At 41.2% G+C, this 72,089-nt stretch overlaps 1 protein-coding gene across 2 annotated transcripts; it reads right to left on the reverse strand.

Annotated features, from left to right (window-relative positions):
• Nucleotides 1–7,590: 7,590 nt before the first annotated feature.
• KDR (kinase insert domain receptor) lies at nucleotides 7,591–54,248 on the reverse strand. Of its 2 annotated transcripts, XM_068974783.1 has the most exons (30): nucleotides 53,937–54,248; nucleotides 50,179–50,272; nucleotides 47,863–48,059; nucleotides 45,001–45,131; nucleotides 44,558–44,726; nucleotides 43,703–43,842; nucleotides 42,912–43,089; nucleotides 41,399–41,513; nucleotides 41,148–41,311; nucleotides 39,133–39,289; nucleotides 37,910–38,033; nucleotides 37,291–37,399; nucleotides 36,138–36,479; nucleotides 33,957–34,103; nucleotides 32,466–32,597; nucleotides 30,106–30,212; nucleotides 29,541–29,676; nucleotides 28,848–28,952; nucleotides 27,209–27,322; nucleotides 26,541–26,629; nucleotides 25,800–25,953; nucleotides 22,226–22,323; nucleotides 19,652–19,774; nucleotides 19,388–19,499; nucleotides 19,053–19,152; nucleotides 18,538–18,643; nucleotides 17,237–17,388; nucleotides 11,952–12,051; nucleotides 11,366–11,451; nucleotides 7,591–9,363 (listed from the first exon to the last, which is right to left on the reverse strand). In XM_068974783.1, the coding sequence occupies exons 1-30, from the start codon at nucleotides 54,001–54,003 to the stop codon at nucleotides 9,141–9,143; spliced, it is 4,071 nt and encodes a 1,356-aa protein (XP_068830884.1). In that variant the 5' UTR covers nucleotides 54,004–54,248; the 3' UTR covers nucleotides 7,591–9,140. The 2 variants fall into 2 exon arrangements, with proteins under 2 accessions (XP_068830884.1, XP_068830886.1); XM_068974785.1 differs by lacking the exon at nucleotides 11,366–11,451 and having other exon boundaries at nucleotides 9,149–9,363.
• Between the last annotated feature and the right edge of the window lie 17,841 nt (nucleotides 54,249–72,089).

Consider the following 72,089-nt stretch of genomic DNA (forward strand, 5'->3'; position numbering starts at 1 on the left):
TACAACTTAAAATTTCCTCACCTCTTTGGAAACCCCAACATACCCTGAAAATGCAGTCAACAAAAGTCCTTAAGGTGTTTTGCTCTTGCAGATGCCTAGGAAAGCAAGCTAAAATGCCAAAAATCAATTTGCAGAGAGTCAATTGGCTAAAGTTCTATCTACCAAATGATAGATTTTATCATTGCATTCCACAGATACTGAGTACCTACCACTGTCTGGACATTGTTCTAAACACTGGAGATGAAGCAATGAACAAAATAGACAGAAATTCTTGTCCTGATGAAACTAACATTCTTAATATAATGGAATTGCTCCAGCCACCTTTAAGTTCTTCTGATTGCTTTGAATGTCACTTCACAATACCTCAATGGGCATATGAGCATTCATCTAGTATTTCTAGCAGTCAAAAAGAAAAATTCAGCATTTCACATCAGTGTGATTAGTTTGGATCCCTTTAAAGAATTTACATATAAATGGCAAATAAATATTATAATTTTATGCTAAAACTGATGAATTTGAATGAATCATTGAAAATGATTAAATGTATTCATGGGAAATGTAAGCCTATGTCCATCAATTTCTAAAAAATTGAAGTTTCCATAAAATTCTTTTATGAAGATAGAGTGAAAACCAATCCATTACAACTTCACAGAAATTGTCACTGCAAATTGAGGTAAACTTTGTAGATAATTTTTTAAATTTGGGGGCTTATTGATAATTTCTTTTCACTTTTTCAAGATTTTATTTTTTAGAACAGCTTTAGATTTACAGGAACACTGCAGAGAAAGAAAAGAGTTCTTCTATACCCCATCCCCTGGTGCTATTTCTTCCATTATTTTTTAATAATTTTTTAACTTTTTATTTTTTACTGCAGTATAGCTGATTAACAAACAATGTTGTGATAGTTTCAAGTAAAGAGTGAAAGGACTCAGTCATACATATACATAGAACTTGATGAATTAATTATTAGGTAAACCAAGTATCCGACAAACTGATTCTTAACAAATTGATCACTGGTTAGCTGATTTGGGGCAAACTGATATTTGTAAACCAATGTAAAGTTATGCTAAACTGTGGTACCCCGTCCCAAAATATGTGCAGAAAAATCAAATTAATTTATTTGCGTCTCTGACCAGTGAGTTTTTCTGAATCCTGACTCTGTCACACTTCGGTCTTCCCAAGCACTTGTTATCCAGCAATTTGTTCCTCATGCTGAGTCCTTATGCCAGTCTTCAAATCCAGGGGACCAGGGATGGCAGAAAATTCCACTGGACGCTTCCATCCAGTTTGTCAATGGTAAGTTAATTAGCAATCTCTGAATCATTCAACATGCTATAAATTTAACTTCCCTATCCCCAGCATCATCATAGGAAAATAATTACCTTTATTGAACACTTTCCACTTATCAGGCAGTACGGTGGATGTCTTATATACATACATCATTTAATCCTCATCAGGCTGAGGAAAGGGAGACTCAAAGCAGTTAAGTAATCTGCATGAGACCATACAGCTAGTAAGTAACACACTTTCTTCCCTCTGGCAATCCGATGTTTATTGTTACACCAAGCTTTTACATTTAATCAAAATGGTTTTAATTTATAGATAAAGCTGCCTGAAAGATGGGAATCCTGAAGGCAACCATATATTAACTGAGACAGTCTTCTCCTGGTGGCTCAGTGGTAACAAATCCACCTGCCAATACGGCAGACACAGGTTCAATCCCTGGTCTAGGAAGATCCCACATGCTGCGGAGTAACTAAGCCTGTGCGCCACAACCACTGAGCCATGCTCTAGAGCTGGGAAATGCAACTACTGGAGCCCGCATGCCCAAGAGCCTGGCTCTGCAACAGAAGAAGCCACTACAATGAGAAGCTCAAGCACCTCAACTAGAGAAAAGGTCATGCAGCAACAAAGACCCAGCACAGCCAAACATAAGTAAAATTATATTTAAAAAACTAAGACACGTAAAGGTACCAGACTACCTTCACATGTATCTTTTCTTTGGTTTTGATTTATCAGAAGACAAGTCGGTGCACTGCCTTCCATCAGGATTCCATCCTGATTCCCATCCCAAATATGAGCATGTCCTCAAGATATAAGTAGACAAGATCTAATCCTGGCATGACCTTGCCTCCTGGGGCTTCAAATTTTAACTGCCAGTCTTCACTTGTAACCTGGTGATGATCGCACCTAACATAAGGGCCATGACAAGGATTTAATGAGATAGTATATGTGGAGTGAATAGTTCAATGCTTGGCATATTGTAGACAATCAACGATCAAGGTTATTTCTCTGTCTTTCAGGCTACTCGGGTCTGAGTGACTGCAGAGCTAATTGAAATGTTTATCACCATGAAACAGAGAAACAATGAAATTGGAATCCCTAATATATGTTTATCTAAAAACTCTATTAAACTTGCTCTAATATATGTCATCCGAAATTAATACTTATTGGTACTTTCTTTTAAAGTGAACATTGCCAATTCTGTAAGTTCTGACTCAGGAATGGTTCCCGGCATGACATTTTCTTGTCTTGTTCATCAGTCAGAGAAGCAATAAGCTCTCCTGCAGTGCCGAAGACTACAAGAGACTACAAGAGTGAAAGCTGGGCAGAATGCTGAAATTTACTGATAAATGAGGTGATAAGGGAAGAATGAGGATCTTTTTTTCTGTCTTCATGACAGGTCCTCAAGGCAATTTGCCAACCATATTAGACAGCAGAGGTAGGGGCGGGGGAGAAGGTATAGAAATGTATCATGATCTATTCAGAGTGATGAACTAAAAGAAGATTCTATTTCTCTTGACTTCAGGTATATGCTGCTTAAAAGATTCTCAAGTTGGTTTATACAGGAGCACACTTTGATTTGTAAAACAGATATATTTATGAAATGTTGTACCTTACCTGATAGCATGTTGAAATACCCAAGGGGAAGTCATTGTATACAGCAATCCCTACTGAAGAATTCCTAGTAAAACTAATGGCAGTGATGGAATTTACTCTTTCTGTACTTCGAATGTTCACTAACTGGAAAAGTTTAAAATGTGGAAGATTAGTATAAAGGTCAAACAATGTTAGTTATGACAAAACAAAAGATTCCTTCTGTGTTGCCATACAATGCCGGCCAACATGGAATTCTTCCGAATGCATTATTAGAATCTCCTCTTGCTATATAAGTGAAATGCAAATTTTTCAACACGAGGTGAACCAGACCAAGAAAAGCCTCATTCTCCCAACTTGCTGTCAAAGAGCTTCTTACCTGAATTTTGCCATGAGCATTCTGACTCTAAAGTCAGGTTAAGTTCCCCCACGGTAGAGTCTATGTATTATAATACCTAGAAATGTCCTTGAACTCAGATCTTTGTTCAAAAATGACTGAAAGAAGAATGAGCCAATAATGAGAAATATGCTCAATTGGTTAAAGGGATACCCTAAGAATATGTAGAGAATTCTGGGATAAGATTGAAATTCCTCCTTTCCAGGGTTCTGCTAATAACTTTTAACCCAAGCAGCTAAGAAGACAGTTCTGACCACTAACTGTTAAGGTGCCTGGCACATAATAAGTCCCTAACAAACATTTGTAGAAATCATCAATGAGCTCCTTTTAATGTTTCCTACATGGGCTTGCCGCTGGATCTACACTGTGATGCTTATATCTTGCTTTAGAGCCTCTATTAATTAAATGGGTTAATATTAATAAACTCTTCTCAAAAGAGCATCTGGCACAATGTAGCATTTTTAAAGTACAGTTAAATACAAACAAACCAATATTACTTACTTATAATTGAGTATTAAAGGCTGAGTCTTTGGTCCTGATTTCTCTGGAAGGCCTGCTTTCCCACTGGTGGTGGTGATGAAGTCGCTCAGTCATGTCTGACTCTTTGGGACCCCATGGACTGTAACCTACTAGGCTTCTCCGTCCATGGGATTCTCCAGGCAAGAATACTGGAGTGGATTGCCATTTCCCTCTCCAGGGGATCTTCCCGACCCAGGGATCGAACCCGGGTCTCCCACATTGTAGACAGACGCTTTAACCTCTGAGCTACCAGGGAAGCCCTACAGGCTGCCAGTTTTCTCGTTAGCTTAGGCAATGAATGTGGAATGCTGTTGCCCACTATGCATCCAGCCTGAATTGTCAACATTGGGTCTGGGCTTTCATAAGCCCATTTCTGCTCTTTCTGTGGCAATGAACAGAATGTTTTCAATCCCCTTTGTCATGATAAGTCATGTTGGCTTAACGAGATTCCCTATGGAAAGCACCAGGCTCCCATGAAATCTCTCTCCCTAACAGTGGCTCAGAGGGTTCTTGATGAGTCATTTCTTACCCCATAACCTGTGAAAGGCACATGGGATCAGAGTCAGTCAGTGCTACTATCCTTCCCACTGAAGAACTCAACCCCCTTTCCTGGATTTATTCCCCCCAAATATTACTCCTTGAAGAGGGGAGAGGACAAAGAGCAATGAATGGGACAGAACCGGAGCGGAGGTCAGCTTCTCATTCCCTGCCTTTTTCTTTCTGTAGTGCATCTAAGAGTGGAGACCTTCAAACAATCCAAGTATGGGGGTATGCTGTCGCCAGTTACTAGTAAGTATGCTGCCATAGGTTCTAAAGTATTTAGTGTAAACAAAATGTGAGACTAACATAAAAAGAAAAAACCGTAAGTTTTCATTCTTTTATTTTTAAACCAAAAACTATGAAACTACCTAATGTAATGCTGTTCTACAGGCATCAAGAAATTACAGAAAGGTCATATACTGTGCTGTTAAAAAAAAAAAACCTAAGATACAATTTGATGTCTCCTCATTAACATTCACTCGTCACATATCTGTCACAGTTTACTGTAATCCTCGTCTTATCAATAGTCTTCCTTAGAATAAGTCTTCCCTAACTCAGAGCTCTTTCTTATCTCTGAGTCAGACCTCAGCTGAGTCTGTTATGCTCTACCACATTAGCTCCAGAACTTCAGGCTAACTTGACTGTTATATTTCTCTCCAAGTTGCTACTTCAGATTTCTCTTCTTTTCATTCTGATCAAAACCAGAGTAAATGTCTTTAGTTTACCTTTTTAACCTCTATTACGTAGAAGCATTCTATAACTTTCCCCAAAAAACATCAGGCTTAAAATTACTTTCACAAAGACTGCGCAGATTTTTACTTATGTCTAAACCCTTTTGCGGGAGAGACTCATGTAGAAAACACAATTTTATAAAAACAGATTGGAAGTCCCTTTAATCTGTGCTCACTCCTTACCTGAAAGCCTGGGCATGATATGCCTACTGCCCCTATGGGACAAGGGCACACAAATGTGAAAAGTTGTATATTAAGAGCTACTCTCTGATTATATGCCACTTTAAAAAAAAATAGAGAAATTTGTTTTTTAAAAAGAGCTGCTCTCTCAAAGGCATTAGCTTTCTGGGTTTGCTACATTTTACAATCAAGGTGATAAATATCTGAGTGAGACTTCTAAGACATACTAGGGCAGACAGGACAACTGGGCTAACTACAAAGTGATGGGTTTTAGATTTTTACTTTTCTTCTTTCATTGAAACAAAGGAATATGCATTGATAAGAAAAGCTACTTTATGGGTAATGAACTTAACCCTCCCACCACTCTCCTCTCTCCTGCGGTGTGTTTGGGGAGAAAGGCTGCTGGTGGTGGGAGAGGTGGGAAGGTTGAGAGGAGAGGAAGTTTAGCGGAAAGAGAGAAACAGAAGGAGAAAGGACAAGGGGGTTTGAGAGGAGGGAGAAGAACAAAGCAAGTCAATGGAGAAAACGAGAGCGGCCAGGAGCCAAGGGGAGACAGCGTGGCCTCACCTAAAACACACCAAACGTCTCCAGTGAAAATTTTGAAAATAAGGCCATGCAGGAAGCACTTTTAAACGCTACAAGGTTCTTTTCAATACAGGGGCAAATGAGGAGAGAAAACGAGCTAAGAACAAGGGGCATGGGAAACAGAAGAAGGAAGGGGAGGGCTAAACCTCCCCTCCGGATTATTCTGAGTTGCTGAAAGCATTTCTTTATGAAGTGTGAAGTTTCAACTGAATCCAAACCCCTGGCACTGTTTCCAGTGCCAGGGGCCACTTATGAGAAACAAAAATCTCTTTTTCTTAAAATGAAGAAAATTCTGTTTTTCTGTGAGGTCTTCTCCATCTTGAATAGCCTAGACTCTCCTTCCATTCATTTACTGGACAACATTGTAACAATAGGAAAGACAAGACCAGACCTGATCTACAGTATAGCATCTCTAAGAAGACCCTGCCTCACTAACTCCAGCCAATGGCTCAACCTATAAGTGCGGTGCCCAGGAGCCACACAAACCTGGAACTGCCCTCTTTTGCATCATAAAGTTGGACAGAATGTCTGAGTGAAATGATAGGGTATGAAAAATGGTACAATCTGTATTTCCCCAACCACAGGGGAAAAGAGATACATTTAATAAATGACGCTGCTACAGCTGCTTGAAGGAAACAAAGCTAGATCCCTACCTCAGTCCATCGCTGTTGCTGTTCAGTAGCTAAGCCAGGTCCAACTCTGTGACCCCATGGCTGGCAGCACGCCAGGCTCTCCTGTCCTTCGTCTCCTGGAGCTTGCTCAAATTCATGTCCATTGAGTCGATGATGCTACCTAACCATCTCATCCTCACTCTCAAATCCCCAAAGGATTTCAATGTAATAAAAGAAAAAAGACAATTTAGAGTTGTGCATTATTTTAGAATTGGGAAGATCGTCCTCAATATGATTTTTTAAACTTAGAAGACATTTAAAAATATACATAGGCATATTTTTTGACTATATAAACTTTTCAAAATCTTTTATGAAAAAAATCCCACAAAGAATAGGACTACTCTTCAGTGGCAATAATCTTTAGATAACTCTACTCACTGAATTCAAGTGAAAGTAATCACTCAAAATGGCAATGTTGGATCAGAGGTTCTGACACTGTAAGGATGTTGTGTGTTAGTCACACTGTAGTGTCCGACTCTTTGCGACCCCATGGACTGTAGCCCACCAGTCTTCTCTGTCCATGGAGTTTCCAGGGTTGCCATTCCCTTCTCCAGGGGATCTTCCCGACCCAGGGATCAAACCTATGTCTCCTGCACTGCAGGCAGCTTTTTGCTGTCTGAGCCACCAGCGAAGCCCCGTAAGGAGAGAGTAAAGCGTTATTGAAAACTATAAAAACGCTCCAAGCTTCCCTGCACTGCTGGGTCTGGTCACCTTTCTCAGATATCTCGGTCCCTGATTTTCATGGTTGGCTGTTCTGAGAGGCACGGGGGTTACTAGAGAGCCAGAAATACTGTTAGAGTACTTATCACGTATCTCTCAGTCCATGCTTTAAGAATCTCAAAAGTGCTCGGAATTTAACAAGAGTATGTGTGTGTGTGAATCATTTGTGCTATGGAGACAAGGGGGAGAAGCAATTATACCTCAAGCCAGAAATATTCACCCTCAAGACAGCTGTGATACTATTATACCACTGTATTTTTTTAAACTAAGAATACATTTGTTTATAAAGTATATAAGCATTTTATGAAAATATCCTTTATAAGAAGAGTAAAAGAACAAGCGAAAATAAAAAACAGCCACAGGAAACGCTGTCAGACTCTCCCTCCTCCATTTCAGAAGTGAGGGAAATGGTGGGTACAGTGATGCAACCTTGCAAAGGATTCCTTCAGGTTTTTCGCTTTTTTTTTTAATAAAATGGTATCAATTGCTAAAAGCATTATGACCTTTGTTATGCTACATAATACTGATACAAAATGTGAATAGTACAAAGTTCATTATATATAAGGTTTTAATATATTACATTTGTTTCTACATAAACAGACTATAAATATATGTGCCATAGCATGTCTTATAGTCATTGCTCCCAGCCTCTCATACTATGGTACCAAACAGAAAATACATCTTTTTTAAAAAGAAAAGAATAAGGGCAGAACCAGTAGAAAGAGCTTTACATGTTAAAAGTCTAAATAATACAATAGGTATTGTTATAACTTGAGCTACAAGGTAATTTTGAAATCTGGCTAAGACTTACTCAGAGAGTGAACAAACCAAATCATATTTTACTAGGGCATACAGGTCAAATGACTAGAATACTGACTGGCTGGGAGCGGGCAGGTGGGGAAGGGACAGTCAGGAAAATACTGAAGGGAAGGGGAAGACTCGGAGAGGGGAGAAGGCATAAGAGCGTAAAACCCTTCCTGAAGCTTTGACACCACAGCTCCACACCGAATCTGCTGCATTCAGGCTCAGACATATCACATCAAGACAGATAGGTAGGTGTCCATCCAGAAGAAACCAGAAGCTGGTTCACACAGTCAGAAATCCTCAACGTGACACGGAGCCTCCGTCTGAGTGTCCTTTTCTGTGGCATCCTGAGTAAAGGATCAGTCTTGAGACAAGAAGCCAGAGCTGCCTCATTTCCTTCCTGGGCCTTGGCCAGGAGACACGTAAGAGACCGGAAGGATCTCTCATTAGGAGTCGGAAACAGCACAAGGAACTCTCATTTAGCCCAAATGGGAAGAGCACGCAACCTTCTAAAACCAGTCACCTTGTCTGAAGCCTTTACATTTCCTCACAAACCCTATGTCCACCACCTCCACACCAGAGCCAACACAAGGCATGCGCAGGTTCCAGGGCACTCCCAAAGCAAGTCAGCGTCTTCCTTTCCATCAATCCAAACCCCACAGGTAAGACGTGGCTCCAACAAGCAAAGCTTCCTAGATGGATTTAGCTCTAAAGGTCTTTCCCGTCTTCAACACCTAAAGCACTTCCATTGCCTGGTTTGTCTTCTAGTTTTATGAGGTGTCTGCTCCCCAGGCACTGCTACTTCTGAGGGTGAAGTCGTTTCTTGAACTTCTTTTGCTGCAACCCTTGGGGCAACCCAGGGTAGGGTGCATCCACCATGCTTTTTAAATGAATGAAAAAAGAATGAGGTGAACACGGGGAGAAGACACAAACACATTCTTGGGTCACAAGCATCTCAGGAAATGCCTAGGGGACCAGCTCCCTGCAGTCTGAGGTCCTTTTTTTGAAATGAAAATCAAATGTGGCTACTTCCTGGTGGTGGAAAGAACAACACTTGAAAATCGGAGCAGCACCTCTCGTGTGATTTCCAGGACTGGGGGACGCAGGTGCCTCCTTTTAAACTGGAGGAGAGCTCAGTGTGGTCCCAGAGTCAGGCTGGAGAATCGGAGCTGCACTGCCGACCTGCGGTCCAATCTCCATCAGCTTTAAAAGTTCAGCCTCCTCGCTGGAGTACACAGTGGTGTCCGTGTCATCAGAATGGTATCCCGACTGGTAGCCGCTCGTCTGGTTTGAGCCTTCGGATGCCACAGACTCCTTGCTTTTGCTGGGCATCAGTCCACTGAGGAAGAGATGGCAACCAAATAAGTTGGCAGAGAGAAGGCAGTTCTTGTGTATCTTATCCTAACCCCATCCCCTAACCCGTGTGGGCTGTCAGTTTCCTGGAGAAACAGCCCATCCCTCCCACTTGTTAATCAACATAGCAGGTTTACTCAGACAATGTCTATTTTCAGGTACTAGGATGAAATCTGAGTTTCAGATAAGTCCTCTTATTCGGGTCCAAGTCTTTCAAGCCTGAGATGAGATGAAAGGCAGTTCTTTTGGATTATGCAAAGGCTCCAACCAATGGAACCTTTTTATGGCCTTGCAGACTGACAAGTTTGTGTACAAGAATAGGAGCCAAAGGGACTCTTTCATGACGTGGGAGGAAACTGGGATATTCTGAAAGTCCAATGGTACTTGTCACACACTGCCAAGTAGGGGATCACAAGGCCCATGTATGGTGTTAATAAAATTCTTGAGCAACTTTAAACTTTAGCAAGCTGAAGTGTGTGTGTACAATCAAGCTAGACATGTCAAAAAACTGCTTTTTACTCATCAAAACCACATTCTTTGGAAGCATGGAGGACTGGATCACTCAGCAGCAACCAGAAAATGTTTTCAATGGCGTGGAATTGTGACAGACAGTAATCATGTCAAAGCTTAGAAAAAAGCTTAAAAAGGCCTTTTGTAGCTGGGTGTAGGCTGTGTGGAGCTTAAGTCATTCTGAAGTATAGTGATTTTGCCCCTTACTAGGTGTTTTACCAATCTATGCATGTTACAAACCAAAAACAAACAAACAAAAAAGGGTTTTATTAACTCTATGTTCATATATGGTTTAAAAGTTATTTCAAGTAACTAGAAATGTATCTTTTCTTTCAATCCAACCTCAATACAATGGACTTAGTGTCTCAGACAATGGAATGGTACATAGTTACTGCTAAGCAAATAAAATACTTTGAATCAGTAAATAAAACATATAATTGGCTCTCACAATTTCTCATCATGGGCCTAGGGCAAATGACAAAATTGCACAATGGCATATTTTCATTTTTTTTTTCTTAACATGAGCATCACTCAATAATGCAAGGGGGCTCCCATTTTATCCAACAGTTAGATTATAGGTAGATCAAAATTTTCTCAATCATACCTAGAGTGAAACTGCCAGCCAATAAATAACCATTCTACATCCCACTATTGTTACAAATACAGAGTTTCTTATTTATGAAGTTAAAAGCAGGTGGAGGTGGTTTAGTCATTAAGTCATGTCCAGCTCTTGCAACCCCAAAGACTACAGCCTGCCAGGCTCTTCTGTCCATGAGATTTTCTAGGCAAGAATATGGGAGTGGATTGCCATTTCCTTCTCCAGGTTATCTTCCCGACCCAGGAATCGAACCCAGGTCTCCTGCACTGTAAGCAAAATTCTTTACTGATTGAACTACCAGAGAAGCTACAGGAAGCCAGCTATAAAAGCAGGTACATCTATTCAAAACAACTACAAATTCCTATAGAACCATGTGGAAGATATTATACTCAGAACCAAATTCACTGTTTTCCCCACAATTAAATACTCAATAATTCAGCCAAGAGTATTTAAATAACTTAAGCAAGTAGACAATGGTTTACTTAAGGACAGGTGCACCATTTCTGTTCAGGTTTGAAAATTCTTCACTGTAGAGTCCACAAAGATTTTAATTGTCTCAAGAGTTTTGTTAAAGATCAAGCCAATGACCTCTTTGTCACTTAGCCAATATCACACAAACCATTGACCACAGCAAATATGCTCAGAAATTCCTTAGTATACATAAAATCTGGTAAAAAGCAACCAAATCCTCTTATTTCAGATTCTTTTTAGACTTGCCAGATAATGTGTTTGTTTCTGCTCTTTATTAGTTAGGTTGATGCAAATTTGCCTAACCGATAAAGATATAAAAAAAGGAAAACTCTGCATTTATGCTCAATGTCCTAAGTTCCTTCCAAAAATTCCCTTTGAAATTTGTCTTTTCTATTTGGCTGAACCTTACCTAAAAGATGGGGCTAACTTGGTTCTGTCTTCCAGGGTTTTCAGCTCTTCAGATGCAAGAACCATACCACTGTCCGTCTGGCTGTCCTTTTTAAAAGACAATGAGATGGCACAGTTGATTGAGTGTATATACTGACCAATCACTTAATCAAACTGATTTCCTAACCCATCTCTGAGACAGCATTTTCATGTTCTACAGAGAGAGGTAAAGGTATTACAGCCAGAAACTGTACTGGCTATGAGAGGAAGCAACTGCTTCCACAATCAACCCAGGCCTGGAAGAAGAGAGGAATTCAGGAAGAAGCTAAGGAGACCCGTTTCTATCCCTCTTTCCACAATAATATTATCTACACTTCAGTGGAATTGGGCATGAAGCTCAGTTGTCTTGAACCTTAACCAGGGGCTTCACTTATGGAAAAAACAAGGTGGCCCAATAATTTCCATTGCTATTATGACCCCAAGACACATACCTACAAGGGCACCCTCATAACGAGGCTCCAAGACTCTAATGCTTAGGCTAATATTTATCTAGCTAATGTTTCATCTTTGGTATTATTTCTAAGACTATTTTTAAAAGATGTACTTACATCTGGGATGACTTTTACTTCTGGTTCTTCCAACGGGATATCTTCAAATGTTTTTACACTGACGGGCCGGCTCTTTCGCTTACTGTTCTGCAGATACTGACTGCAAAAGAACAAATATTTATATTTTAGTAGTGGTATAGTTGACTGCAGATTCCACAAGTGATACCTAAGTTCATTATCTTTGAACCACAAGTTTAATAGCGACCTTCAAAACATCCTCTGGAAAAAGAAAAACAAAACAAAAATCTCTGCTAGCACACACCGAAGGCTTAATTTCCTGTGAAAGTCCATTTAAAAGTATAATATAACGGAGGGGCCTAGATGAGCCCCTTTCCTTTGAATCTTACTTCTGAGGTCCAGGGCTGGACTGAAGACAATAACAGCAGACTCAGTGGTCCGCCTACTACTTGGTTTCCCGATTGCCTGCGATTCCTCCACTAAGCTCTCAGCATATCACCGAGTGTTTCACATCTTTCTGGCCATCTCCTAGGCAAGTTATCTAGACAACGTCCACAGAGCAACCATTCCATGAAAGATGGGCAGAGGAAACACTCCCAGATTTCACTGGGTTCAGTAAAAGATGGTGAACCCAGCAGACTCTGGAAACCACCTTCTCCTGCTATATGTAATAGAGGCTTAACGGGTAGAGGGGAGCTGAATCTCACGATCTCCTACTTTTGGCCCCCAGAGCTGGGGTGGTAGTTTGAGAATCATGAGATAGTCTGTCTATTTCCAAGTTTACCATGGATTTCACAGACTTGGGAAAGCCACGAATATATTTCTATGTCCCTGTTTCCCCATCTTTAAGATGTACAGGCCAAAGCGTTCCTTCCCTCACTCACAAAGATATCTGGAGGATGAATGAGGTGAAGCGGTAAAGGATATTAGAAAGAGTAATGATCCATCAACCAAAGCTTGTTTTCCTCCTTTGAATTCCAAAGACTACCAGTTTCTTTCAAGAGTCCAGAGGACAGAACATGTCGGACAGCACATCACCTGTTCCTTAGGGGTGCTTTTTCCCCTACCACGTGACTTTGGGTGAGTCGGAGTGATTTTGTGAAAATCAGCCCAAGTGGAGAGAAGCAAAGTCTTTTTCATAGCAAGGGACAGCAAATTCACCCTTCACTTGAATCCCACTGTACTTCCCATCCTAGCAGCCTTCCAGATATATTGCAGATTCCTTGTGTTTTCTGTGACCAAGTGAAGAGAGGACTCATTTGGGCAAAGGAGGATAATGGAAACCAAGTCTTCCTCCCCTGCCCGAGGAGGTTGGTTTTTCCTCTACAAAGAGAGAATGAGGTTCACCAGTGACATCCTCACTCAGGAAACCCCACGGGAAAGAGGACACAATGTATTAAAAATAAGGAGACTGAAAACCCTACTTCTCTTAGATCCAGTCCCCAAAAGTGATAGTTCTACCAAATTACTGGTACCATAGTCAATCATTCATTCATTCACTCATTCAGGAACCCTCTATTGAGACTCCCATGTGCCAGGCATTGTGTCAAATGATCTTCAACCACTGTCTCATGGCATCTACATGGTACTTCTCTAGGTGGGTATCATGAGCCCAACTACAGATGTGGAACTAAGACATAGAAAGGTTAAGGAACTTGTCCAAAATCACATAACTAGACTACCTGGATTATCATCCTGAGGGCAATGAGCAGCCACTGAAGAATTTTAAGCATAAGACTGACAAAGTCAGAAACACCTTTTAGAAAGATGACTCTGGGTTCAGGAAGGTAAGACCAAAAATCATGAGATCAATTAGGGAGCTGTTCCACTTATCTAGGAGAAGGAAGGGCAGCTTGACCAAAAGGTGATGCCCCCAGGTCTGGAGAAGTAGACAGATTCCAGAGGTATTTGGGTTGTAGCATCAAGTAGAGTTGGTGAGCTTGGACAGTAATGCAGCTGCCTTAGAAAGGCTACTTTCCTGATTTCTGAGCCCAATCATTTCAAACATTGTTCAGCCAGTCCCAGTTGACAAGGCATTTTCATATACATTGTTGCATCTGTTCTTAACAAATCTACACAGTAGGTTTTTCTTATTTTTTTATTTGGAAAAGAGGAGGTGATGGCTTAGGGAGGAAATAACTAGAATTGGAGCTCAAACTTAGGTTTCTAGAGCCCATGCAGGGTTGCTTTTGTTTGTTTTTACCTCACTCCACATTGATGCCCTTGGAATAGCACTAGGAAGGAGAAGGGAGAAAAGGGCACTGGATATGACTGTTCAGTTCTTTGTTAAGCACCTGATGTGTGTGCAGCCCTGCTCCCTTCCATGTGTGCACTGAGCGTGCAGTGATACGGAGTGGAGGAGGGGGAATGTGGGCTGTGAGACAGACAAGAGGTGAAGAAAGGACAGGTTCATTTCAAGCAGTCTAATATCAGAGCCAAATTCAGGAACATCTAGCCAGCAGGCTGTCCCTGGCATCAATCTACAAGGAGCATTTAAATCATCACTAGCAATTAACCAAAATAAGAAAGAAAAAAAAAAAAGTATGTGCCAGAACCTTTCTCTGGGAGAGAACTGAAAAGAAGTCTTTGATAAGCTGCTTGGAGTGGGAGGTGAAACTCCCGGGGGAAACAGTGGAACAACCGCAGATGGTCCCCAAACTACCCTGTAAGGAAGATGAGCCCAATTAAGATGTGTTTTCTTGCAGGAAGCATGCAAACTGGGGGCCGGAGCTGATCCACAGGGAAATTAGAGACAAAGCAGAGTCTAGACATTAGTGGTCCTTCCTCGTCACCCTTCCCCTCCATACCTCTCAGCCTCTTCTCTAAATAAATGCTGAACAAATATTTTTTAAAATAGTTAATGGGGCAAAAAATCAGGAGGTTGCCTCCCACAGGGATGCCTCTGTCCTGCTCTATTTATAACACAATGAAATTGAAAATTATAAGCAGGAAGAAAGTGAGAGACACCTCGGCTCTCCTCTTTGACTGGCAACATGAAGATAAGAGAACAAGTCCCCTGAGAGGCACCCCAACCTCTCCTCTTGCTCCTGAGGGAAGCAGAACCAAAAGAGAGCATCGCAATGAAGTGTGCTGTGTGTAGACGCCTGGACTCTGCCTCTCTTTTAACCTAAATGATTAAAATGTGACCGTGGCGTCTTATTTTTAGAAAAGGGAAAAAAGTGGAAGGGATTGAGTGGGGATGCAGACAAGAGATTCCAATTTCCATTTTATTTTTCAAATTATGCCTGGATAAAAGAGAAACTGGACTGCAAAGACCAATTCAAAAAGCACAGACAGCAAATGGCAGCCAGGCCTGCACTGGGAGTGTGGTGTCACATTGGTCCACGCTTCTGGGGATAAACGTTAGCAGCCCTGCTTCAGATCCAGCATCGCATTTGGCACTTCCATCACACATGCATGACTTCATCAACTCTCAGCACCATATGCAAAGCGCCCAAGCGAGCCAAGAGGCTGCCGGCTGGGTCCTCACCCCACCTGGTCACAGAAAACCCAAGAAACACAGCTCATGATCAAATGGCTTTCTGATCAAGCAGAAGGCAACAGTGTTGCAGGAATAATTACCATACCAGAAGGCCAGTTAAACTTGAACTAGGACTTTTTAAATATGAGGGTGGAACTATGGATTTTCAGATTTTCATTTCATTCCCCCTTCTATTTGAGGCCCCCTCCTTGGTATGGGAGAAAACAGCCCTGAGTTAGATTTCAGAGGAATGGGATTCATCCCAGGGATGTGTTTTAAGCAGCTCACATAATAGCTATTATTTATTGGGTATTCTCCAGGTACCAGGCAGTTAGAAACTCATGTCATGTAATTCTCAAAGTCATCATTTTTGTACACCAGTGTCCCAGCCTAGGTCACACTGAAAATTTGCCCTAGATCAGAGCTGCAAAGAGCAGACTTGGGAATCCAAACCAGTTATGAAGTCAAAGTGTTAGTCACTCAGTCATGTCCGACGCTTTGCAACCCCCTGGACTGTAGCCCTCCAGACTTTTCTGTCCATGGGGATTCTCCAGGCAAGAATACTGGAGGGGGTTGCCATGCCCTCCTCCCGGAAATCTTCCCAACCCAGGGATCGGACCCAGGCCTCCTACACTGTAGGCAGAGTCTTTATCATCTGGGCCACTAGGGAAACCCAATTCTCTGACTCTAAAATCTGGATCTTTAACCACAATATCATATTCTTCCAGGTAATTGCTCTGAGTCTCATATTCAACATTTACATCAAAAGATAATAGTATCTACTTTGCCTAACTCTGGCAAAACCTGGTAAGAAAAAGTTCTTTCAAAAATGCCAAAAGTTCTTGACACAGATGGAATGGACAGCTTACTAGCTGGCTTCTACCCACTCTGAGCTTTCCTGTCTCCCATGGCAGCACTCCTGCTACCCTCCCTGTGCAAGTCCACAGGGCACACTGACCAGGGTGCCTCCCCACCTGCCATCTGGCACCCTCGCCACAGGCTAGAGCTCCATTCCCCCTGAGCCCCCCACCCCCACCCCGGACCCTGAGCCTGAAGGCGCCCCCTGCAGCCTGTGCGCACTCAAGGGAGCAGGCTGGGCCTATATTGTCAGGGGTGCAGTTACAAGAGGAAAACATCCAAAGGGGTGGGAACGGGAACAAAGTGAAGTGAAGTAGTCCCAGGCTTATGAAAGGCAATTTTAATATCATATTGTAGAAACCATATCAACTCTTTCCTTATGCGCAGGTGCTGGGAGAGAATAAAAAGAAAGCTGCCTTTAGAACCCTTCTACAAATCAGGAAAATACTGCAGCGCATGTGTTTTAAATAAGCCCAGAAGTCCCATTATGCAAATAAAATGCTGAAAATCAGACTTGGGAGGGGCTTCTGAAGATGTGCTGTCCAGTCTAATTCAGGATGCATCCCCACGGCAACTGTATCCCAGCCAGAGAGGCAAACGTGTGCTTTTATAAACGCATAGAACTCTTCCTTCCTGAATCTTTCCTAAGCTGTTTAATTCACATTAATAAAAGAGTACATGGGGATAATTTAAATACAGATGTCTTTGTAAAATCGGTCTCTTTTTCTGGAGATTAACAAACTATGGCATTCCAGCTATTTGCAGCTGCAGGGCTTAGGATTCTGAAAGGAAGAGCTTCGGCCGCAATGTGGACCACAGATGGGAAGAGATTCACCTACCCAGGCGCCCTTCAAGGAGGACCTCTCAGGGCCAAGGGTGAACGTGCAAGTGAAATGCAGCAACTTCATACGATGTTCTTCCTCCACCCACCTCCCTAGGATGACCTTGAAGCCCCTCCCCCCCAGGGGATGTTGACCTTAGACCATACCTGATTCCTGCTGTGTTGTCATAATGGAATTTGGGGTCACATACTTCCTCTTCCTCCATACAGGAAGCAGGTGAGGTAGGCAGAGAGAGTCCCGAATCCTCTTCCATGCTCAAAGTCTCTGATATGGGAAGAACAATGTAGTCTTTGCCATCCTGAAACAATAAACACAGAGTGCTATTGTTATGGCTTCAGTCCTTCAAGAGCCTTCACATGAAAAACAAAGCCCATGGGGGCTTCTTGTTTATGGGGAATGTGGCTTTCATATCTGAAGGTAAAACTTTAAGACAAATTCTAAAATGGCTTGTCAAAAACACAAGGGCACTTGAAAGGGATGTGTATACGAGAGTATACTTAAAGAACTAACAAAACACGAGACGGGCAAAGCACAGAGAAGTACGCAGGCTGTGGTTACAGCTGGAGCAGCGGAACGGGCAGAGCTGCGCAGGGCTTAGAAATCACTTCTTCACAAAGTCCCATCTACACCAGCCAGGTCCTTTAAAGGGCATGTCATCCAATTTTAGCCTCTACACTTCAAGGCAACGGAAAAACTGATGACAGTCTAAAGAAAAGCAATATATGTGCAGGAAAATGGGTCTTCTGAGAAAAGGTTACACAACTTAACATTATTTCATCAGAGAGAAAGAAATAAAGGGCAATTTGATACTTCTCAGTGTTTGAGAGGTTTATTGCTAATGACAGATTTGACACACTGTCCCCCAGCTGTTCAGAAGAAAAGCAGGAGGAAATTGGCTTCCATTCACTGTGGTAAGAGGTGTTGACTGGAGAGTAAATAACTTTCTAAGGGTAAAGACTACAATAAAATCCTCTGATGGAAGTTATGGGGGCCTGGAATTTCATGGAGGGGGAAAAAACAGAACATTTATTTTGCAGGATTCAGATATGTTTTTGCCTGAAGAATGTATTTAAAATTCCTTGAAATTCTGTCCACTGTTGATATTCACCCACTGTTGATATTCACTTAATCAACGAAGTTTTGTTTTTTTCAATTCTGGGGTTTTGTTTGTTGTCTTTGTTTGCTTTTTTTACTTCATAAGAGCACCCGAAGACACCAAAATATACCTCAGTAAAAATAAAACTGATCAGCTGCCAGGTTATGAATTAGGATCTCATCTGTTTAAAGGGGCAATTAAGGCTTTTAGAAAAGCATTTCTGCTCAGATCTGGAATGTGGCTCCTTATTCAGTGGCTGAGAGGACAGTGTGGTGGCCCTGAGAAGGCAGCAAGAGGGCCCTGGACAGCTAAGTACTCTCTGCAGAAGCTTCTTACATGGAGGTCACAAACCTGTTGAGCATTAGCTTGTAACAGATTTCCCAGATGCTCCACCAGCTCTGAAAATGTGGGTCTCTGATTGGGATCCCCATGCCAGCAGTCAAGCATGGTCTGGTACCTAGGGAAGCAAAACACTGATGTCATCAACTGCCTCCTTCCTCCTGATCTGATGCTGAAAATAAGCACTTGAATGAGTAAACATTTATAAAGAGTCCACCATGAGCCAAGACGCTAAATAGGGATATGAAACTATGTAAGACATAGAGCCCTACGCTTGGAGCATGAAGTGTGCATAGAAAAGGAAACGTCATAAATCAACATCTAGTAAAGACTGACTGGTTCGTACAGATAAACTGCTGTCATTTCAAGAAGGATGACTCTGTGGTTGAGATTATCAAGGAAGACTTCAAGGGGGAAGTAAGACATACACTGGGCCACAAAGGAGGTACACAGAATGGCAAGTCTTCTAGGCAGGGAGGATTTTTGTGAGTAAAGAAGGGGGATAGAGAAATAGTGTGAAATCTTACATTTCTGGTGTGGTGTAATCAGGGGCTCTCATTCTAGTGCCTTCTTTCAGTCGCCTACAAAATTCCTCATCAATCTTGACTCCAGGATACGGAGAAGCACCTGAAAGAAAACAGGAATGGGAAATCCCTGAGTCTAATTCACATATATATGAGCCTGACTCACACCTTCTTCACATGTGTATCTTTTCCCCCCTTTCTTTCTCTCTCTCTTTTTAAGATTTTTATAACCCAAAGCTTCCAAGTAAGTTTCATCCAGTGAAGGTGAGATACAGGAGTAACTGACTTTCATCATTTTCTCTGCAGCACAGATGGAGGAACAAGGAGAAGGGACTTACCTAAGGAAAATATTTCCCAGAGCAGGACACCAAAAGACCACACGTCACTCTGAATTGTGTACACTCGGTCAAAAATCGTTTCTGGGGCCATCCACTTCAAAGGGAGGCGAGCCTGTAGGGGTAGAAGATGAAGAATGAAAACCCAACTTGGCAAAAACCTGAAGAAGAAACTTCCACTATCCCTGCACACAGCTTCTCAGGCTGGCCCAGGAGAGTTTGGACTCTGCAACTTAATAGATCGCAGGGTGCATCTTTGAAACTTACATCTCCTTTTCTGACATAATCTGGGTCTTTATAAATATCCCGGGCCAAGCCAAAGTCACAGATTTTAACCACGTTCTTTTCCGACAAGAGGATGTTTCGCGCTGCCAGGTCCCTGTGGATACACTGCAAAAAGAATTGTGTGCGTTAGAGTTCAGCCTAGCTGATCTCTTCGACATCTGTTGTGACCTCATGCTTTAAAAAAAAAAACAAAAAACCCACATCAGAAAACCAACTGATTAACAAGCACTGGGTTAACATCTTTTATCAACACTTGGGAAAAAAGTCTGTGAGTTTCACTGAGACACACATCTGCTTATTCCATAACAGCCTCAGACTCTGGAACTAAATAATCAAATTATAGCATGCTGATGGAGTCATAAATAGACTTCTTTGGGCACAATTAAGAATGTGTTTCTGGTCACATCCACACATCCCTTTTGCCTGGCACCATATACGGTTAAAATGTGTTATTCTAAGGAGGCCCTAGAATGAATGAATGCACGGAATCAGAAACAAGGGGCTCTCCTTGGTTTGGGGCCCTTTGTTGGTTTCTCCACTTCATATGTAACCGAAGCTGGACCAGCTCTGAGAAACAATTCTGAGTGGGGCTCATCCTGTTTTCAAAGTACTGGCTTATCACAGAAGCCACTGAAGGCACTCTCAGCCTCTCGCCCATCAGGGAGATTCTCTGATGCACACAAAAGGAAAAGCCAATTCTCCTTGGCTTTCTTTCTACTCTTTTCTGTCCCTCAGTTTCTCTCTTCTATGCATCTCCTAACTTCATCTGACTTCCTACACTAAGCAGTTCTATCTCTACTGGACAGATCTGTGATGGAACAAGAGCCTTGGGGAACATTTAGAAATGAATGAAAGGCTCAGATGAGAAACTCTTAGGTCTGTGGAACAGTGATGTGTGAGCCAAGCATGAGGGACCCCACACCTTGCATCTCTATAGCACTTTTCCTCTGAACAAGCAATGCACAGGGATATATTGTATAACACAGGGAATATAGCCAGTATTTTGCAATAACTGTAAATGGAGAAAAAAATTCTATACAAATTTCAAAAAAGTTTTTTACAAAGCACATTTTATAGTATGATTAAGCAAGCCAGGAGACTCCAAAAAACACAGTCCTTCCTACTTCCTCCTCCATGCCCTACCAAAGATCTTCCTTTTTTGAAGCAACCAGGTGTTATTCAAGAATCAGCTGGTAGATGCAGGGAAATGAAAGAATCCTCTCCTCCACCCCCCATTCCCTTCCCTGTGAAAGGAGCCCTGACTAAATGGCAGGCTCTGGCCTTTAAAACACAGTAAAATAAAATCATCAAGAAGGGCAGAAAGCCTTTCTCTTTGGGAAAATCCTCTAAGATTCCACTTCTCTCCCTTCTCCTTGGGAGCGAGAAGACAAGAGTTCCCGGGCAGAAACCTCTGGGATCCTGAGGCTCTGAAAGCTGTGACAAGCTTTAAACTCCAGAAAGAGACATGGCTGAGGGATTTCAGTCTAATTTAGAAACAAACAACAAAATAAAAATGTTAAGTCCTTCTTCTCCAAGTAGGCTGCAGCAAATGCATTCTGTCAAATGATCATTTTTCCTGAAACTTGATTTGAATTTGTCTTGTTTCATGTAAAACCAGCCACTTTACTCTTTTCAGGGTGGTGACTTCAACCTCACTCCCTCCACGATGTTTACAACCTTTGGAATGTTTGTGACTTGTCACGTACCCACCTCAGCCTTTGTTCAGCCTACTTTTCTAATTTTAGCTCTTTCAATTGCTCTCTCTAAAGTCTGTCCTTCCTGGTTTCTAATTATACTACTAACAAATACTTTTTGATGGATGGTGATGAATGTAAAAGAAAGGAAAAATAGGTTCTCTTACGCCAAGATATCTGCAAGGCTCAGCCCCTCACCTCTTCTAGGCCATTGCTCAAATGCCATGTTTCCCTCAAGCCATGTCCACTCAGTTTAAAATCAGTGTTCAGAGAGAGGCAGTTGTACATACAAACATACAGCTCCTACAGACTCTATAACTCTTTCTTGCTTGTTTTTCTACATAGTACCTATTCTCATCTAAACCACTAGGTATTTCACTTGTTTCTATTGTTTGTTTCACCCACTGGAACTTAATCTCCATGCAGGTAGACAGTCTGTTTACTTGCCCACACAGTGTCCTTAGTGCTTAGAACCCAAACTTTCTGACACCAGGGATCACTTTCGGGGAAGACAAATTTTCCATGGACTGGGAGTTGGGGGATGGTTTGGGGATGATTCAAGTGCATTACATTTATTCTGTCTGCACTTTATTTCTATTACATCAGCTCCACCTCAGATCATTAGGCATTAGATCCCAGAGGGTGGGGACCCCTGGCCTAGGAGACTGCTGACACTTGGAAGCTATTTATCACATGAATTAATTTCATGAGCTCCTAATATCTCTTTAATGAGTAGAAATGGAACCTCCCCAATAGACTCTCTTAACAGTCCCGAGAGTGGTGAATGAGTTACAGTTCCAGATAAACACGAATGGCTGGCACTGGACATCTCATTTCTAAATCAGTGACGTATCTGTCTCACCTTCCGTGATGCCAAAAACTCCATGCCCTTAGCCACTTGGAAGCTGTAACAGATGAGATGCTCCAAGGTCAGGAAGTTCTTGTACAGATCTTCAGAAACTGTCAGAAGATACAGGAGTACAGAGATTGGTATTTCAGTCAGAAAGTATTTGTTTCCAAGCTTAATAGAGTAATCTTCATTTTTAAAATTGGGAGTTAAATGTCAGGAATGCTTCTCTTTTCTGAAAATATGCTGAATCATGGTATATTATTAGCCCTCATCAAACCCTTTAGCAAAAATATTGTTTTTTTCCATTTTAGCCAAATTGGGCAAACAAATCCAGGAGGCAAAATGGAGGTAAAACTGGCATAGATAACAGGGAGGTAGAAGAGGGCTTTTACAAATTTGCTGTTTTAAACTTGTTTTTTTCACGTACCCAGAGGGATAAACAATAGCTTCATATCAAGAACTCTAAAAATAAAACAACAATCTCCAGGGTCATTGAATCTATTCTCTCTAAGCTTTGTCCTAGGATAAAGGCCAAAGGTCAAATTATAATCTACAACGGTTAACTAAAAATACCAAAAATATATTTACTTCTCTCACTTTCAAGCTGAGAAAATGCTATAAACACATTAAATCAGGCCTGTGAGGATGCTTTTTTTCCTTCAAGGATATGAACCAGAGATGACAGGAACATCGAAAGAAAGATAAATTTATATAAACTCAGGGTATTTACTTCCGGGCAAGTGGTACAAATAAACACTAAGACATTACTGGGTGTTTCAACATGATCTCTTAACTTTGGTCAGATAAGATAAGGCATGGCTTCTCTCCTGGAGACAAATACCAGAGTAAATGAAAACTCAGATGTAATACTAGCTTTGTAAGTAATAAAAACACTTGAATCTTTTTCTCAGTGACTTTCTATGTTTAGGGCTGGAGGCTTCTCCACGAAAAATTAGTGAAACCTCTTCTTTTTCCAAAAAAATGAAGGCTAAATTCCAGGCCAACACCCCCTCTACTCCAATGGTTCCCTCAAGCTCTTGGGTTTCCCGCTTACTGGCCACCATTTTGTGACAGAGAAGATGGGGCAGAGACTGCTGCACTCAGTGTGTGCTGCGTTATATGAGCTCTAGACAACCCCACCATGCTTTCTAGACCACAGTCTATCTCACACCACCTGCTTGGCTTCTATGGGAAAGAGGTTAGTTTAATGTTCTGTGGCCTCATGTCAAAGGGAAGAGAAGTGGGTTTCTTCCACTGTTTCATAACAGAACTATTCTATGCTCATGCCTCAAGAAGAGCCAGATGTCAAGAAGCCCAATCTCTTCCTCCATGGGGCTGTCTCTGCTCCTTCTGAGGGAAGCAGATATACAGGGTATCGTGAAGCTGGAAGAGGTTCTGGAAGTTAGGCTGGGAGCACAGCTCCACTCATATGGCAAGAATACACAGAACTGTACAAAAAAGATCTTCATGACCCAGATAATCACGATGTTGTGTGATCATTCATCTAGAGCCAGACATCCTGGAATGGGAAGTCAAGTGGGCCTTAGAAAGCATCACTACGAACAAAGCTAGTGGAGGTAATGGAATTCCAGTTGAGCTATTTCGAATCCTGAAAGATGATGCTGTGAAAGTGCTGCACTCAATATGCCAGCAAATTTCGAAAACTCAGCAGTGACCACAGGACTGGAAAAGGTCAGTTTTCATTCCAATCCCAAAGAAAGGCAATGCCAAAGAATGCTCAAACTACTGCACAATTGCACTCATCTCACATGCTAGTAAAGTAATGCTCAAAATTCTCCAAGCCAGGCTTCAGCAATACGTGAACCATGAACTCCCTGATGTTCAAGTTGGTTTTAGAAAAGGCAGATGAACCAGAGATCAAATTGCCAACATCCACTGGATCACGGAAAAAGCAAGAGAGTTCCAGAAAAACATCTATTTCTGCTTTATTGACTATGTCAAAGCCTTTGACTGTGTGGATCACAATAAACTGTGGAAAATTCTGAGAGAGATGGGAATATCAGACCACCTGACCTGCCTCTTGAGAAACCTGTATGCAGGTCAGGAAGCAACAGTTAGAACTGGACATGGAACAACAAACTGGTTCCAAATAGGAAAAGGAGTCCGTCAAGGCTGTATATTATCCCCCTGCTTATTTAACTTATATGCAGAGTACATCATGAGAAATGCTGGACTGGAAGAAACGCAAGCTGGAATCAAGATTGCCGGGAAAATATCAATAACCTCAGATATGCAGATGACGCCACCCTTATGGCAGAAAGTGAAGAGGAACTAAAAAGCCTCTAGATGAAAGTGAAAGAGGAGAGTGACAAAGTTGGTTTAAAGCTCAACATTCAGAAAACGAAGATCATGGCATCCGGTCCCATCACTTCATGGGAAATAGATGGGGAAACAGTGGAAACAATGTCAGATTTTATTTTTTGGGCTCCAAAATCACTACAGATGGTGACTGCAGCCATGAAATTAAAAGACACTTACTCCTTGGAAGAAAAGTTATGACCAACCTAGATAGTATATTCAAAAGCAGAGACATTACTTTGCCGACTAAGGTCCGTCTAGTCAAGGCTATGGTTTTTCCAGTAGTCATGTAAGGATGTGAGAGTTGGATTGTGAAGAAGGCTGAGCGCCAAAGAACTGATGCTTTTGAACGGTGGTGTTGGAGAAGACTGTTGAGAGTTCCTTGGACTGCAAGGAGATCCAACCAGTCCATTCTTAAGGAGATCAGACCTGGGTTTTCTTTGGAAGGAATGATGCTAAAGCTGAAACTGCAGTACTTTGGCCGCCTCATGCAAAGAGTTGACTCATTGGAAAAGACTCTGATGCTGGGAGCGATTGGGGGCAGGAGAAGAAGGGGACGACAGAGGATGAGATGGCTGGATGGCATCACTGACTCGATGGATGTGAGTCTGAGTGAACTCTGGGAGTTGGTGATGGACAGGGAGGCCTGGCGTGCTGCGATTCATGGGGTCTCAAAGAGTCGGACACGACTGAGCGACTGAACTGACTGAAAATATCACTGGAAGCATAAGTGGATAAAGAAACAGGTATTTGCCAAGACTTCTCTGAAGAAGTATGGAAGACTTGATAAGCCACTTGGGATGCGGTAGAAACAATAGATGCCTGCGCTGCCTTGGAAAAGGTTGGGTATGATTAACTGAAGGACTTCTGTTGTACTGCTAAAGCAAACAAGGTGGGGCTGAACCCCTGTGGACAATGGGGAGGCTGATCAGCCACCAGGGAGTCTCCTTTGCACTGAGCTTCTCCTGCTGACACATGTTGAACCAACTCTTGAAGAGCACTGGTTTGACTGCTGCCAATTGCCTAGCTCTCCCAGAAGACCGAGATTTCTCAGGCTAGCCATGCTCCACTCACAACCTAGCCCACTGCTTCTTTAAACCTTCCGCCCTTCACTTTTGGAGAAACTGAATGGAAGCCTTCTAGAAATTTAGGTCTCTTCCAAATACTAGGTAAGACTTTTCCAGGACAAAATTCTTTGCCACATCCCGTCACCTGGTCTGTTCTCACAAGAGCATGTATTCGGCATGGAGGAAGCAATGGCAGGTACCTTCCTCCTCCTCCACGTCACTGAGGGACTTCTCCTCAACAAACCCAGAGCTGGCTGAGCTCTGGCTGCTGGTGATGCTATCTAAGCGGCGTTTAGGATCCACGGTGACCTCCCCAACGTATTCTTTCCCTTGCCGGAACTGTGCCCCTTTGGTCTGTAAAGAAACAGATGAACAAACTCCTTAAATAACCAGAAAATCTCTAAGATATAAACTTATAGAAGCAATTGTAACTATTAGAAGAAGAGGAGGGACATCAATTTCAGGATCACGAAATCTCTGAGCTGAAATTTTGGGCAGGTGTGCTACATAATATATTTTCTTCCATAAAGCCTGGTTCCTTTTTAACTTAAGAGATAAAGGCCTTGCTTGCAGTTTCCCTCAGACACACTTCCAACATGAGGGCACTTTGACAGTGAGATTGATACTCGATAGGGCCAAATATGGCCAAGGAAGAGACAGAATAATCCTGAGCTGTTTTCCCCTTCTCATTCTTTTTCCTTAGTCACCCACCTTCCCCTATTCAGCATCACCTATAATGGGTCAGTAGATTACACTCACAAAAACAAACACGCGATGTATCCTCCAGAAGGTAAAAGAGAAAAATACAACAGCCAAGAAAGTAACACGAAAACATTCCTCACAAGTTCCTCGCAGAATTTTACCAAAACAATTCATCTGTACCATTTTGAGTTTTCCTCTGCTTTTCAGTGTGGCCACAGTTGAGGTTGAAAATGACATACCTTGTAGGGGACAAATTCATTTCTCTTGCTTCTTAAGTAAGTTGACAGGTTTCCAAACTTGCAGAATTCCACAATGACCATGAGTGGCCCTGCAGACAGCACAGCATGCCAAGAAAGAAAAATGTGTTTTCACTCATGTTTCTCACCAAGTGTTTTTAATACATCAATGAGTCAGAAAACATCGTAGACAAGGCTACAACCTTTCCCTGGAAGCAGGATCACAGAAATCAGCTGCTTGCTATTCCCTTACATTGTAATTTTCTTCTTTTTCTAACAGGCAATTCCATAAAAGATTAGTCAAGATTTCAGAAGAAAATCCACCCACTTGCTTTTCCACACAAACACCTGAGCTGATTTCATTTTAGGGGGTACTACTTTTAAAGTCCTTTGCTCTCAAATTTGGGAAGAAGTTTACTTTTCTCCTCTGAACACCTTTTACATAGGAAGCAAACTGTAATATAGTGATACGGCATTTTTTAATTCATAGGAAGTTCTAGAATAATCTATAGTTCCCATTAAAGCTCCATGAAATATATTTATATCTAGGAATCTGCCAAAGTTTCCTAACTTAAGGAAATCAAGACCATGGGAGTTGGGTGGTTCCCTCAAATACCAGCAGAAAAGTATATGCTGAAATCCCACAACCAGAGCCATCCACAGACACTCACCCCCTGGCTTGGTACAGGCACCAAGAAGATTGACCACATTGAGATGGTGGCCAATATGAATAAGGATCTTGAGTTCAGACATGAGGGCTCGGTGTTCACTGTGTGTTGCTCCTTCTACAGACACAGAACAAAGACGGCAATCAAACATGAGGGCATTACCTTAGGAGGATGAATGCCACACTGCATGCATCTATGCAACTCGCCCTCCAGGGATAATATAACTCTGGGCCAATTTACAGACTAGCTACATTAAAAGACAAATATAAGTTATATTTTATAATTCTAGATCAGATTCTTTAAATGCACCCACAATGCTTGATATTTGAAGGAAGCCATTGTGAGGTCTTCTTGCAAAGTGGAGAAATATATCTGCAAATGAAATCATGCCCACATTTTCTTCTTTTACAAAAGTGGATTTTCACATATCAGGTTTACTATGCTTCCTAGGGCCTGATTATTTCAGTGCTTCCTCATAAGGAAGCAACATCATGTATTAAATATCCTCATGTGTTATGGGCTCTGCTGAAGTTCCCATCAATCTGTGCTGAGCAGGAAACTTAACAAGGGCCAGCTGGCAAAGCCAGTTGGCACATGAGGCTGATGAGGCTAAGACTGTGAGTTTGATCCTGTCCAGACGGGTTACACGTCACTGTGATTCACAGACATGGTCCACACCTCAGACCCTGATGAGCCACCTCAAAATTACACACCCCCTCGTCCACAAGGCAGAAAAGGCGAAAGGAGAGAGATGGCTTCAAAATACACAAGATCTATTGGCAAAGAATCAGCAGCACTGCCTCCATCAGCGAAAGCACATCACAGTTCCAGCACAGAGCTTTAGAGGCATGACCTCCCCCAGTTAAAGTGGGAAGACCAGCATACCGTTACTATCAGGCTTAACAATTGTTTGCTGTTATTGTTTAGTTCCTAAGTCATGTCCAACTCTTTTGCAACCCCATGGACTGTAGCCCGCCAGGCTCCTCTGTCCATGGGATTTCCCAGGCAAGAATACTGGAGTGGATTCCCATTTCCTTCTCCAGGAGATCTTCCTGACCCAGGAATCAAACCCGTGTCTCCTGCATTAGCAGATGGATCCTTTACCTCTAAGCTACCAGGCAAGCCCCTAACAACTGTTTATGAAACTTCTAATTCTTAAAATGTCACCCATAATCCTTTTTTCCCCAGCACAATCATTCTTTCGCATATTATCGTTTATATACTCCAGTTCTAGGGAACATGGCTACTATTTTTACTTCTTAGATCACATTTCTCTTTCTGCTTCTTGATTGTCTGGTTATCTTGTTAAGGCACCACAGTACACTAAAACACAATTTTGAAGTAACCAAGCTTTTATTTTCCTATGGCCCAGCAACTAAATATATACAGAGTTGTAAAAGCCGTTTCTTGTACGAGGGCTCTCAGGCAAGGTGGAGCAGTCGTAGGGTAGCTGAAATCTATCCCAACTTTGCCTGCCAGGCCATGGACCCTGGCATGAGAGGAACTTTTCATCCAGTTTGCCCAAAGGCATTATACAGTCTGGCTGCAAGTTTGGCTAGTGGGGCCATCTAGCCTTTCATCATGTTTAAAGGATGGGATGAAACAGACAGAGGGACATATCACCATACAGTTTTGCTTTTACCTTTCAACATTTTGACAGCCACTGTCTTGCAGGTTGCTGTCTTGTCAATTCCAAAGGCATCTGCTTCAATCACTTGTCCAAAGGCACCACGACCAAGAGGCTTACCTAGAGTTAACAACAAAACAGACGTGGACTTTATCACTACTGAAACCATAGGCAGAGATTCTGACTTGATGGGATGACCATACATCCTAGTTTCACGGACAGTCCTGTTGACCCCTTTGTCCTGGCTTAGTAATCTAATACCTCCCTCTTCCCTGGTGGCTCTGACGGTAAAGAATCTGCCTGCAATGCGGGACACCTGGGTTCAATACCTGGGTTGAGAAATTCCCCTGGAGAAGCGAATGGATACCCACTCCAGTATTCTGCCCTGGAGAATTCCATGGACAGAGTTACCTAGCAGGCTACAGTCCACGTGAGGGGCACAGAGTCAGACACAACTGAGAGACTTTCACTTCATTGGGCTTCTCCCAGGTCCTCATTATCTTCACTCTCCAAATGTCCTGCTCTGAGCAATTACACAAAAAGCCTACTTCTCAGTGACTAAATGGATGATTACTCAAATTCAAGAGATGAAATGAATTTTCTAAACCAAAATCTAACACTTGAATAGACTAGATCTGTCATCAGCCTAAATGAGGATGAGATGGCCTAGGAAACCCAATATCAAATCAATATCGATTGAAAACCCACCTAGTTTCAGCCGGTCTCTGGGGAATTCCCATTTGCTGGCATCATAAGGCAGGCGTTCACAGTGCTCATCCAAGGGGAGTTCGTCTGGATCCATGACGATGGATAAGTAGCCCGTCTTCAGTTCCCCTCCATTGGCCTGGAAAGCATTACTCTTTCCAGTCACACACACTCTGTTGTTTGGCTGTTGTTTTGTGTGCTTGTTATTGTTGTTTTATAGAAGCCCCATTCTTGGTGTCTCATTTTCTAAACGGCTCATGGAGTGTGAGGGTTGTCCTAGTATAATTCTGTTCCCAGTGTCCCCTCAACCTGCAAATGAGCTCAGAGTTTAATTCTCAAATCTTAATTACACCAGACAGTCCAAGCCCATTTCTTCTCTAGTTGCTTCTATCAATTAAAGCCCAGTGGTCCAGCCAAAAGCAAGTGGGTAAGAACGTTATTGTATAGAAATAAAATTGTGCCTATTGAGCCAATAACAATGGAAAGAATCAACTCAAAGAACTCCAGTCAGCTTTCATTAATCATGAAAACTAATGTGAATGGGACAGAAGGAAAATTATTCTGTTACCCGCTTAACGGTCCGTAGAACGATGACAAGAAGTAGCCAGAAGAACATGGCAATCACTGCAGTGCCTACTAGAATAATGACTTCCAAGTTTGTCTTTTCCTGGGCACCTGGCAACACACAAATGAATGAACATCAACAACTGGAAACTCATACCTTTTGACATAAAACAACAAAGTTCAATCACTAAAGCAAAATTTCACTCTTATGAACTCAGAAAAATCCTAGGCATTAATAGGCACAATCTCTAACTTGGATGGAGCTTATAATATTCTTAATGGATAATTTAAAAGTTTGCAAAACATTGCTCATGAAAACTTCCAACAATAAAATTCTAAAGTAATTAAGGAGAGAAATATTAATATCTTAAAAGGCAAACAAAGTGTTTGTAAGAAGAGCAGACTTTGATGGAAAGAAAACAGATCATGTTCTGTAGAAAAGAAATGTACCATATGTGGAGAAAATAAATGTCTGATTTTGTGCCCATAGCCTATATTTTGATCTGTATGGAGTTTGAGGAGGACTGTTTAAGAAAACAAGCAGGGAAATAAATGTATTCCTTTGACCAGAGAACCATTGGTGATCACGCACCTACTAGGTGCACATCACTTTAAATATGTCATGCCACTTAAGTCTTCTCAATAACCCTCGGTTTTCAGAGGGAGAAGACGCTCAGAGAGAATTAAGCCATTTCATCAAGGGCACACAACAAGTTGCTGGAATGGTCAAGAGTTAAACAAGGTCTGTTTAACACCAGCTAACATTATATTACCCCATCCTCATGTGGTAGTAGCCTCAGTGAGGAAAGAGAGAGAGCTGAAGTGAGTGCATGATTGCACAATCACTCGTGAAAGGACAGAGAAGAGAAAAAGCTGAAGGTCAGCAAGGAAGCTGCAGATGCTCAGGACTCCAGAGGACAGCTCTGAGTGGGGGGAAAATTAAGCCCAGAGGAGACTTTCAACTAAGAGTGATTAGCAAAGTGGTGATAAGGAAGCAATTATCACTTAGGGTCACCTGCCTGTTGGAGGAGTGCAATGTGAATCAAACTGGGCCACAAGCTGTGAGCGTGGCTCAGGCAGCCTCAAGAAGACAGGAAGACAAGTAATTAATTAGTTAGCAAAATAAGAGTTACAGTTGAGAGACAAGCATCAATCCTGCTTGGAAGCAAGCAGACTTTTGTTTCTCTGGTGGTCTTACTGAAGGATTTCTCCATTTATACATAGAGACTGAAACGTCTGTTTGTTCAGAGTAGGAGGTGCAAAGATACAACTGTCTATATAAGTTGGTGCATTAATACTCCCATATGAACATATGGGAAACTAGCAGGAGCGTTAAATACATACCTCATCCTTTCTTAATATTCTCTCCTGGTGAAAAGTAAACATAATCTCAGTGCCTCCCTGAAACCAGCTGCAGAAAGCTAATAGAGTTGAGGCAGGACACGGGAGAGAACTGGAAATCTCCCTTAGGATTTGCCCTAAAGCATAAAGCAGTTTGAATGTGACCAACCGCCATGCCGCTTGAGATCTTTATTTGCAAGTGCAGGTTATAAAATGGCAATAAGCCTACAGATTCAAAAAGAAGTCAAAGTATTGAAATGTAATACTTGGCAACATAGATTAGACAGATTAAAGGGACTAAAATCTAGACCTTGAGAGACAAATTAGGATGAGTTCATAGAAATCTGTCAATTCCTCCGTCTATCAACACTCCTTTCCTTTCCCCCTGCATACCATTCCTTCACCCACATAATACAGTTTCATTGTCCCGCTCATGGGTTATTTTTTTTTTTTAAAGATAGGGACACACTTTTGAAGATAAAATATTCTGTCACAAATTACCTTTCCCATCTGAGAAAAATGCTAGATTTCACATTATTCCTGCATATTCATTTAGATAAGAACCCCAAATTTTCCATTTCAGAGAAGCAATGGTCCATTGTTCACAATTGAATCTTAATTATCTCCAGTCCAATAAAAACTATGAACCTTTGTGACTATCTAGATAGCACTGATTTTCATGACTAGGCAGTAATTCTACCCAATAAATATAGGGGCTTAATTTTCATAACTAGTTAATTGAGCCAGACATATGAAGAAAGAATCAAGGAAAGAAAGACATTCTACCTGCTGGGCTAAGAATTTTTCTACAATGAGAACTGCGGAGATAGAAATGTGATGCAAGCAGAATTAAAATAACATTAATTATGTTTTCTGGTTAAAATAAATATATATTCATAGTAGAAAACTTACAAAGTACAAAAAATATTACAAACCAGCCATAACCCTCCCACCCAAAGTACTTGAGTACAGATACAAGCTAATTTTTAAAAGCAATCTGATTGTCTATGAATTCCCACTGACCTTCTACTATGAAAAATGCCTCCACTTTTGCACACCCAAGAACACTGCACGCCTGGCAGGTGTACAGGCCTTCATCCTCCTTCCTCACTCTGCGGATAGTTAGGTTTCGGTTCCCATCTTTTAGCACAATGCCTGAGAAAGGGGGAAAATGCAGTTTTTGTTTTATTTTTAAATTTTTATTTGAATATAGTTGCATTATAATGTTGTGTCAGCTTCTACTGTACAGCAAAGTCAATCAGCTATATGCATTCATATATCTGCTCTTTTTCTGGATTTCTTTCACATTTAAGTCACCACCGAGCAATGCGTAGAGTTCCCTGGGCTGTACAGCTGTTGTTGTTTAGATGCTAGAGTGTGCCCGATTCTTTTGCAGCCCCATGGACTGTAGCCAGCCAGACTCCTCTGTCCATGGAGTTTCCCAGGCAAGAATTACTGGAGTGGATTGCCATTTCCTTCTCCAGGGGATCTTTGCAACTCAGGGTTCGAACCCATGTCTCCTAAATTGACAAACGGATTCTTTAACACTGAATCATCTGGGAAGCCGTGCTATACAGTAGGGTTTTTATTTTATGATGTGGTCTGGTGGAGCTTTCCAGGAAAAAAAATTAATATACATATTTCCTTTTATCTTGGGCTAGTGTCTGACTCCAAGGAGTCAGGGTCAGTTGCTATCTCAGCACCCGTGGCTTCCATGAGAATTCAGCAGGCTCTGGATACTTGGGCTCTGAGTCTACAAAATGAGTCGGAGCCTGGACACTAAAACTGCTTTTTGTTCTGCCTAAAACCAATCAATAAACAACATAGATGTTATACTGTATGACCCTTCTATGTAGAATCTAAAAAATAAAACAAGCAAGTGAATATAACAAATAAAAAGCAGACTCACAGATACAGAAAACAAACCAGTGATGACCAGTGGGAAGAGGGGAGCGTGTAGGGTAGGGGATTAAGAGGAACAAACTACTATGTATAAAATAAATAAGCTACGAGGATATATTGCATAGCACAGGGAATATAGCCCATATTATGCAATAATGATAAACCGAGTAATAATCTTGAAAAGTTGAGAATCACTATGTTGTCCACCTGAAACTTAAATAATATTGTACATCAACTATACCTTAATAAAAATAAATGAGTAAGTAAATAATTTTTAAAAAAAGATATATTTCAGAGAATGGCATTGAAACATGTATAATATTATATAAGAAATGAATCTCCAGTCTAGGTTCGATGCAGGATACAGGATGCTTGGGGCTGATGCACTGGGATGACCCAATGGGATGGTATGGGGAGGGAGGTGGGAGGGGGGTTCAGGATTGGGAACACGTGTACACCTGTGGCAGATTCATGTTGATGTATGGCAAAACCAATACAATATTGTGAAGTAAAAAAATAAAAAATAAACAAATAAAAAGATATAATATGGACTTTAGTCAATATCTCTAGGAAAATTATGCAGCCAAAGTGAGATAGACATGCTCTGTTCACCTGAGTCCTCCACAAGCGTTTCATTATCTTTAAACCATGTAATCTGTGGAGAGGGATTCCCAGATGCTGTGCAGGAAACTTCGATGGTTTCACCAATACTTGTCGTCTGATTCTCCAGGTTTCCTGTGATCATGGGTGCCATGCGCTCTATGTACACGCACAACACACACACACACAAAATCACAGGACATTTAGTTATGACTTTTGAAGTGGTTTTCATATTAGTAAACTATTAAACCATTTAGTAAACTATTAATTTACTAAGCTGAAAATACACAGAGGTGGACAACAGGAGTGTTGTTCACTGAGCAAAGTTAAATACAACAAGTCAGTTCAGACAGATTACTGCATCTCTGAACATTCATACTAGTGATTTGACCTGGTAATCAACACAAAATTAAAGCTGTCATTCTTATGGACTTCCCTCCTATCAAACAGATAGATAGATAGATAAATTCTAGCCACTGATACCCAAGAATTCTGCTATGTTTCTCTTGGAAAGTATATAACTTCAGTGCAATTCAACGAAGAACACCTTATATTTGTTTAGTATTTTTTACAAAACTCATTTGTCCTACTTCTGTTGCTCACTGTCAACTCTATGATGGGAGTAATAGTCTTATTTTGAAGACGAAATGGGTTAAACAACTCGTCTAAGTCCCTGGAACTAAGCTGAATTCAGAATCTAGTTAGCCAAAAGGTTAGTTCAATACTATTTCCACTAAAACATAGACAAAACAATAATACTCTAACAAAAGTCAAAGATTTTTTTTTTTTTTAATTAAGCCCATGGGTATTTGTTTAAATGTACAGGACAACTCTAGATTTAACCTTTCCTACAAATCAGCAAAATGCTATGGAAATAATTTGTCCAAACTAACTGAATATCGAAAGGAATTTTGTTGAAAGAATCCACTTCAACATTTGGCAAAACGACAGTACCTCAACAGTGAACTGCACTAGGGCTTAAGCAAATAGACTCGAGTCTATTTCCAAGAATAATTTTTGGAAAGCAATCTGGAAGTCCTTAGGGAAGCAAACCAGCCCACTGTGAGCAAGTGTTTCCTGGGCATGGCAAGCCGGGAGCCTCCTTTACATCTCTTTCTGAAGTTTTTCATTAGCTTGAAATCAGACCAGTCACCAAGATGAACAGAAAAACCATGCTCATATATGGGCTGTGATCTGAAGAGCCTTGGGATGACTACACTCAGAAAATCTCTTCTTTCGACACCAGAGTCTTAACACTAGCAAAATCTATCCTAGTTCCTTCCTGAAAATATGCCAAGGCCTTTGAAATGTTATTCGTCTGAAACTACAGTATAAATTAGCTTATCTGGGCAGTTCTCCTTAAAAAAAACAGAATGTATGCATCCTAGAAACTAAGAAGGGACACTAAGGAGATGAGAAAATGAGGAGAGAGGGCACAAAGAAAAACTCTCTAAATCTGCCTGATTTCCCCAGAGACAGAGGAGACAGAGGCTGCACAGATTTTGTGCAAGGTGAAATGTTAGAGGAGGTGTAGGGAGTGGCTTCATGTGGAACTTACAAAGCCTTTTGCTCATTAGAATGATCAACTCATGACCTTAAGCTGCACCACAGAGGCACACACACTGAGTGCAGCACCCTCCCAGGGGCTCTCACAGGTCTTAAAACAACCCCATCACCATACTCTCCAGGCAGCAAATGTCTTATCAAGCAGTATGTGCCACTCTGTTCTGTTTGGAGCTCAGCAAGGAGTAAAGCAGAAAACAATCCCAGTCTTCATGGACACAGAGCATTCACTGGACTACGACAGGTTGTGTTCTCATCCTACCCACTGAGTCACCACTGTGACCTTCCAGAACCCTCCAAGCTCACAGTAGGCATTCACACATACATGTCTATTTAAATAAATGAATGCCCAAGAATGAGGCAGAAATGTCTCTGGTTTAGGGTAATCCCCTGAAGATAGCAGTGAGTGACCCCACCATCATGGCTGGAAAGAATAGGATTATTTTCTCTTTTTAATACATCACTTCAGCATGATTAGCTTCCTTCTGGTTTGAGGAGTTTTGGTGAGTCAGATATGAGCTCATCTGTCTAATGTATAAGCACAAAGAAGACAATCTTTTCATGGGCCCTGAAAGCATTACATTGAAGGCATCCCAACTGCCTCTGGATGGTCCAGAGTGATTGCCCTACCTAGGACTGTGAGCTGCCTGGCCACACAATGTCTTTTCTTAGTCTTCCTGTCCTGAGCAAAGCAGACATAGTCTCCTTGGTCCTGCAAGGATGCATTCTGCAGCTCCATGATCAAGATGTCATTTGTGCTGTTAGAGATCATGGTGGCATTCATTTTCCAAAGAGCATCCAAGTTCTTGCAGACAGGTGTGGGTAAATCGCCCATGTGGATGGGCAGGGCCTGTGGGCTGAGTTTGTACCACGTGAGGTTCTCAAACATAGTTCTGTCCGCGGAGCACCACAGAGACACACTCTCCTGCTCGGTGGGCTGGGTGCCGGGTTGCAACGTGATTTCAGGACCCCCTGAAATGTAAAACCCATGGTTAGAAGATAGTGATTTACCTTGGGCTTTCTGCTACTGCTTTCGTGTTGCCTTCAGTCTGCAATGAAGCACCAAGGAAAGTGAAGCCCTGGCATTCCCAGACAGCAGAATACAATGAGACCACCAAACTGGACAATGTGGTTTCAAAACATATTGTTTTGCTAAAACACATTATTTGGAAATGTAAATGAATTCCTCAGATATTTATAAAATCTCCACTTGGAGTCTAAGTATGGTTTTAAGATTAAAAAATTCAAATTGAAAGAGGATAATTATACTATGAGATTCGCAAACTTAATTCCTCATTGATATGTTACACTCCCTGACAGGAAAGCTATGTTTATTACCATGAATTGGCCCAGACGGAAATATTTTATCCCAGTCAGCTAAAGCCAAACCATAAATTGAGATGAACAGACAAAATCGGCAGCATTGGGAGGGCACTGCTCCAGTGTCATTACAACTGTCTCCCCAAAACCCAACTTTGTCAAGTGTTCAACAGCAAGCCCGTAAATATTGATTGAATCTCGCTAAGCCAAGCACTGTGCTAAGACTCTGATGACAGAGACAAAAAACATGGCGCAGGACTTGAGGGTCAAAATCAACTGTTCTCTCCTGTGAAATCAAATGCACTGACTCCCCATGAGTTCAGGAGCTACCTGAGGAGTTCTCATCTGTGAACAAAAGCATCGATAATCCACCCACGTTCCCTTCCTAAGCCACTGCCCCTCATGGGAACAGTCAGGATGACAGAGTATTTATCAGCCAGCCCAGCCCCTGGAGAGCACTTACTGGTCACATGGAAGGAGATAACCCTCTCTCCTCTTCCAGCTTTGTTCACTGCTTCACATTTATACAAAGCGGACACATTGGCTGCTTGGATAACAAGAGTACTTACAGTCTGTGAAAAAAATAAATCCCAAGCCATAAACAATGGAGCCTATGTTTATGCACAAGCACTCAGACTAAAACTCAGTGTCCCCCCCACCGCTGCGACCTGCCTACTCCATTCATACTCCAGTACTGCCTGCACTCAAATCCGTGCAATTATAATTATGCTGATACTACTCACACGTCATACAAAATGAGCTTTGGAACCATAAAATTAAAAATGTTTCAATACAACATTACATACCTTTTCTCACTTTCATGTTTATGGAATCAGAATTACCATACAACTGATGCACCGAGTTAATGGCATATGTATTTTATGTTTCTCTGATACAGTAATAGCAAGTCAATAGTGCTTCTGAAAGTCAATGGTGTTTTCAAACTGACTTTATATGCTAGTATTTTATCATTCATCTGACAGTCAATCTCCAACATTCCTCACCTATTATTTTACCCTGCTTTCAGTCCATCCTTCCATAAAAGAGAGACAGATTTTCAAATTCAAAAACTTAAGACTCACTTTGTTTCTTCCTTCAATTAGGGCAATCTGATTTTTGTTGACTTCGATTTTGTTTCCCCCCTGGAAGTCCTCCACGTTTCTCCATTCCTTACAAGTGTATGGGTTTGTCGTTAAGGCAGTGAGGCTGTAAGACAGAGGTAACAGGTGATGTCATGACTTAATTTTCCTTTAATTCAAATCAATATCAAGGAAAGGAGTCAGACTTTGGTTATTACATTCTTAGAAATAACTTCGAATGCACTCCACCAAGTTACAAGACTTGGCGCCAATTAAAAATAGGCCTCAGCAATGGAGGAAAAGGTTCTAGGTAGATTCATTCAGGATACAGGAGGGAAGCAGCTATTCTGGGAACAAACCTCCATTCATAAATCGGATCGACAAGACAATTCAAGTTAATTTAGTTCAAAGGAAGGCGAGGAAACTAAGAAGCCATTGGGCTTCTTAAAGTAATTTCCCTGGGACTGTAGCCTTGTGTAGGAAATGGTCAGCATCTGAGGAAGAAACTAGAGAGGCCATCTCAAAAACAACAACAGGAAGTGCACTGCTTAGGGTGGTGGTGGGCGACTTGTTGTTGCTGTTTTTCCTAAGGATGTCTGGACTTGTGTGTTAGGACCTGATAAGCCAGGCCTGAGACTCTGAGGTCTATCACTCCCTTGCAAACATCAGCACTTCCTCAGAGATGGACCTTCTCACAGATAAGGAGATTGGGGTATTCACTGGCTGACTGGCATAGGAAGAAAAACCAAGGCCTGGCAATTAACAAAGTGGCAAAGAAACTGCATTCAGAGAGGTAGACATAAGGGCTAATTAGACAGAGCTAATCTCACAGCAGGATACCCCAAGGAATGACATCTCCTAAGGACATAGCACAGAGAAAGATGGAAGGAGATGAAAAGTACTGCTTGAGGAATAACCTTAGAGATAGCCTTCTTGGTTTAGAATAGAATTGTACCATAGCATGGCTGTGTCCACCAACAGCAGTGGATAAAGAAGTTGTGGTACATGTTTGCAACGGAGTACTACTCTGTCATATAAAAGAGTGAAAGATGTCATTTGCAGCAACACGGTGGACCCAGAGATTAGCAAGGTAAGTGAGGTAAGCCAGACAAAAACAAATACTGTCTGTTATCACTTATACATGGAATCTAAAGAAAGAACAAATAAACGTATATATATTTTTTTAAGTGCAGAACAGCAGGGGCACAGGGCGTGGTCCTACTCACGTGGGCTGGTAGGCGCACTCTGTCTCCAGCTGCCAGTACCAGCGAATGTGACTTGGGGGAGGAACGGCGTAGACCGTGCACGTCAGTGTCTGGGAAGTGCCGTACTGGTAAGAGTCCACGGGAGACAGCAGAGATTTCTCACCAATCTGAGGTGGGACTGGAGGTGAGAAAGACAACTTTTGAACTGTCAGTCAGCTTGGAGGAGTGGAAAGTTGCAGTTTTCAGCACCCAAAGCCTGTATTTTGCCAAGCATAGGATTTTTGCCCCCATTTGCTTTTCCAAGAACATTTAGGCTTGGAAACAGGGCACCTGACTTCTAGTGATACTCACGATAATAATAATAAACTAGTAAGATGGGTGACTTTGTGCCAGTCTCACTGCCCTATGACTCGCTTTTCTCATCTGCATCAGCGGGAGAGCTCTCCTCGTTCTTCCAATTTCACAAGACTGGGCAAGCCTCCAGAAAGAAAATACTGTAGTTGTGAATAATACAGTAAGCAGATGTATTATGTGCTGAACATTGTTCTAAGTGCTTTACACCAACTTATTCACTTAATCCTCACAGCCACTATTATTGTTCTCCACTTTACACATGAGAAAAATTGAAAAGTGAAATGACTTGACAAGGTCAGCTACACTGCCCCCTTCTCCATCTCTCCCTCCTTCTTCACCTTCCTGCCTTCCTTCCTCTCTCCTATCCTTTCTTATCTTCTTGCCTTCCTCCCTCCATTCCTTCCCTGCCTGGCCTCCTTCTTTCCCTTTTTTCTGTTTTTGGCTCTAAAGTTATTAATGTGAAACTATCTTCTCATCGCTTCCAACTTAAGGCCCAAGATTATACTTTCAAAACTTGACTTCTTTTTAATGCTTGTTTTAGAGAGGAGGATAAATGCTAGGGTGAATCAAATGTGAAATGACTTCCTGGATGAATGAGATGGTTATTCACTGTCCATTCTTACATCTTTCTTTCTTGTTCATTTCCTTCTTCCCACCCTTCCTACCAGCTTCTCAGCTTCTCTCTGCTCCCAAACCCCTATATCCAACTGGCTCCTAAATGACATTTCTGGAACCTGTTTTCTTTAAAATACTCCTTGAAGCTGATGTCCCAGCAAAGAAATGAAGCCAAGCTCAGTAGACATACAGAGCATGGCAGGATGTATAAGGAAGCACTTTAATATCACATGAGAAGGTTCTGAAGTTTTAATCTGCTATGCCAGTAGAAAGCATAAAGAATTACAACAGACAGGTATTTCCCAACCTGTGTCTGGAGCAAGATATTAATGGATGTATGGGGGAGGGGTGTGCTAGTCAAATGTTTGTTAAACCTCAGCTACTTTGTCTTCCTGCCCTCTCCCACTGGAAGATGGCAATATACCATGTCCATCAACTTAGCATCTCTTGCATTTGCTTAACCATGATGACCTTCTTCTCCCATCCAGAAGACTTATTATAAATAAGCATCTTTCAGGTTGGAAAAATAAAGTTTATCCTTAAATCCAAAATTTAATATCTCCCCTTTACAGCCTCAGAGTCAGGTCCCAGACTTCTGTTGAAAAAAAGATTAAAATACTTCCAAGAAATGTCCACCTAGAAAAGCTTTCTGCATTGGAGCTATATGTGCATCACTGATACATCAACCCCAAATCAAACTAGAAATTTCGCACAAAATTCAAGAAGAATCTTAAACATTTGCATGCCAGAAGCACAATTCAAAGGTACTGCAATTGAGCCTGATGACTGTCCCTGCTAACACTTTTATTTCACGGTATTTAGCCATCGGCTATACCATCTACTTTAGTCTCACAGTTGACCAAGGTTCGATTATCTGGCCTCATAAGCAAACGTGTCCAAAGCACACTGCTGCCACCTCGTTTCAAGCCACACTGTTCTGGATCATTTTTATACACAGGAGCCTACTCATGATGCCAGTGAGGCAGAGGTGCCCAGCTGCTCACGAGGACAGCATCAAATTATTTACAATAGAACGGGGGCAGAGAAGGAAAACTGAACAGACTTACCATTCACCACCAGAGATACCATGTGGCTCTGTTTCTCCTTTGAAATGGGATTGGTAAGAATGACAGTGTAATTTCCTGTATCTTTTTCACTCACTTCCATAATAGTCAGCACATGCCCCACTTTAACTGTGTGATTGGACTCAATGGGTCTTCCATTTTTATACCTATGGGGAAAAAATTCCAGGAATTAGTCCAATCTGAGGATTTGCTTTCATGTGGCACAAGGCTCTGCATTTATGTCCAGTTGTTACCATTTTATTTCTGGAGGAGGGTAACCAAGGTACTTGACAGGGACTCTGACACGTTCCCCCACGATGGCTTCCACCAAGGATTCCATGCCACTACCGAAAGCAACAAATGGCTTTTCTGGAAGAAAATAAAGATAATTTTTTCTCATAGATGGCAACTTCTTAGAAGTGGCCATTTCTAAGAAGAGTTTCAAGTGAAGAGTCAAAAACTGCGGGTCTGAGTCGCTGTGGTTCCCACACTCCTACAGGTCCCATTCCAGCTCCTCTCTCACCCCTGGTCTCCGGCTGTTGTCTCGCCCTCAGTCTGCTCTGCAAGCCTACTGAGCATTCCAGTCTCACTCAGTCCAAGCATCTGCTTCTCTGCGAAGCTTTCTCTATGTTCCCCCGGAGCCCCTTGGTGCTCCTTCTCCTCTGGTCCCTTCACACCCTATACAGAAACCCATGTTCTATATCCACCAGGACTCAGTCCTCAGACCTCTTCTCTCTATCGACACCTCCTCTTGTCAATTACGCTCCTAAATTTACATCTCCTGCCCCAACTTCTCTGGGATCTAGGTTAACATATTAAAGTTTCCACTTGGATATTTAATGGGCATCTCCAAATGAAGCCACCAAACCCTGGGTACCCAAATCTTACTCCCCTCCTTATCTTCCTTTTCTCGGTTAAGAAAATTACCCTTCACTCAGTTGCTCACAATAAAAACTCAGAGGTCATCTTCTAATTCTTTTCTCTACATCCCACAGGCAGGGAATCAACAGGCAGATGCTATTGGCTCTATCTTCAAAGTTATATCCAGAATCAGTTCACTTCTCACTACTTCCACTTCCACCAAACTTGTCCAGGCCACCCATCCATCTCTCACCTAGATGACTGCAATTAGCCTTCTAACTAGACTCTCTACTTCTGCCCTTACTTCTCTAAAGTATTTCACATTAGAAAAAAAAAAAAACTTACACAGTGATCCTATAAAAACATAAGCCAGAGTGTGCCTCTCTCTGCTCAAAACCTATCTTGCATTGCCACACTATAAAATCCAAACTCTTACGAAGGCTTTTAAGTTAGATGCCATACAAATTATCATCTAAACTGAGACATTTATGTGAGTGAAAGAGAATAAATGGGAAATTAAGTTATTTTCTCAAAGCCCCACAGAAACTAACTAAACATAGCTTTCACCAATTGCAAGACTTATGCTTGCAATTCAAGGAAGCCTCTCAGCCTTGTAATTGAACAAAACTTGTAAAATGATCTTAGATAAAAACCCTCTGCTTACTATAGTGATAATAAGAATAGCAGCAACAACAAGTAATATTTAGTGAGCACTAACTACATCAGCTCATTTCCCCTCTAAAGCTGGGCTCTGAACCCAAGCTATGTTCTTGACCCTGAGGTCCTAGCAACAGCTCAAAAGCATCTTCTGAATGAACAAAATAGGATTCACTAGCTGACCCAAACGTATTTGAATTATCTCACTTTTCAAGGCAGAGCATAATTCTGAAGGCAATCTTCGCTTACCATGTACCCGGACAAACGTGCTGTTCTTCTTGGTCATCAGCCCACTGGAAGCTGCACAGATATACCACCCCTGGTCACTCCGGGTTACACCATCTATAGTCAAGGTGCTCAAAAACTTCTTCATTTCAGTCTCAGACTGGGTTTTTAGGTCCCGGTTTATAAGTTTTTTATGCTGATGCTGAAAAAGAGGTTACTGAACTTCCAAAGGCCAGTATAACATTCCCCAATAGCTTCTAGATACCAACAAAAGTCTTGGCCCTTGGTGAACACTATTTAATGCTAATAATAGAGACTTCTGAACTTTTAACATTATGCAGATGACAATTACATTTGGTTTCAGGAGAAATAAATAGAATCAACTGAATTAGGAATTTTAAAACCTCACATAACAGGAATGAGAGATATATTAACTGCAGAAACACAAGGAAATATGACCACAGTCTAAGGAGAAGAATGTCTCATGCCACTTCCTGCAAAAAAATTTCCTTAAAGGGAAAATAGATCAAGGACTTTGGAGAACGGAGGAATAATGCAAACTGGAAAGACATAATCATCAAAAGAAAACTAACCTTCACAGCTTGGACAGAGTTCTTGATTTTGCCTCTTTCTTTCTATGGGTGCTGTATGTCCTGCAGTTCTTTTAAAATGTATGTGTATGCATGCGTGTGTTAGTGTGAGCTAAGGCCCTTCAACTTTACCTGGCCAAAGAGGTCCCTGTCTCTCTCAATCAAACTTCAGTGGAGCTCATTATCAAAGTATTTGGAGGTCTGGCTTTGAGTTGTTAGTGTTACCTTCAAAGAAGGGTATTCCCAGTGGAAGTCGATCCCCACATTTAGCTCAGTTCTTGCCGTACAGTTTAAGATGAGCTTCTCTCCAACAGACAGCTCGACTCCATGAGAGGGGCTCAGAACCACATCATAAATCTTGTACCCTGGAGCAAGTAAATTGGAAAAAGAGAAAGTGAGAGGGAAACCAAATCTATAACTTGGCTCACATTTTTTCAGAAATAAACCAACTTCAAAATGTATCACATCATTTTCCCCTGAGGGCCTCCCCAAACCTTGGTAACTCCCAGGAAAAATGGCCTACAGAGATTCACAAAGCAGCTCTAAAGGGATTTCCAAAGTGTTGTAGCCCAGTGGACAGAAAAGCAGTAAAATCTGAGAAGTCAATAGTCACTGGGGCCAGCTTTAGAAAGTTACTGAACTTTCCATAAAATAGGTATACTTAAAAGAATTGATACCAAGCAATGCTCGGAACATTGAATTTTTCATAAAATATGCTCCTATAATAGAACTCTTATTCATCCTTGGTCCTGATAAGAAAGGAGAAAAATCTCAATTGCACATAGGTTTGGAGAAGGAAATGGCAACCCACTCCACTGTTCTTGGCTGGAGAATCCCAGGGACCGGGGAGCCTGGTGGGCTGCCGTCTATGGGGTCGGACAGAGTCGAACACGACTGAAGTGACTTAGCAGCAGCAGCACGTAGGTTTATTGGATAGAGAAAGAGGGGATGTAATGAACTGCTTAACACTAAATCTTGAATTAATATATTTCTCAATATCTTTTGTCTTCCAGGATCTTAATATAAGAAGCTAATTTTTATTATCTAATATTAAAGATTAAAAAGGAATTGTCCTCTTACCTATAACCACAATTATGTACATAATAGACTGGTAACTTTCATCATTGATTTTTGCTTCACAGAAGACCACGCCAGCGTAACTGATCATATAGCTGGGAATACTGAAGCCTTTCTTGCTGTCCCAGGAAATTCTGTTACCATCAGGAACAAATCTTTTTTCTGGATACCTCTGGGAAGGAAAAGAAATATCAAATATTTAATCGTGTTATCCAAAAGTGAAAACCATGAACACTAAAGAATTCATCTTATTTTAAGATTACAAATTGGTTTTATTTATTGTCATATTGACCCTTTCTAAAGTTTCCTTTAAAATTCAGTGTTGATTTTAATGTTATATAATATATACAATATATAATATATATAATTACAACATAAACAGGCTAACCATCTTAATATTAGCTAAAAATTAAAGGTAAGAGATGATGGAAGAAGATGTAACTTACTGCACAAAGTGACACATTGAGGTCTGAAACAGTCCCCAAACATGGAATCACCACAGTTTTGTTTTTGTTCTCAGTGATGTACACAACTTCATGCTGGTCGCTAACAGAAGCAATAAACGGAGACCTGTAATCTAGATGAGAACGTCATTTCATTCGTTAATGGCATTTACTAGAAAAGCTGGTCATCTTTCAGGTTCATAAACCCTAACCAGAGAAATGAATGACTGGGAAAGATATTTCTCACTAGGCAAGGGAATCTGGAAGTAGGTCGTCTGGTAGAAATCTGGCAGATTGATCACTACAGTTTTTTCAAAGTGAAAGAGCGTATGTCTTTATTTTCATAAACATTTTCATATACATTACACATCTCTCATATACATAAATTTTAAAATAAATTTAAAGTTAAATCTGTATAGTTTGCCTATCGAGTTTTATTAATATTTTAAAAAATTCACATTCTTTCTCTTTAAGCAAATAATGTGTCATGAAATCAGATTAATGGCTCCCAAAGGATCTTTAAAATAAAGAAATAACTGACCATTTTTAATTCAATTCAAGAGAAAGCTTTAAAATTGTGAAGAGTAAATATAAGATTCTGTATAAGGTAATGTTTAATAGTTATTGCTTTTAGCTTAAGATTCAGTAGTCATTAATATTTTCAGTGACCAAAACATGAAAAACCATCATGGCAAAGACAGAAAAAAACAAAAGAGATTTTAACGCTGTTCAAACATTGATCGTATGATGTTAATATGCTACTGGGAAACCACTCCTTTTCCCAGAGACAGAGTTGGGGTAAAGGCATGCTTGAAATCTCTGAGAGATAATGGGTCATACCAATACCCCCAACACACCTGACCAAGCATTTTCACAGCTCTTCAAGGTCGCTGGTCCAAGTGAAGAAAGAGTTAATTAAACCAAAGGGGGAAAAGCAGCTAATTCCCTGCAACAGCAGAAGTTTGATTTCCTTCCCAGCTGGAAAACACAGAAAAGCAGCCAATCCAGGCCACCACATGCCACAGCCATTATCTTACTAGGCCAAGACCCACTTCCTGGCTCCATCATTGCTGGAGGGAATGGGGTCAGAAGACTAAGGAAGTAAGGTGGGGACCACAGGGGATATTAAAGGACTATCCATAGGGAATACTTCAATGTTTTCTTTTCCATTGTTAAACTTCATGACCAAAATCTTGGACAACTCACCTCCTAGAACACTAGGCTTAGACAGGAAGTAGAATTTGATGGTATTCTCAAAGACAGGCAGTGTACAAATAAACAGGGCTGGAGATGGCTACATCTTAGTATTACCTATCTTTCAGCTACATGCTATGAAATATTACATAGCTTGCTTATAGAGCAAGTCTTTGGAAGCTAAATTAACCCCTTGACATAAGACTAAAGCTATTCAGTAAATCAATTCTATTTCAGTACCCCCCAAAAAGGAAATAAACAAAAGAAACCCAAACAACCACCCATCCTCTCAAAATAAAATATTTACTGGAACTCATGAAATGAATTTTCGCTTGTCTCCAGGTTTCCTGACTTGGGGAGAAGGAAATAACGAGATATTATGGGAGAGGTTCATCCTAGTAGTATTTCCAGACAGCCTGAAAGCAGGAAATCCTTGCAATCTTCTGAGAAAGCCTGATCTCCCAAGACTGCCAGATCAAAAGGAGCCAGAAATTCTCAAAGATCTGAGCCTTGTCTCTTTCAACTTCTGCAGAAGGGAGGACGACACGAATCTATCCTGGATTGCGCTTACCCTGCACAAAAGTAATTCTCAAATATTGTGCAATCCAGGAGTGACATACATTATTTGATGGTTCTCCACTGCACTGACCATATTGCACTACTGAAATGTAAATGGCAATATGCAAGTGCGCTTCCCAAAGCTGATGAAATCCCCGTTCTGTAAAAGATGCTTCTGGAAAAAAAGTCTAAGCCATCCTTACCTGCTTCAGATTCTCTGGGATGTACAGAGGTATACAAATGAATAAATAAAATTTAGCTCATCTTTACTGAAAAGAAAAATATTTAGTATATCTATGCAAAATACTATACTATACAGTTAACACCACCAAAGTTACATGATTAGCATCTACTACATCAGTTTTCCCAGGAAAATTAAGTTAATATAAGATTTTTGAAACACAAAGCAAAGAATAATTCAGATTATAAATACTAAATACACGTGACATGTATTGTACCCTACGTGGATGGTAAGCTGGCCTCCACAGTGTAAATTCCAAATTGCAAGCTCTAGGATAACAGAACACATCATCCAAGACCTTAGACCACACAAGCAAAGGAAAGAAATCCTGTCTTCAAAAGGCTCTTTGAGTCAGTGTCTTCATTTGCGTGAGTGTATGGAAACTTGTTTTTCATAAAGTGTAACAGGGGGGAAAAAAGCTCTTATGAACAAAAAAGCTCCAGAGCCCTTGGCTGATTCCCTGTGCATTCTTGGGGAAATCTCTGAATCTGCTGTAGATAACCTATCTCTCCACAGAAACTGCTCCATAATTCATCCCTGAATCTTCCTTTTCAAGGATTTCAGGGTTTTTCCCCTCAAACATCAGAAGGCTTCTTATAAATCTCCATTGTCAGTTGCAAACACAGACTTCGCTTAGAAACAAAGATCAGAACCGAACTAATTGGGTAAAAGAGGTGTAACAGGGCCCAAGCTGCAGAACAAATCACTGAATCTTGTCCTCAGAGGAGGCCTTCGGAGAGAGGAATTCTGTGGATTCCTGTTGGCCGACAGCCTTCAGAGCGAGCCTTTGTTGTCCTCAATTCTTCTGTGCACCTATTGTGCTTTGTAACTGGTAAATCAACTTGAGAAGTGAACTGCATTTAACCACTCACCTTGAACATACACATAAACAGTGGAAGCCATGTCAGTGTCCTGGTAGAAGCACTTGTAGGCTCCAGTATCATTTCCAATCACTTCTGAAATTGTGAGCATCTTACAGAAGAAGCCATCACTGCAATCTGTGACCTCCACTCTTTTCTCAGAGCTGCTCTGATTGTTGGGCCAGAGCCAGCGCAAGTCCCTCTGACCCCTGAAAAATTCATTCCAACCAAGTATTTAAGTGAAATGCCTATGAGACTGTTTCTAAGAAAATAGAAGGTTTAGTTCTCCAACTTATACAAACTCCTCATATTATGGACAATATGACAAAAAGGCAGAGTCTTAATTTCAGAAATTAACTCATTCATTCATCCAACAAATATTTATTAAACATGAGCTATGTGCCAAACATTGGTAAAGACTGAGAATACAGCAGTGAACAAACCAAACCTCAATCAATGCCTTCATGGAACCTCAGTCTAACTGGAAGACATAGGCAAAAAAAAAAAAAAGTAAATAAACTTCAATGAAGCCAAAATGTTCAAAAAGTGAATAATATTGTATAAAAGGTAGTGATAAGTACTATGAAGAAAATTTAGAAGATGCAAACAAACAAGTGAAGGGTTAGTTCTGGAGGGAGGTAACTTGGTGAAGTGGGCCGTATGTATATTGAGGGGACAGAGCTTCGGGCAAAGGGAACAGCAATGTCAAGGCCCTGGGGTGGATTCCTATCTATAGTGTTAGGAGAATGGCAGGTAATCCAGAGTAGCTACAGAAGAGTGGGCAGTCAGGAGAGTAAGAGGTGAGGTTAGGGTGGAAGGCAATGCAACTGTCACTGGCACCCCACGCCAGTACTCTTGCCTGGAAAATCCCATGGATGGAGGAGCCTGGTGGGCTGCAGTCCATGGGGTCGCTAAAAGTCGGACACGACTGAGCGACTTCCCTTTGACTTTTCACTTTCATGCATTGGAGAAGGAAATGGCAACCCACTTCAGTGTTCTTGCCTGGAGAATCCCAGGGAAGGGGAGCCTGATGGTCTGCCGTCTATGGGGTCGCACAGAGTCGGACACGACTGAAGCGACTTAGCAGCAGCAGCAAGGGCCTCACAGGACATTGAAAGGATAGCATTAAAACACAGACTACTTTCACTGCAGAATTTCTCTGCAAAGCCCCAAAGAAGACGGTCAACGTGAAGACAAATGTATCATCACTGACCCTTCTTCAGCAAACTTGACATCAAATTGCAGTGACATTAATGAAGTTACTTTTAACATACTCCATCGTTTTTTTCATGACATAAAGGGAGTACAGAATCTCAGGGGGTTTAAATAACCTTTCTTGTCAAGGGTGGTTAAGAGGGAAATCTATGGAGAAATGCATCTTGAAATAGCAAAGCTAGGCCAACAGCTCCTCTTCCTGGTTTTTCCCTAAGGGCTGGTTATTGGTGACCTACCCTTGATAGGGGACTAGAGTATCCTTTACACTCGGCAAGCTAAAATAGATCGGTGTCACCGTGCTGAACACTTTGCATTCATCACGCCGAAACAATGGCAACAAGTGCCCCAAGGTTCTTTGTGGACCCTCAGCACTCTTCTCAGAGGGCAAGGTCGCCTCCACCCATCATTTCTGCCAAAGCCACACTGGTCCCAAGAAGCCTCTGGGTCTGACAAGCATAATCACTACATTAAACCCTAAGTTCTCTTACTTTTCTTCCTGCGGTAGGGGCTGGAAGGCAAAATTTAAAAGCCTCTTTTTCTTGTCAAGAAGACCTATTTCCCCAGTGAGCAAGAATCAAGAGCATGACTTCTTGCTAGCTGGTGAGTGACAGACACGTCAGAACCTCAAGCCAGAGCATGAGATTCACTCAGTAATATTAATGACTGAATATTAAATTGCTACTATAGTCAGAATTTTATCATAAAATAAAGTTCTTGAAAAATGTTAAACAGATGTCCAAGAGCCATGCTGAGAATAACAAATATGTCCCAAAACTTCTTTAACTCTAAGGGTACATCCTTGATTTCATTTATTTATTCAACATTGATAGAGTATATATAACATACCACATGCTAGGTGCTATCAATAATGGTTAGTAGGGTGTGTGTGTGTTGGTAAAGGATTGTAGGGGAAAAAATATCAGTAAAATTGCACAGAATTTCGGGGAGAAGACCTTTCTCATGTTTTCATTATTACCTTAGTTCTTAGAAACCTCACTACTTATAAACAATTACAATGACTCTATTACAATTCTGCTGTATGAAAATTATTGCTTCTTTAATAAACAATGAGATATTTGACACAGGAAATCTGAATCTAAAAGGAATCCTTACCTGCAAGTAATCTGAAGCGTTGTGTTAGCCATAATTGTAACTATGTCTTTTTGGATGCTGAGCCTGGGTGGATCAAGGGAAACACTAGAAAAACCTAGAAACAAATTAAATAAATGAATGTAATTGCCACTGAGTCAGGGCCAATAGGAAACACCTTCCATAAACAATGCACACTCTATACTTTAAAAGGCCTCTTCAGCAGTTCATTGTGTAAAACTTGTGAATTTACTTTTCACCATTCCCAGTAAAAGTTCACAAGCTGTGTCATAACAGGAAGAATGGGCAGATGGTCATAAACCAACACAACAGTTCTGCAATTCATGGAGCGAGGGTGGAGTTCCTGTTTTCCTGCACTGCCAACTTCAAGGTCTTAGAAAAGGATATGGGACATTGAAACCAAATGAACCTTCATCTGATGACCTCACTCCTTTGGGAAAGGACCCACTGACATTTTTTATAAAACATAGGACGCACACATTTGACCAAACTGCTGATTACTGAGTACTACATAGAGCGACTTCTACATAGTTCATTGATGTACTTTGGTGGGAAATGTCCATGACCTTGTCTTATTTTTCTTTATCAATTTTCTAATGCACTTACTCTGGTAACTGAACTGCCAAGGTTGAACGATCGTACATTAAAACTAGGTGAGAGGAATTGAGAAAAGAAACATTTTCCAATGTCATATAATATGCATGTACTTTTCCTCAGAGAACAGGACTTTAAAAAGGATGATGCTAATGAATTGCAAGTGGGGAATCTCAACTTATTGATTAAAGTGTTGAGCTTGTGTTGACACCAAGCTTGGAACACAGGAAAAGTGTCTACCTAAATATACCACACAGTTTCCGTGCCATAGGTCACTCCACAGCAAGAAAACTGAGTCCAATGCCAACTAAATGCAAAGAGCTACCAGGTGTTAAAAAAAGCATCAGAGAAAGAAAAACTATCCACCATGCTAGGGTCTTAATTGATATCCAGATTTTCAAAACACCACCTTAAAAAGTGATTGATGCTAGGTAAGCACCCAAGCTTCATATGACCCTTAACTCACATCCATTAAGAACAAATGACTCTATAGGCCTAAACTGGGATTCACATCGTTGAGCAAATAAAAGAGTATTAGCAAATATGAAAATGTATGAATAAACAAGTACGAGCAAATATTTAGTGTAAATGTGCAGAGCACTGACTCCGTGGACCCCAGCGTGAACAGCTGCAGGCAAAACAAACAACTGATCACAGGTGTTCTTATACACTCATTCAAATGTGCAAAATACATTGTTAGTAGATTTGTAGGTTAATATCAAATTTTATTTTAAAAACTGGAAATTGTTATATCAGTAAACCTCAGAAGCTAACAGGCATTGGACCTGACATGTTTCGGGGGCAGCAGTCTTAAACTTTAGCATGTATCACAATATGACTAGGCCTACAAATCTGCCTTTTAACAAGCATTTCAGGTGAGGTAGGCATACATGGTCGATGGGCTACTCTTGGACAGCTGTGGTCTGGGGGGTCATGTTCAGTAATCAGCAGAGCACTTTTCAACATGAAGGAAATAACCACCCCCAAAGTGGACAAACAGTAAAATGTTTAAAAGCAAAAGAAAAGTCTTCCAATAACCGAGCCCTGCTGCATCTAAGGAGGAAAATGAAAACAATTCATTTGGATAAACACAGATATCAAGTGTGGCTGAGAAACGCTCAGTTGAGGAATGTGTCAAAAACAGTAACTTAATACAATTCACACGATGACCCAAATGAGAAACAATCCATTATTTGTGCATATGCACAAGAGAAAAAAATGGTAGTAAAGACTAAGCTCTAAATAAGCTACGCTCCCACCATCACCAAAATAAAACATTCTTGAAAATCTCTCGTAAATCACCTCCACAGATTATCACACACTCTGGACACACTTTCCTATGTTTAAAAAAAAAAAGTTATCCATTCATAGGGAACCAAAACAACATCATACTATTCTAGAGACATATCTCCAACAAAAAACTATTCTACAAGGCTATCAATAATGATAACTTCAAATTCATACATGTAGACCAACGCTCAATTTCTTTTTGCACCAATAAGCTTCATTCATTTTCATTGGCAAGTCTGAGTTCTGCTTTTCAGAAAGTTCTAAAGAAATAACTCTAAGAAGTACATACACTGCTACTCAATAAAAAGCTCTTCTATGTTCAAATCCCATAACCAAAATTAATTCATTTGTGCACTATTACCCTTCCAGCTCAAAGACAGGAAGGAAAAACAACAGTGCCTCTGTCTCTAAAATTTGATGGCATCAATTATAGCCCAATCCAATTAAGCATGTCACACACTCCAAAAGGGCAACCTCATCATTATATTCAGGGCAACCAGATTACAGTTCCTACAGCTGTGCTATGGAACACCCTGGGCTTAAAAGCAACTCACATCTTTGGGGAATACAGAACAAACCACAAGTTCCAGAACTTCACTCTCTCCCCCTAAAGGGAGACAGAGAGAGGTCTTGTCAGGGACAAATGAGTGTCCCTGGTAGAGCTGGCATGGACGAACCAAGTCATTATTAAGAAAATTCAGTAACTACAGACAGATGATCCTGTTACTGTATATGCATGTGAGTGTCCTAAAAAAAAAAGACAGGTGATTCTTTAATTTATAAGGAATTTTAATTTTATAAGAATTTTCCCCTGAATTGTGCTTTTCTTTCTTTCTTTCTTTTTTTTTTTTTTTTTTTTGCTTTTTCACCCTCTCCCTTCTGGCCCTCGGAAAGGGGAAATCTGGAAACCAGCAAACTGGCTACAGAGAGATGAGAGAGAAAGGCGGGGTAGAAGGAAAGGGGGAGAAGGGAGAGAGAGAAAGGAAATTTACTGCAACAAGGGCATGTGTGTTCCTAATCTTTAAGGAGGGAAATTTTAGACGGCAAGGAGAGTGGCGAGTGGCACCCAATCTAGGTACCAAATCGCTCAGAGGGTTTTCAGAACGTGAACTTCTGACCATGTGCTTACCCGAAAGACCAAAGCGCTATGAAAGACGTAAAACTGTTTTACAATAAGAAGGTGTCTATTACTTGGAGACACTTTCGGAAGCTGTCACAGCCGCGGGTCCAAGGCCCCATTCCCCTTTCTCTCCGCGAAGAGAGTGCTGTCTTGCACCAGGAAGAAGAAAAGGTTTTGCTCTCCCCTGGACCCCACTTCATACAGTGGGTGTGTATAGATGAGCTCATACCAAAAAGGAACATCCGACCATCAGACCGGGGTCCCGCTTCGACTACTACAGAGGCAGAGCTGAGCGCACGGTGCCCTCCGGCCAAGCTGGCTCCCGGCTCCCAGAGGGCTTCCTTCCCCGCGCTCGGGAGAGGATGGTGCGCGCAACCGGACAAGGCTTCACCGCCTGTTCCCGCCTGCGGGGGCACCTCCTGCCTGCCAGCCCGGGGCGCCTTCCCACTCCAGCCTCCCAAGAGCCGGAGGGTGTATCGGCTTCTGCAGGACACTCTCCAGCCCAGGTCCCTGTCAGAAAACAGTCATGGAGATGGAACTAGGCTCAAGAGACTTCCAACTTTCTGGGTAAACTTGGGTCAGTCACTGAGTTTCAGTTTCCTCTTTGGTAAATGAAAGAACACAAAGTGTCAAGTCACTTTCACCCCTCCAGCTCTATCAGTCCCGATTAGGTCCAGCTTCCAGGTCCTCTCCTAATCCCTATCTCTTCGCCCGCACCCGATCTCTCCGTTTTCTCTCTAGGAAGTGGGCTCCTTACCCACAGAGGCAGCCCGGGTCTCCACGCAGAGCCACAGAGCAAGGGCCAGCAGCGCCTTGCTCTCCATCCCGCACCTCGCGCCGGGCGCAATGCCCAGAAATCAGGCGCCCGTTCTCTTTCTGGTCCTACTCCGCGAAAAAGGCGCGGAGGTGGAACCTGCGCAGCCGCGCAGGGCTTCGGGGCGCTCGCTGCAGGAGCGTCTGCGGTGCCAGTCGGAGAGGATGATCCCGGCTGCCGGACAGCTCCTGGCTTTCCGTGGCGCGCAAGTGATGCCTCGCGCGGGCAGAGGAAACGCAACCATACACCTCCGGCTTTCTTGGAGTCCCGGGACTCAGTGCTGGGTTGGGGCCAGAGCCGAAACTCTAGAGCGCGGGGGCGGGGCTATGCAGGGCGGGGCTTCCCTTCGAAACCAGCCCCGCCTCTCAGCCGGGTTCGGTGCGTGGATCCGGTGCTTTCCCACGCCCACTCCATCTCTGCATCTCCCCCACTTGCCCACAACTGCGTCTGGCCAGTATGGCCCAAGGGAGAACGTCCCGGGTGCAACAACTCCATATCTGGCAGAAAGAAAATGTAGCCCGCAATGGGTTCTGAGGCACTCCAAGATTTAGTTGGCCGCTGCCTTCCCCAAACCCCCAAGATATTGGGGAGCTACACCGGGAGAGCGGCGAGGGACACTGCGCCGTCAGGAGGCGCGCCAAAGTTTAGGATAGTTTTGGCTCCGCGAGCGCCCGAAGCGGCTGGGGGACTGGCCGAGGCTCAGCGGCAGGTTGAAGCAACCCGGGAGAATCGGATACTGAGCCGAGGCGAACGCAGGATCGCAACATGGTGGTGACTCCAGCCAGACTCCAGAATGTTTTGCTTGGCCAGCACAGTTGTAGTTTAAAAATCTGAATCTGAATGCCTTTAGTCCGCATATTCACTTGCCCAGTTCTCCTAAGTTCCCACTATTTCCTCTTCCACCTGATGGCTTCGCACGTTCTTAAGTTACCTGTCTCGCCCCCTAAAGCATTTAAATCTGAGACCCTCCCGCTGTATCTACCTTTCACCAAAAACCTATCTCGGGCCTCCCGGGAGCTGGAAGTACCCAGGGCTCTGGCGTACCTTGTTCGTGTGTGAGTGTCTCCTTGAAAAGATTTTGTCCACCGTGTGGCCTGACCAGAAGTCCCTAGCGTGACACTTCCCGGGCCTTCTCAAGAGCACAGCTTCCAGACAGGATCCCCTTAGGCGGAGGGGAAGGAGGCCGGCAGCGGCGGGCTTCACTGGAGGGGCAATGAAGCAAAACTCCCGACCCTGGGCACCCGGAACGGTCTGTGCCAAACCTCTCGACTTTCTCGGCAGGTGTAGACTCCTCGCGGCTCTGTTAGAGGAGAACTCGGATTCCTTTCTACCCACATGTATTCTTTTCTCTCCATTTCTCCCCAAACCTGGGAAGTGACAGCACATGTCCTCTAACTTCATTAAATAGGATCTTCTAGATCCCTCCATCTCTTACTTTAGGAGCTTTTTCTTTTTTCTATTTTTTTCTACTAAAAAAATTTTTTTTACAATATTGTGTTGGTTTCTGCCATACAACAATGCAAATCAGTCGTAATTACACACACATTGCCTCCCTCCCTAGCCTCCCTCCCCTCCCCCATCACATCCCTCCAGGTCATCACAGAGAGCTAAACTAGGCTCCCAGCGCTACAGAGCAACTTCTCACTTCCCTGGGGCTTTTAAATGACAACTTAAAGGACCATCTTTCAGGAAGATGGAGAGGTAGAAATATTTCATTTCTACATCTAATCCAAACTCCTCCTCCTGAAATACAAAATTAATGTAACATCTTCCTTTTCTTCTATTTCTTTTTCTATGCTTACTATATCTGTGCTGTGTTGTGCTTACTTGCTCAGTCATGTCCCACTCTGCGACACCAGGGACTGTAGCCCGCCAGGCTCCTCTGTCCATGGGGATTCTCCAGGCAAGAATACTGGAGTGGGTTGCCATGCCCTCCTCCATGGGATCTTCCCAACCCAGGGATCCAGCTGAGCCACCAGGGAAGCCCTTACTGTATCTACCCTTCTACTTTGCCAGGTTGACATTTGAAATACTTTAACTTTGAAATGTAATGCATGTATATGGTTAAAATTATTTTTCATACGGAAAGTTTTAGAATGAAAAGTCTTTCCTTCAGCAGTGGCAAGCATATTTTTTAAATTTTTATTTATTTTTGGCAGCACTGGATCTTGGCTGCTGAGTGTGGGCTTCCTCTAGTTGCGGTGAGCGGAGGGTAGAGAGACTGCTCTCTAGTTGCAGTGTGCGGGTTTCTCATTGCAGTGGCTTCCCTTGCTGCGGAGCACAGGCTCTAGGGCACAAAGGTTGCAGTAGTTGTGGCATGTGGGCTCAGTAGCTGTGGCTCCCTGGCTCGAGAACACAGCATCAGAAGTTGTGGCACACAGGCTTAGTTGCTCCAGGCATGTGGGATCTTCTTGGCCCAAGACTGAACCCTTGTCTCCTGCATTGGTAGGCAGATTCTTTACCACAGAGCCACCAAGGAAGTCCCAGAGGCAAGCATTTTTACCTTTCCTATTTTTCCAAGCAAATAAAGGTGTATCATGATCCTTCTTCCAAAGGGTAGCCTTGGTATAAATACCATTTGAGCGTTGGCTTTTTTCACTTAAAAAAAAAAAAACTTGGAGATCATTCTACATCAAGCCTTAGGGCTCCGTCTTGTTCTTTTTCATAGTGGCATGGTGTTGCACTATATAAATACACTAATATTTAATCTAGGAGCTATTTGTCAGGGCCAGGGTTATACTTAAAAGAAACTCTTCTCTTCCTGCAAGTAAACTTAGCAAGGAAAACAGGATGCGCTCTGGCAAAGTTGGATAAGGGGGAGGGAGATGGAACCTGGTTTGGAGCAGGCAATTTTTCTCCATCTCCAAACAATTCTTCTCTCTCAACTTTATTTACAATTCGTGACACTTCCTTTTCCACGTCTCACTTAAGAAGATAGTGTCTCTTCTGAATGCAAACCAGAACCTGCAGGCCCATGGTAATAGCCCCCTTAGAAGTCTTAGAGGAAATGATGCGTCTTTGATGGCCACAAGACCAGAATTTGGCAGGATCTCAATGAAATCAGTCTACCACATTCCCTCCCACACAGCACAAAGAAGTGCCTTGTGTTCATGAAAAATGACAAAGTCTGTTTTTTTCTTTTTTAAGTTTGTTCCACGTGCAATACCCTCTGGGGTATTGCACTGCTGCAAAGGAGTAATTTGTGAGTTAATCAGGCAGTACAGGTAAGATCACTACCTTTCAAAGTATGCAAGTGTGTTCAGCTTCCCATAAATGGTATTCAGATATCTTTAGGAACCAAGAGTGGTGCTAAGTACACACGGACTACTAGCTCGGCTTACCTCCCAGGTCTGCCTCTTACTATTCACATGATCTTGACCAACTTACTGGGTGCATATCTAAGAAACTAAAAGATGATAATAGTACCTTTTGCCAAGGGTTTTTGCAGGAATTGAATGAGTTACTGTACATAGAGCATGACTTAACAGCTGCTAAGTCCAAGCACCTAGCACATAATAAGCACCTAATGCCCATTAGAAAGCATTCTGCAAAGATTAATTACACTACAATGCCCAGTCTCTTTCATGTTGCCAAGATCTGAATGGCAAATCAGGCTCATTTCTTCAACAACAATTTCTCATCCCCTACTATGTGCTAGATACTACATGAGGAACTAGGGTACAGAAGGTAAAAATATAGACAACATGAACAGAAATGAGCAGTCCTCACACTAGCTCCACCCAGGGCAAATTTTACTTAATCACACCGTGCTCTGCATCTCCAGCTGTTTCACTGGGCTTCTTGCACAAAGAATATAAATGGTTCTTATCACCAAAGCATAATGCATCAATTACATTCCATGTTGCCAACTTTGGTTCCATCATCACCAGTATTTTGAACTTTATGTCTTAAAAAGTATGAAGGCTAGCAAAAGATTAATAACCATGGAAGCTGGATGATGACTAAAAAAGGGTTCATTTTACTATTCTCTACATTTACACGTTTAATGTTTGGGAACACATGTACACCCATGGTGGATTCATGTCAATGTATGGCAAAACCAATACAGTATTGTAAAGTAAAATAAAGTAAAAATAAAAATTTAAAAAAAAATAAAATAAAAATGTCCACTTACCTTTCCAAAAAAAAAATCTGTTTTAATTAACTATAATCAAAGAGCTGCCTGGTGTTGTATAATACCACAGTCAGTTATCTTGACATTACCTCTGGGAAAAGGTTGGAGCAGAGAAGCAGATGGATGGGAACTTGCACTTTTTAATTTATATATTTCTACAACATTTTGTCAAAATGAGAACGTGTGACTTGTACAAATAAAATATGTAAATCAAGATCAACTCTCTCTTCTAGCAGCTGTTATATTTTTCAGCCATTGCCATTTGTTGATTACATATTTGCATGTCACTTTCCCCTGTTTACTTCACTTAATTTGTTTCCAATATTTGTTTTTGCTCTAACCTACCAGAGCCCTGACTACCTTGCCAGATGTTTGCTGGACTTCACAGCCCATTGTACTCATGACACTCATGCACTGGGGGATCACAAGCACCCTTTATCTCTCCTTATCCATCTTCCTTACACACCCATGTGTATTTTACTCCCTGTGTGACTTATTTTTAACTTACATATTTGTATATTCCAGAAAAAGAAGATTTTCACCACAAAGCCAGGCTTGCCTTGGATGTTTCTATCAGTGTTTCGTTTCCTTCATAAAGTCCTCCATCCTTTTGGGGAGTTTGCGATATATTTATGAAACAGACTTCACTACTTGCCACCTGCATAGGAAAAATCTCAACTACTATAAATATGCACGCCTATGTGCCTTCCCCAAGCTCACCCATATAGTTTCTTGTTATATCACACAAGGATCAATATAACAATTTTTAAAAGTGGAAAGCACGCAGAGAATTAATCAACTGAAAATCCACATGGCACCAGAGAAGGATGTTAGAAAATAATAATAACAGCCAACATTCACTGAGTACACTCTGTCAGCAGGCACTGTTGTGAATGCTTCACTGCATCTCTCACTTCATTGCTGCAACATCCCATGAAGGCAGCAGGCACTGTTAGCAATTCTCAATGAAGAAGAGTGACAAGAAATCACCATCCTTAAATAAATGTTCCTTTGCCTTCCTCAAAGTCTTCCAAAACAGAAGAGAAGTCGTTTCATCTCTCTGCAAACAATCCATGCATAGTTTTCTTACAATTACTTAATGATTGGCTAAAAGCCAAGAGACTCATTGCTTTTTAAAAATAAAAATAATAACAATAATAATAAGTCAATTTTTGGAGCACTTTATATGTGTCAGGTATTTTCCTTGAATTATGTTATTGTAATGTTTACAATAACTCAGAGAAGAAGATACTATAATTATTTTCATATGGAAGTGGGGGTAAGAGATTTGCATGTTTAAGAAATTTTCCAAAGTCCCACAACTATAAGTGGTGGAATTAGGACTTCAAAGCAGAGAGGCAGTAAATACACAAGAAGCACTCTTCCAAATACATACAGTTTCTTGAAGGACTGGTCTCCTTCAGGGGATGAGGCTGAGTCAGTAGGTGTCATTGGCTTCCTCAGCCTCTCCATGATGATGGCTTCCGTTTTGCTGGGTGGATGGAAGGCCAAGGGTGACTAGGAGAATCACTCTGGGTGAGCAATCAAAGCAGAATTAAGGACACATTACTAGATCTCTCCATCTCCCACTCCAGAACCCCATCCCAGTGGGATCTTCACTTTACCCTTCAAAGAAAAGCAGGTATTCCTGTATACATAATTACTTGTGCTTTTGGAGCATTTGTTTTCTACCATGGTTTTGGAGGGGTTCTTTTAGTCTCCAGGACTTCCATTCGTCCTTTAATACCCAGTTCAAATGACCTTCCCAAGTAATGGTTTAGTTTTTTATTCAACTGCCTTCTTCAACTGAGATCTTCCCGAAAGAAATAGGCAGAGGTTAAATCTTACCTGAGCAGGTAGCTGAGTTTAGCAGGATGGTTATTAAGGTATAATAAGAATGATGAAATGCATGATGTTGATGCTTATTTAATAAAACATACCCTGTATATTACATACTTATCATGTTATGTATGATTAAATATAACCATTGTCAAAAATACTGCGGGGTTCAAATTATATGTGCTAGCTATATAAAATGTACCTTACAAATCATTTTTAAATTCACATTTATAAAATAGTCATATAAAAATATAAATATATCCAAAGCTATACTGAATTTATACTTTACCCTAGAACAAGTTAGTTTGGACTATTTTGTTATGCACAGAGCTAAGAAATTATTTTCTTTTTCTTATATACACATAGCACTTACACAATATATGATCATATGACTATGTTCATGTGACTGTTTCTCCCTCAAAAGCAGGAATCAATTCAAATCTATTTTGCGTTTTCAATGCCTAGCACAATCTCTGTGTATCCTTCCTTAATACACTGATGAAGCTCAAACTATTTTTATTATTTTGTTTTCTGCTCTTCTTTGTTTCTTCGCTTTTTTTCCTCAGAATCAAGTGTCTCTTGGGTATCCATCACAATTACCTTTACAGAAGGCAACTTACTAGAATAAATAGAACTAAACAACATCAACAGACACAGAGTGAAAAAGTTCTTAATTTATTAATCAGTGAATATCACAGTTTTGTTTTTTGAGTAACAAAAAAAGCATTATAAGATTTGCATGTGCTATACAAAAAATGTGTGACCCAAATTTCATGTCTGTGTCCTTTGCAGATTGTAACCATTTTCCAGTGAATTAATGCCATTTCCCCTTAAAAGCTTATCGAGCTTTCAAAGAACTAAATAATGCAAAAACAATTGCTTTGTCTCCTAGAGAATAATTATAAGTCACTCATTCCTCACAGGAAGAATATACCCACTTTCAGGTTAGTTGTATTAGTTTTCAGTGCTTTTCACATTTCTACAGAATAAAGACAGCATTTCCCAGTAATGTTGCTTCACCAGCAATGAGAGCTAATCAATGAAAGCAGAAAAGTTTTACGTTCTTTGTATATAAATTTAGTTTCCAGAGTTTCCAAAACACTGGTGAGGAATCCCTTGAGGCACAAATAAAAATTTTCTTTCCGTGTGTTTCTGAACATTCATTTCTCACATGTCACTGTTTGGTGTACGTAATAAAACCAAGTGGAACAACTCAGCAAGGAACACCTCACACAGAGGGAAAGTTTTAAATAAAATAAAAAGTATAACTTCAGATCTAACTGATAATCATCCCCAAATTGGTCAGGCTGATTATAGGCAGATGAAAGGCCATAAGGGAGTCATTTCACGCATCTGACCACATAATATAAATAGAAGTTCCAGATGTGGAGAAAATGAGTCTAGTAACAAAGCAACACATCGAAAATATTAGACAAAATGATCTTTGGATTGTTTACAAAAACACTTACATTTCCTTATCCTAAGGAATAAGGAGAGTGACCTTGAGTCTCCCTAAGGCTACTTGGTTGTTGGTTACTTTTACCTTTCCTCATCTACAAGTTCTGGAAAGAGAAAGGCCAGCCCTCATCATCTCTTCTCAAACACGGTAGCTTCTTCTCAGACTTGACTCTGCCCACTGCCTGGTAGGCTGCTGTCCATGGGGTCGTGAAGAGTCGGACACCACTGAGCAACTTCACTTTCACTTTTCACTATCATGCATTGGAGAAGGAAATGGTGACCCACTCCAGTATTCTTGCCTGGAGAATCCCAGGGACGGCGGAGCCTGATGGGCTGCCATCTCTGGGGTCGTACAGAATCGGACACGACTGAAGTGACTTTGCAGCAGCAGTAGCACCTCGACCACACCTATCCATGGTCAAGCCCATCTTGAAGCTCTGTGTTTGCTTGAGTCTCATTACATTGTACATGCCTACCTCTCCAGCCAATGCCTTTCATCAGCTTAAGCTCCTTTGCTCAACTCTGAAGTGAAGTGTTAGTTGCTCAGTCATGCCGGACTCTTTGCAACCCCATGGACTGCAGCCCAGCTGGCTCCTTTGTCCATGGGATTTTCCAGGCAAGGATGCTGGAGTGGGTTGCCATTTCCTTCTCCAGGGGATCTTCCCAACCCAGGGACTGAACCTGGGTCTCCTGCACTGCTGGCAGATTCTTTACTGACTGAGCTACAAGGGAAGCCCTTGCTCAACTCTAGACATAGGGAATCCCCAAATCATTCTTGACCATCATCCCTTTTCCCCTCCCATGAATTTCTCAGGAATCTCATTTTCCCTTGTGCCGTTAACTCTCTTCTTTATGGGGATAACATGCAAAGTTGTGCTTTTCAGCTCTGACATCTACTCTAGCTCGACTCTAATTCCAATCTGTCCTGGATATATCCATGTGTATGTCCCACCAATCTTTAAAATTCAAAGTGTTCAAAACTGAACACTTGTCTCTGCACTCCTGCACTGCCTTGTGCAGGCTTCTCAAGCGCAGAATCCATCTAAATGTTTGTACTCCATACCTTGCAGCCTTGCTACCTCCCTGCCTTTTTCCTTCCACCCAAACCAATCTTGTCTACTTTCTTATATCTCTCATATCTAACCCCTATTTTGCTTCACAAACTGCCCTGATTCATGACCATTTGCCTTTGTTCTGGAATTTTCCAATCCATCCATCACTCTGCTGCCAAAGTTATCTTCCTAAAACACCAGGTTCATCTGTCCTTTATCTTTGACTGTTGGCACTTGCACACAACATAAAGTCCCAAATACTAAGCCTGGTGCTCAAAGCTTCATTCTTTGCCTGCTTCCTGTTTTTCCAGCTTATCTTCTAGTATACCATAGACATACTCTACATCCAGCCATACAGAGTCCACTGATCACTTACAAAAAAATGCTTTATACTCTCTGGTCTCCAGGCTTTTGCCCAATGTTAGTTCTCTTTGCTTAGAATATACTTTATTTCAAAGTCTGCCTATAGGAGACTGGCCTCCCTTCAAAACCAGGCACCAAGAAGTCTCCTCAACCCCTCCTGCTACACTCCCATCCAACTGAATTATTCATTCCCTACTTGCAATAGTCAGAAGTCCTTGGATTGTATGTACATTGTTGTTGTTTAGTCGTTAAGTTGTGTCCAACTCTTTCCAACCCCATGGATGTAGCCTACCAGGTCCCTCTGTCCATGAGATTTCCCAGGCAAGAATACTAGAGTCAGTTGCCTTTTCCTCCTCCAGAGGATCTTCTTGACCCAGGGATCGAACCCATGTCTCCTCTATTAGCAGGAGGATTCTTTATGGCTGAGCCCTCAGGGAAGCCCCCTTGGATTGTAAGCAATAGAAATAAACCAACTCAATCTGGATTAATGTATTGGATCATGTTGCTACAAGTTATGGGCTGATTTCAGATAATTTTATCTAGAATCTCAGTGTGTCATCCTGCTATTTTTCTGTATAATTTGCTCAATTGTGCCATCAGGCTTTCCTTACTGTTAAAAAAAAAAAAATTGCTGTACATCCCCATACCACAGTATACACAAAAAATTCTTTGCCAGGATCTCTTGAGAAAAAAAAAATGAGAAAGACTCTTTGTCTTCAGCAAAAATCTTCTTGCATCTCATTTGCTCATCCCTAAAGCAGTTACAAGGAGGCAGCATCTTAGTCCATTTGGATTTCTATAACATGACACCAAAGGCTGGGTAGCATTCCAACAACAGAAATTTGTTTCTTACAATTCTGGAGGCTAGAGGTCTGAGATAAGGGTGAGGACCCTTTTCGGGGTTGCAATTTTCTCATTGTATCCTCACAGGGCAGAAAAGCCTGGGGAGTTCTGTGAGGTTTCTTTTAAAAGAACACTAGATCTGCCTGGTGGCTCAGATGGTAAAGTGTCTGCCTACAATGTGGAGACCTGGGTTCAGTCCCTGGGTTGGGAAGATCTCCTGGAGAAGGAAATGGCAACCCACTCCAGTACTCTTGCCTGGAAAATCCCATGGATGGATGAGCCTGGTAGGCTACAGTCTATGGGGTCAAAGAATCGGACACGACTGAGTGACTTCACTTTCACTTTCAATCCCATTCATGAGGGCTCTACTCTCATGACCTAATCACCTATCAAAGGCTCCATCTACTCATACATCATCTTTGGGGGTTATGATTTCAAAATATTAATTTGGGGAGGGGAGACACAAACATTCAGACCAGGAAGGATGCCAATAGGGTGAAGTCAATCAGAGTCTGGTAGTGGTAGTGTGTTAGTCGCTCAGTCATGTCTGATTCTTTGCAACCCCAAGGATTGTAGCCCACCAAGCTCCTCTGTCCATGGAATTTTCCAGACAAGAATACTGGATTGAGTAACCATTCTCTTCTCCAGGGGATCTTCCCAATCCAGGAATCAAACCTGGGTTTCCTGCATTCCAGGCAGATTCTTTACCATCTGAGCCACCAGGGAAACCCATGCAATTAAGATTGGGGTCAATAACATCAAAACCGCAACACTGAAATGTGGTAGGGACTATTTCTCAAAGAGAAATCTAAAGGTTTTTGTAGAAAGTAAGGGGATATGAATGTTAAGGAGACAACCAACTAAGGACTACTATATTCTCCATACTCCAATTATTATTTATAATAATATAAAATTATTATATTTTCCATACTCCATTATTCTATATCTGTTGTAGCACATATGATACTCCGCTTTATATCGTATTTATTGGGTCTGTATTTGTCTTCATTTAATTGTGAAGTTTAATGTAGTTTTCATAGCTATTTTCTCTAACCTTCCAATTAACTGAAGACAAGCTTTTTTAATCCTCCTCTGAAATATTCCACCGTCTTCCAATGTTATCATCAAAATGCATCATAAATATAACTAATTAAAATTTATTAAATCAGGTCTTCTTGCGTACACTTTATATGTGTTAACTCCCTTAATCGCCACTAGTGTCTTACAAAGTAGGTACTATTGTTATCTTCACTTCATAGATGTGGAAACTAAGACTCAGAGAGGTTAAGTAACTTGCCCATTGCCACATAGTTTGCATGTGGTGGAGCCAGGATATGAACCACGGCAGGATGAAGCTGTACTCTAAAGCAGATTCATGGGATGGTCCAGTGGTTAAGAATCTACTTTGCAGTGCAGTGGACTTGAGTTCGATCACTATTTGGAAAACTGAGAACTAAGAACATGGAGAACTAAGCCATGGAGCAACTAAGTTTGAGCAGGCTGCAACTACCACGGCTGCAAGCCACAACTCGAGAGCCCATGCACTGCAATGAAAGACTACACATGACGCAACTCAGACCTGATGCAGCCAAATAAATAAATAAATATTTCTTCAAAAGTTAATACAGCAGATTTGTGCTAGTTCATCTCTCAGTGAAATACACCTCTTGATAAGACAGTCACTAAAAAGCTACTTCTTGTCTTTCAGCCCTCCCATTCCAAGCATCACTCAATATTGCCAATTCTTCTTTCCTAACACATCGGTTCTTTCTAATTTACCCTTATATTGAGCTGACCATCGTCATATCTTGCCTCAACTTTTAGAATAATATATTTGAAAATCAATCTCGTATGTTGACCCCAAACTATCCTCCTAGTCTCTACATTCTTCTTTCTGACTTGATCTCCAATATCAAACAGCTAATGTTTTTCTCATTATCATGTAGCATGCAGTGCCTCATAATCATGTAGGTAGCATGCTCCTCATAATCATGTAGCATGAGGAACTGATGTTGGGTTATATTTGGAGCTGCTTCTGACAATAATTCTTATGAGACTGCCTGTCAACTAACTCCTTGATGCTGTCCCTCCCATGAAATGGAACTCAGAATTATAGGGGCCCTTATTAGATTACTTAACTCAGTCTCCTGTCTTCAGTCCACAGCCATTAGCCACTAAAGACAGGTCTTGATTAGTTCCCTCTTGAAGAAGTATTGAAAAGACTCTCTATAACCACACTCAGCAGCACAGAACCTTTTCTACCGTGTGACAGTGACAGAGGCTTCCCAAGATGTCAACACCATAAGGTCTCCCTTCACACTGTGTACCCAGAAACCCTCTTTAGTACTAGAGGTCTGCTCCTTGAGTACAGATGGCAGACTTCTGGGTAATCCCTATTCATTCAACAAATTATTCATTTCCTTTTTCATAGCAAGGGAATTATGACATATATATGCAAATACTAGGATTTTAGACTTTTAAAAAGTAATTGAACTACATATACAGTTCATGTTTTTTATTGTATAGTTTTATTATATTGCATAGCTTTATTGTATAGTTTTTACTTTACTTTTGTTTTTAAATTAAATTATTTAAATTACAGTTTTATTTATTAGAAAATTTATTTATTAACAACAAAACAGTGGTTCTCAATCCTGACTACACATTAGAATATTCTGGGTCTGGGGAGCTTTGAAAAACTACCAGTACCTAGAATCATCTTACATCAGTTCAGTCAGAATCTCTGGGAATAAAACCTGACCAACCGATATTTTGTTTTAATGGGATTCTAATATGTAACCAGAGTAGAGAAACATGTTAAACTCTTGTTCATGAGGACAGAAAAGATCCCCAAAACTTTGAAATTAACACGTTATAGCTCCAGGACTATTTCATGCACTGGGTACTACAGGCATAGTGAGCTTTCCAAAGAGTACAAAAATTTGTGAGAAATTTTAAAAGTATAACTCACAAGAATGAAATTATTCTTAGCAAACTCAAAATTATTCAGACTTTTAAATATTTTTCAACCAAAAAAATCTAATGTGAGATGGCAGTACCTTTGAATGTATTTGCCGTGATTCCAGGTGCATCTTCCAAAAGTAAGAGCATTTACAACATAAAGAGACCTTAAATCCTCCTTTGAAATAGAGTATTTCAAATTAGAATTCAGTATTTAGAGCTTGAAATGTTGTTATCTACTGCTGAAGAAAATATCAAGGAAGTAAAAGAGTCTGAAGTCAACAGTATGGTAACAACCATTCATTTTGATACAAAGAATTATAGCTTTAAACAGAAGATAAGATTTTTATGTTTATTGAGGCAATTCTTCCATTCTTTCTGAGTTATGTTTTTTTTAAATGGTATTTTGAGAGAAAGAACTGCTTGGGGGAGGTTGTAAAGGGGGAATACACTAAAATGGAGTTTCAAGAAAGATGAATTATCTAAATCACTTTCTCTGATCTAGAAACACTGTTGAACACAATGCAGTTTGTGTTGTCATTTTTCACTCTTCTTTAACTCCTAAAATCAAAAGCTAGATTCCAATGAACTGGAGTAATATGGAACACTAGCTCTGATAACCAGTTACAAGAATTCTTCAGGGTCTAAAATGAGGACCCTGGACTACAAACATCTCTAAAATTCTTCAGGAGCTTTCAGTTCAGTTCACTCACTCAGTTGTGTCTGACTCTTTGTGACCCCATGGACTGTAGCACACCAGGCTTCCCTGTCCATCACCAACTCCCGAGCTTGCTCAAACTCATGTCCATCAAGTCAGTGATGTCATCCTACCATCTCATTCTCTGTCATCCCCTTCTCCTCCCACCTTCAATCTTTCCCAGCATCAGGGTCTTTTCCAATGAGTCAGCTCTTCACATCAGGTGGCCAAAGTATTGGAGTTTCAGCTTCAGCATCAATCCTTCCAATGAATATTCAGGACTGATCTCCTTTAGGATGGACTGGTTCGATCTCCTTGCAGTCCAAGGGATTCTCAAGAGTCTTCTCCAACACCACAGTTCAAAAGCATCAATTCTTCGGCGCTCAGCTTTCTTCACAGTCCAACTCTCACATCCATACATGACTACTGGAAAAACCATAGCTTTGAATAGACGGACCTTTGTCAGCAAAGTAACGACTCTGCTTTTTAATATGCTATCTAGGTTTGTCATAGCTTTTCTTCCAAGGAGCAAGCATCTTTTAATCATGGTTGCAGTCACCATCTGCTGTGATTTTGGAGCCCCAAAAAATAAAATCAGGCACTGTTTCCATTGTTTCCCCACCTATTTGTCATGAAGTGATGGGATCAAATGCCATGATCTTAGGTTTTTGAATGTTGAGTTTTAAGCCAGCTTTTTCACTCACCTCTTTCACTTTCATCAAGAGGCTCTTTAGTTCCTCTTCCCTTTCTGCCATAAGGGTGGTGTTATCTCCATATCTGAGGTTATTGATAATTTTCCCTGCAATCTTGATTCCAGCTTGCACTTTAGGAGAACAAAATTATTCTTAACAAGCTCAAAAACTTGGAAAATGTATGTATGTGTTTGCATACAGAAAACAGACTGAAAACTTGAGTAACTTCTGAGTTTAACAGAGGTTATTCAACAAAAAATATGGAGAACTTAAATGATCTTTAAGAATCACAGAGTACTTTTTACTCATATATGCAGAAAAGAAAACTGATGAAGGACACATATGAAACTTAAAAATAATTACTCCTGAGAACGAGGATGGGAATAGTAGATAGAAGCAGTTACATGTATTACTCTATCCTCTTTTGTAATTTTTAATATTTTCATTGATAATTTAGAATCATAATTGAAATAATAATAAACACAACAAGTGTCGGGTTCTTAGAAAGCTCTTAAAGGCAATCCTTATCCTCTGTAATTTGGAAGTGTCTTTGTTAACATCTCATTTGCCCAGGTGGATAAGGGGATGTGAATAGAAGTGCTTGCACTTCTCTCTCCTGTTTAGAGAGCATGGAGCAATTCTCCTGGAAATACTCCCTGCTTCCTTGTGGGTTTCATGGAGCTGCCAAAGCAGGAGCTTGATCTCAGAGAAGCCCTAACTTATCAATAATAATTCTTAAGAGCTCAAATGTATTAAGTACCTGCTATACAAAATGTTTCTTACACATTATCTCATTTTCTCTTCAAAATAATCCTATGAGACTCAGAAATTTTAGCTATCTTTGACAGCCCACACCATTAATGGAAGAGCCAGGATTTAAATCTCTATCTTTCTGGGCCTTCCTGGTGGCTCAGTGGTAAAGAATCTGCCTGCCAATGCAACAGACATGAGTTTGATCCCTGGTCTGGGAAGATCCCACATGCTGTGAAGCAGCTAAGCCCATGCACCACAACTATTAAACCTGTGCTCTAGAGCCCGAGAACCACAACTACTGAAGCCCACACACCCTAGAGTCCATGCTCCGCAACAAGAGAAGCCACCGCAATGAGAAACCCATGCACTGCAACTAGAGAGTAGCCCTTGCTGTTCACAGCTACCGAAAAGCCTGTGCAGTAAAAAAGACCCAGTGCAGCCAAAAAAACAAAAAGTGAATAAATAAATAACAAGTATAAATCTACATCTTTCTGGCTTCACAAACCAGTGTCCTAAAATGGAAAGAAATTAAAATTGTGAGACAACGAGGAAATTTGAACAGTAAGTGGATATCCACCTAAGTTGGTAACATTTCTGTTACTATAACCCTCCTGAAAACTTTGTAGTTCTGCTACAACTCTTCCTGACTCCAGAGTCAAAGTCCACAATCTTTGAGGCAAGTGTTTCTCTACCGTGGGCTTCTGCTGACATGGCTGGGGGACAACGGCCCCAAGTTTCTTAGAAACGCAACTGTTTGACTGAATAATCCTGAATACCTTCGGTCTTTCTGCTAAACTTGCTGCCTCCAGTGTTCAGTGATATTTTCCTTCTAGCCCTCACCAGCAGGCTTCTCACATGTCATCATGCTTTTGCTAGCAACTTCAATATTATTTTTTATATATATAATTCCTCCCATACATACATATTGTAATAGTTAAAAATTTTTTTTGTAGAGAAGTTTCAAGATACTAGGTTTGGTCCATATTACTTTTTAAAAATTTTACATTGACTGATTGCAAGTTTTGATCCCTGTTCAATTCTTCAGCCTAGGTCCTTTCCTCATAATAAGCTCCTAAATAACGATCCTAATGACTGAAAAGGGGGAAATCCTTCAAAATACATCTCCCATTACTGTGAAGGAGGGAGACTCCTTAAAATACAATAGGTGATTTTTCATGAACATATATATAATATATATAATAATACCTTATGTGTAAAGGCTGCCATTGTTTCTTTTCATCAATTTCCTATGGAGTAACATACTGTATTTAGTTTCAAAGGGCTTGTTCTAAAGATATTTTCCTCTTCCAGTTTCCCATATTTGTTTGAAGGGGAAGTACAAGGATGTAGTGGAGGAGTGGGAGCTTTGGCGCCAGATGAACCAAGATTCTAATCTCAGCTCTGCTACGTGAGCAATTTTAACTGTGCTCAACCCCAATTTTCTTTTTTAAATTTTATTCTACTTTAAAAATGTTATTGTGGTAAGAACACTTAACATGAGCTCTATCCTCTTCATAATAGAATATAGTACTATTATGTACAGGCACAATGTTGTACAGCAGATCTCTAGAATTTATTCATCTTGCATAACTTAAACTTAATTCTGCCAAACACTTACAAAAGCATTAACCCTAAACTTTTCCCCAAAAGATGTAGAGGAGGGAACATTTCCAAACTTATTTTGTAAAGTCAGCCTAACTCTGATACCAAAGGCAGACAAAAAAAGAAAAGAAAACTGAAGGACTGTATCCCTGATGAACATTGATGCACAAATCCTCAACAAAATACTAGGAAACTCAACTCAACAGCACATCAAAAGGATCATACACCAGAACCAAGTGGGATTTATCCCTCAGATGCATGGATGGCTCAACATATGAAAATCAATTAATGTGATACACCATATTAACAGAATGAAGGATGAAAATCACAAGATCATCTCTTCAATATCCCTTGTTATGCTGCTAAGTCACTTCAGTCGTGTCCAACTCTGTGTGACCCCATAGACGGCAGCCCACCAGGCTCCCCCATCCCTGGGATTCTCCAGGCAAGATCACTGGAGTGGGTTGCCATTTCCTTCTCCAAAGCATGAAAGTGAAAAGTGAAAGGGAAGTTGTTTAGTCGTGTCTGACTCTTAGTGACCCCATGGACTGCAGCCTACCAGGCTCCTCTGTCCATGGGATTTTCCAGGCAAGAGTACTGGAGTGGGGTACCATTCGGTTTTCACTAACAAGCTTCTCAAAATCCTGACAGCCTCTTCCAGCTGCCGCATTTGAAAGCCACTCCCACATTTTTAAATGTTTGTTGTGGCAACACCTCACTTCCGGGTACCGAGAGCTATGCGAGTTTTCTGTTACCACATAACCAATTATTCCAAAGCCTAATGGCTTCAAACAATAGGCATTTATTATTGCAGAGTTTTTGTGGTTCAGGAGCGTGGGAGCAATTTAGCTCAGTTGTTCTAGTTTCAGGTCGCTCATAAGGTTACAGGCAAGATGTCGGCCTGGGATGCACTCATGTGAAGGCTTGACTGGGGATAAAAAAAACTCACATGACTACAGCGAAGGATTCAGATCCTCACTGAAAGTTGGGAGTCTCCATAGGGCTACTTGTGTCCTCAGACAAGGAGGTTGGCTTTCCTAGAGCAAGTGATCCAAGATAGCAAGGTGGAAGCCCCAGAGTCTACCATGACCTGGAACTGAAAGTCATACATGATCACATCCACAATATTCTATTAAGCAGTTCAACCCGATTCACAGTCTGAGGCCATTAATACCCAGGGATTAAATACAGGAGACAGGGGTCACTGCGGATCATTAAGGATTTGGCTATAATTTCTCTTATTAGTGTTGCATCATTTTCAGCATTCAAATCTTGACCATATTTTAACAGATTTTCCCCAAAGCATTTCATATTCATTGATGCCATTTTAAGTTCTATCTTCCAATCAGTTTTTGCCATTATATAAAAATACAATTAATTTTTTGTATTGTCCTAGTAACCTGTGCCCTTGCTTGACTCACACAGAAGTTCTAAGTAGCTTTTTGGTAGATTCTCTGGGATTTTCTTTTTCCATGTAGATAACATTTCTGTGAGTAAAAGCAATTTTGTGTTTTCCTTTTTAATCTGTATGCTTTTAATTTGTTGGCTTCTTATATAGGCTAGAATCTCCAATATACTGTCAAATAGAAGTGATGAGGGTAGACATCCTTGCCTCAAGTCCATGCTTGAGAAGAAAGCAAGCAGTCCCTCGCCATAACTATGAAATTGTAAGTTTTGCATAGATTCCTTTCATCAAGCTGA

The sequence above is a fragment of the Capricornis sumatraensis genome, chromosome 7, assembly GCF_032405125.1.
Source record: "Capricornis sumatraensis isolate serow.1 chromosome 7, serow.2, whole genome shotgun sequence".
Taxonomy (NCBI): Eukaryota; Metazoa; Chordata; class Mammalia; order Artiodactyla; family Bovidae; genus Capricornis; species Capricornis sumatraensis.

Excerpts from the sequence above, each read along its gene's own strand:
- KDR (XM_068974783.1), bottom strand. The coding sequence starts at position 54,003 with ATGGAGAGCAAGGCGCTGCTGGCCCTTGCTCTGTGGCTCTGCGTGGAG. Across the intron at positions 28,953-29,540 it reads CAGAGACCGGCTGAAACTAG|GTAAGCCTCTTGGTCGTGGT; the intron begins GTGGGTTTTCAA and ends TGTTAACTCTAG. Across the intron at positions 22,324-25,799 it reads TGACGTGGAGGAGGAGGAAG|TTTCTGAAGATCTGTACAAG; the intron begins GTACCTGCCATT and ends ATCTTCTGACAG.